The sequence below is a fragment of the Seriola dumerili genome, unplaced genomic scaffold (assembly GCF_002260705.1).
Source record: "Seriola dumerili isolate Sdu_G_001 unplaced genomic scaffold, Sdu_1.0 BDQW01000686.1, whole genome shotgun sequence".
Classification (NCBI taxonomy): domain Eukaryota; kingdom Metazoa; phylum Chordata; class Actinopteri; order Carangiformes; family Carangidae; genus Seriola; species Seriola dumerili.
The window spans coordinates 908492-964176 of NW_019174941.1; the positions used below are offsets into that span (position 1 = coordinate 908492).

General features: G+C 41.1%; 2 protein-coding genes across 3 annotated transcripts; one reads left to right on the plus strand and one right to left on the minus strand.

Moving 5' to 3' along the window:
* The first annotated feature begins 559 nt into the window (after positions 1 to 559).
* LOC111236649 (PRELI domain-containing protein 1, mitochondrial-like) lies at positions 560 to 10219 on the plus strand. Its single transcript, XM_022765463.1, has 6 exons — positions 560 to 679; positions 1567 to 1773; positions 2577 to 2802; positions 4231 to 4344; positions 4949 to 5027; positions 9914 to 10219. Exons 2-6 carry the CDS (start codon positions 1682 to 1684, stop codon positions 10033 to 10035), a joined length of 633 nt encoding a protein of 210 aa, XP_022621184.1. The 5' UTR covers positions 560 to 679; positions 1567 to 1681; the 3' UTR covers positions 10036 to 10219.
* Positions 10220 to 16428: 6209 nt separating this feature from the next.
* On the minus strand, positions 16429 to 38026 carry mxd4 (MAX dimerization protein 4). Of its 2 annotated transcripts, XM_022765441.1 has the most exons (7): positions 37867 to 38026; positions 37157 to 37256; positions 33299 to 33328; positions 26499 to 26540; positions 19759 to 19873; positions 17833 to 17995; positions 16429 to 16785 (listed from the first exon to the last, which is right to left on the minus strand). In XM_022765441.1, the coding sequence occupies exons 1-7, from the start codon at positions 37928 to 37930 to the stop codon at positions 16625 to 16627; spliced, it is 675 nt and encodes a 224-aa protein (XP_022621162.1). In that variant the 5' UTR covers positions 37931 to 38026; the 3' UTR covers positions 16429 to 16624. The 2 variants fall into 2 exon arrangements, with proteins under 2 accessions (XP_022621162.1, XP_022621163.1); XM_022765442.1 differs by lacking the exon at positions 26499 to 26540.
* Between the last annotated feature and the right edge of the window lie 17659 nt (positions 38027 to 55685).

The following is a 55685-nucleotide window of genomic DNA, read 5'->3' on the forward strand; positions in this document are numbered from 1 at the left end:
TTTAGCTCAGGTTCAGTTCAGAACTTGAATATGTTGTTCATTTAAAAAAGAAATTGCACAATTAACCTGGGTTTTCAGGCACAGTGTATTTCTGTTGGTGCACTGGCATTTTAAAACAAGGAATAAATGTTTATTGGTTATCTGACTGTCAAAAATTACCTTTTGGATATCATGGGGCCTATTTATAATCCCACCAGGACAAGTGATTGATTTTCCCCTTTGCCTTACCGAAGCCCCCTTACTCTGATACCACTTTCCACTGATCATTTTTTCATCCTGCTAAAAATAAATACAGGAATGTCTGTCTGTCTGTCTGTCTGTCTGTCTGTCTGGCGATTGATTTTCTCTACAACCGCTCATCAAACCGACTTCAAACTTCACGGATGCAAGCAAGAGCAGTGTCGACTATGACATTTTTACTTGTACTTTTTTTCTTTTGTCTTACTTTTTTATTTATAAGAAGTCGGAACTCATCTATTTGTCAATAAAGATTTTACTGTGAAATGTTAACCGGAAGTGGTGCCATTGTAAACCAGCCTGACTTCGGTCCACTATTGGATGTCCTGTCTGTCACATGTAGCACAATGGACGTGATTAGCAAACGTTAGTTAAATTGTCGGCTAAGGGCACAACAGACAGCACATTTATCAGCCTAATACTTCCTTAGCAGTGACTTCAGGTAAGACCTCTCTTATTTCCTTATTACCTACAGCGTTTGACACTTCAGAACACTTAGCATTAAGACTAGGTAGCCAAACTTAATAAACCTAGATTGAAGTATTCTTACGTTTAAGCTAGCTGTCAATCATGAATGACCTGTAAAATAACTAAATATATACCTGTTGTTACTCAGTCTCACTGTCACCGTTAGATGCCAAACTCTCCTCTACTCCACACTACACTAAATTATTTCTTGGAAGCTAATAGCTAGTTGTTAGCTGTCCAGATAACTAGCATATTGCTAGCAGTAACGCTAGCCAGCGAGTTAAGAGCTCAGCTATGGCTATATAGCTGTGTGCTATATAGCTATAGCACACTGTAAAGGCATACGTCAAGGTGACATGTGTAACTGGGTAAGTACCAACAATAATCAGATAACATTTGTGTCAGTTACTGTTGCGCTGTTGGAAGAAGTACGACTTGGATGTGTCTAATTGGTTTGTTGTGAAGAATAAAACATCTCTGGCGCTGAGGATGTTCACATATTACTGTAATTAGGCCAAAAGGATACTTTAACACAGAACCCCTTTCATTAAATGAGACAAACCCATGAAACACATTAAGAGCAATTACATTCCACAGTAAAAATACTTTGATGAAGTCTTAAGTTTGTACATGCACGGGACTAAAGGAGGACCAACTTCTATGGCAACATCTCTGAAGGTTGATATAATCGAATATTAAGTCAACAAATTTATGTGACTCTCAAGATATACAGTATCAATAATTACTTGTCAGTGTTATTACATAAAAACTCAGTTCAACTGCAGTGTATAGTACATACACATATCATTTGTAAGAACGTATTATTGTGCTTCTTGCTTATAGTTGTCTTCACTTTTGCAGGACTGTGTCAGACTTTGGATGGAGTCAGCACCCAAGTCTTCATTGTTTTGTGTAGTCACAGCAAGGGACCTCAGGGTTCGGGATTCAGGCCATCCTGCACATCAGCGAGAGAAGAATGGTCAAGTATTTCTGTAATAACGCAGACATCAGGAGCACGTGGGACCATGTTGTCTCTGCTTTCTGGCAGAGGTACCCTAACCCATTCAGGTATGGTAATGTTATCAGGGTCAGTATTTTAACATAGATGCTCATTGTAAAACATGTGGTGGGTGTCAAAAGTGTTTACACCCCTCAAGATAGTCTACCTTTTTTCGGATGCACGCCTGAAATTAAAACAAGAATCTACGATATACAGTACTTGATCACTTTTATTTAGATAGAAGTAACAAGAAAAAAACAATGCAAACAACAGTAGAATTTGTTTGTTTGTAGTAGATGCCTGAAATATGATATTTCACAAGTTAAAGTCATTTACAACCAACTTTGAAACATGATTAGAAGTTATTACAGTGTTTACATTGCTGTCAAAATAACATTTTCACTATGCAATTCTGATGAAAAATCAGAATGAAAACCTTTTACATTTCTCTAAATCTCAATTCAATAGAGGGCCTTTCAGAGGAAGTAAAGTTATTGGAGTGTTTGAAGACCTACTGTACAAGTGGAAGAACCAGAAAAATGTATTGAATATAAATTGCTTTGCATTAGGATGGAGAACTGAGAAAACGCATCAGGGAAGTAAAACCATGGTTAGCATATTCTTAGTTGCACGGGTCTGTTTGCATTATGACTTGACCTACCAGCGTCAGAAACCTTAGAAATCTTTGTTCTGTAATGTCTCACACACATGACAGTGCTTTTTTTGTTTGTGTTTGTCTTTAAAGTGTTTTTTTTAAGTGGACCACTGTTTTTAAAAAGAACTACAGAGATATTATGAAAACTGAAAATTGTAACCATCTGACTGACATGGCTGTGTGTTATTTCTTTTTTTTTTTTTTTGTATCAACCAGCACCCATGTTCTCACAGAGGACGTTGTGTACCGGGAGGTGACTGCAGACCACCAGCTCCTCTCCAGACGCCTCCTTACGAAGACCAATCGGCTGCCTCGCTGGGCGGAGCGGTTCTTCCCCACCGGCATGTCTCGCTCTGTGTATATCATCGAGGACTCTATCGTGGACCCTGTCAGCAGAAGCCTGACCACCTACACCTGGAACCTCAACCACACAACTCTTATGGTGAGGCACCTGATTGTCTTTCTTCCCCACCATGTGTCTTTGAAAAGCGTTTATTTCCCAGTCAGTATGGATATAGAAGTCAAGTTTTCATCTGTGTCTTACTGACCTTGTGTAGCAGGCCTACGTTTTATAAAGCTCTAATCTTCATATGACGGAAGCATATTTTTTTCACATTGTGTGAGTGTATTTGAGAGAAAAAATATTCTTCCAGCTCTACAGTTCTCACCTTGCTTCATTGTTAAGAGTGTACTCAGGCCATAGTCAATGTTAGATGTGGATAGAGGAGGAAGAAAAAAATGAATTCACACAAGAATAGCGATTCTTATTTTCTACAATTCAAAATCACTGCATTAACTTAAAAAAAGATCTATTCTGCTATTATATTGTTATAGAGTATCCTCGCTCACACTATGCTGACAGGATAGACTGAACTCTGTGCCATGACTGCACTGTGCAGTCAGGTGTAGCTGCTTACCCCGGTAGCGAAGAGGAAATATTAATTCAACCAGGCTGATCTTCAAAGAAGACGAGCGTTTGAACACAGTTCAGATGTAATAATCTCCCAAGGAAGAAGGACCTTGACATTATGCAGCTTTAAGTTGTTCCTTTTTCAAATTCTTAATGCTGTACACTGCACACTAATGCAGGTTGGATTGATGCTACTCAGGTTTTTAATCCACTGCAGTATGAAACATAACTGGCATTAAACCTGCAGCCTCCTGCAGCTTTGAGACAGAAGGCAACATTTCTTAATACAAAAAAAGATAAACATGGTTGCAGATTTTGAAATTAATAAGTTGATCAAAATTATTTTCAAACAACCGAGAATTTATTTATATCCAGGCATGGCTAAAATTCCCAAACATTCCTACATGTAATTGGTTGTGGTTAGTTTTATATACAGTGGCAAGAAAAAGAAAGTAAACCCTTTAGAATTATCTCCATTTATACGTAAAAGGAGCTAAAATGTGGTCAAATCTTCCTTCAAGTTCCAATTAGTTACAAATACAGTCTATTTAAACTAATAGCACACAAGTTTACTGTTCACAAAAGCAGCTGCTGATGTCAACAATGCCCCACAAAAAGGGGCACTTAGGGACACTGTTTGTGACTTAGATGAAACTCAGATCACATTTTATGACCAAACAATGCAGAAACCAGGCAATTGCAAAGGATTCACATACTTTTTTTGCTACTGTTATTGATTAAAATGTACTTGTGTATTAAAGCTAAACCTAACAAAGAAGCTCACAAGAAAATGTATTTGCTCCCACGATGCGTTTTCACTATAAATAGGCTCCCAAGCATCTGTATGTCAAAACTATATAAAAAAACTATTTGTTTATGTTGCTGAGCTACATTATAATTTAAAACAGTTCCACAGCCTTGTCCTTTACCTGCTCTCACTTTCTCTCTCTTCTGTATTAGTCAGTTGAAGAACGATGCATTTTCCAAGACTCAGTGGAGCAGCCAGCCACTACCCTGATTAAACGGGAGGCGTGGATATCCTCGGGCATCTATGGCTTCTCCAGACCTATTCAGGTACATTTAACCACTTTCTGCAGAAAGAAATTGGTGCTTAAATTAACATAAGTTATTCAGAGTGCACTACTCATTAGAAGAGTTTGAATTTTCATCATGTTCCCCTGATTTCATTCAGTAAGAGTCATTATGTTCTTAACATAAGTCAGATGTGAATTAATTATAATTGTAGTAGTATAGTAGCAAAGCGCACTCTTGGTTGTCTATAATCTCTCACCTATCTGGTCATCTGTAGAGTGTAGAAATACATACATTTATGCTTCAGTTTAAGTAGATTCATTTGTTTTTATCATTGACAATGAAATATAGAGTTCTACCTCCAACACTTCCAAGGTTTGGTGTATTGGTCATAGTATGGGCAGCAGAGGAGTAGAAGCATGCGTGCAAATGCAAAAATGGAAATAGTGGGAGATTTGAGGAAAGAAAACACCAAAAATATGTCAGCCTAAAGATGTTATTATTAGATGTGGAAGATGCCAGGCTTGTTTTGAAATCCCTCGAGAGAGAGAGAGAGGGGGGGGGGGGGGCAGAAGACTGTTAGCTAAGTGTTGTTTTTCAGACATCTCCCCCATGTAAAGCCATTTCCTGTTCTGTCTTTTCTTAGGAGTTTGGATTGGCCCGGTTCAAGAGCAACCAGGTGAAGGCCATGAAAGGACTGGAATATGCACTGTCCAACTTACAGGGTATGTACACTTCACCAGCAGAAACAGGGGAAAACTCCAAGGAAAAGAGAGGAGAGAAACAAAACAAGTTTATTTTTAACTGTTGCCATTTCTGGAAAGGAGAATTAAACATTTTTACTCTCAGGCTAAACATCCTCATTATGTATTGTCATGAGTAAAAGGAAAAAAAACAACTAAAAACTGAAGTAGCTCCTCCCAGAGATTCAGAGATTAATGTTTACTTTCCCAAGACCCTGACACAGAAAATACATTTTCCTTTTTTATACATGCAAATTCTACTTGAGTGTCACATGGTAGTTTGTAGCAGTACTTATGTTACAAGTTATATTATTCTTGCATCAAACAGTTTAGTTTAAGCACCAGAAGTAGCCTAAAGGTCCCGCTTGGTGATGCTTGGAAATACCACGTGACTGCAGAGAGATATGAAACCATGGCAACTATGGTGACAAACAGTGTAAATTATTAAATATTATTAAATGTTAGAAAATAGTTGACAGCAAGTTGACATATTCTGACTGCTTTTTGTCCAACCAATAGACCAAAAACAAAGATATTAAGTTTGATATGATAGAAGAATAAGAGAATCAGAAAATCTTTGTGTTTCCAGAGCTGGAAGAAGTGGATTTTTAGCATTCTTAGCATAAAGTGACTTTTATTATTACTCAAGTAGTAAAATACTTCCTAATCGTTTCAGCTGCAGTCATAATCTTTTATTTGTCATGCCTTCATCAAGTCATCTTTTTTTTTAAATTTTTTTTGGCTGACCAAAAAAAAAGACAAATCAATGCAGCAAAGTAAAGTTTCAGTTTTAATCATCAGAAAGGTGTATTTTCAGGCGGTAGCCATTACATGAGAAAGGCAGTGCCTTGTTTGGCAGTGTCTCCTGACCACTGAGGTCTGTGTTGTGCTCCAAACTGCATGTTGTGCTAATGCAGCATACTGTTGTCTGAAAGCACATTCTCCCATTGTTGTGATTCTGTCCCACTGCCCCTTTGTTGATGGCACTGCAGGGATTGGCATCAGGGTGAGCGTTGTGGTAAGTATGTTAGCAGTGAGGCATCCATCTGCCATCCCAGGCCGTTGCCCTGAGTTGTCACATGATGCCATATACGAGCCTCACACAGTAGTTTCTGTAGCTGAGGTAGTGACTATCTCCCATTGTGTGTTGTGTCTGTGTGTCTGTGTGTGTGTGCAGATAAGTAGACAGAAGTGAGAGAACAGAAAGTCTGAGTTGTAAAACTGAGAAAAGTGACTCAAAGGTTAGTCTAATATTTGGTATAGAAGTAGAAGCTGCGTAGTTTAGCTGACCTTAGTGTCATTTTTGTATGAGGTGAAAACTGAATGACAGTTTTTCTTCCCTTAAATGACCTCTAATACTGAACAGGTCATCTAGTAATAATACTAAAGCCCACAGGGGTGAGGAAGATCACTTGTGGGTGGCTGTAAATCACAATATCTAAACACTGATCTTTTTAGTCACAATCTAGCTGAACCTTTTTTGAAAATTGCTCTAGTTGGAATGTTTTCCTCTCATATTACCTTGATAAACGTGTTAATAATATATTTTTTACATATTTATATTTTTACACACACCCACCAGCATGGCGCCTCAAAGGTAGAATACAGTGAAAATCCAGGACATACTTGAGTACTGTAGTATCAGAATGTAAAACTGAAATGCTGAAACTTTTCAGCTATCTTACATACATTACATTTACATGAAACAAATGTTATACAGTAGAGGCAAACCCCTGACCTCGAAAAGAGCATCACTTACTGTGTGTTGCCATTGTATGGCAGTATAGTCACTGATAAGCAACGTAGAACAGACAGGATGTCAAGTGTTTTTGCTTTAAAAGCTCTGAAGGACCTCGGCAGTTATTTATCTGCGTCATATATTTTAGGGCACCCAATCAAAACGTTTCTTCTCTGATTGGTCGTGTTGATGGAGAAGTGACAGGGAAAGTTGGAGAGAACGGTGTCATGTGTGCGATGGGTTTAAGTGATGCTGTGATTGCATGCAGTGCACCTGGGTCTGTGCACCTCTTCTGTCAGCAATCCTGGATGCTGCCTTAAAGTTTACACTTTTTATTTTCTGCCTTCAGGGTAGTGTCACTGTCGAGGACAATCCTATCACAGATATAGCATTTCTTCCTCTGATCTCTTGCTGTGAGTAAAGTGTCAGTTAATTAGCATTGCTGCTAGAAAGGCCTATTCTATGAAATATGTTTAGTGATGTTTTCAGAGAAGCATGGTACGCAATTGTCTAATTATACTGTGTAACCAGAATTTATCAAAGAAACTTCAATCTCTTCTGGTAACAGTCATGTGCTCCGAAAGCATTTGGTAGTATCACCGCGCTGGCTCACAGCTGACGAAGAGTTTGTGCCTGATCCAGTGTATAACAGAATACTTATTACTTTGATTATCACTGTATTGTGTCTTACAATAGGTGAGAACTGTAAACAGAGACAGTAATTCATAATATTGAGTATCACTGTCTGGCTTCTCAAGTTCATGTCACAGTTTGTGTCAGCATCCAGCTCATTAGTCGGATTTTCCTCACAATCAAAACTTGATGTTATCAGGAAGTTAACATGGTGAAGAAGAAAGGTGTGTTTATGTTTCGGCTCCTGATTTTAGCAGCTCATTGAGAGAGAAGACAAACATGGGCAGAAAATGGAGCTCAGGAAGAGAATAGAACAGAGGGGAATCTGGACAAACTTGATGATCAAGAAGCGAAGTTGTAAAATGATATAAATGAAACTGGACATATGTCAGGGCTTACACTTTGATCATCTTTTATTTAGTCTTAACTCTCCTTAATTTGAATTTTTCTGACTTCATTTATTTTTTGTCAGACTTCCTTGGATTCTTTAGCATCAAATTCCAAAGCTTTATACCTGTGAACCTATAACTAAGTAAATCTTAACAAATCTTGATAGCTAGTTTCATGAAACCCTCTGTAACAGAAACTAGTATTAATATTTATGGAGCTGGATTTAATTTAAGTCTGTTTTTTTTTTTTTTAATGCCAAAATAACACATTGATATTATAATTAGACCAGCTGATAGAATATATCACAATTGATATAAACTTTAAACCTGTTTATGGCAAATGTTGTTAAATGCTGTTATCATGGGGGAATTAGTATCAAAATGAGAACAGTAGTGTATGAGACGTATCCTGAGATACCACAGTGCACAGGTGGAGAGACATGTCCGACCTCATGTGTAGGACTACAGTGTAAGAGGGAAACAAACACCCTGAACACTGCCACTTTAACAGAACATAGACTATGAGAATGCTGGGATCTTTCTCATATCATGGAGGTACCTGCAGGTAGATTCAAACAGTTTTGTAAGGCGCTTTCAGACGAGCAGTGACTTCACAGCTTGTTGCCTTTCACTTTCAGTGTCGGTGGAACTGCTGCTCTAGATTGGGTGACACAGTCAGTGAAGCAAACACACACAAGAAAACAACTCCACTCGAGTGAGTGAAAGGAAAAATGTCTGACAGTAACAAGCGAAATCTGTACTTGAACTCTCAGTCAATGTAATCTCAGTAAAGGGCTGATCGTCACCTCCCACTAAAACAGGATGCATGATGACCAAAAGATTTGTGGTGGTTGAAAAATTATATGATGTAGAAATCAACTGTGTGAGCAGCTAAAGCAATTGTTTGCTTTGTTTGTTGCCCCCATGAATTCCCATGATCCACTCCCTCCAGTTTTTATCAGGTTATTAGATTTCTCCCTCTGCCAGCCTGTAGCCGCCCTCCCAGGAAAAACACTTCTGCAATATCTTTGTATAAAAGCGTGTGAAAGTGAAGGAAAAGGCTCGTCACGGCTCTTTTTCCGTCTTTCCCTCTCACGGTTTAGGGAAGCCACTCTGTTGTATTGTGACTCGAGTTGTTGTTCTCACGTGAGGCACTTTATTCTTGAGGGTTCACAGTGAGGTCAGACACAAATAGACTCCGCAGCCCATGGCACTAAATGCAGTGTGAGGCAGTTCATAACAGTAAACAAATGTGGGCGTGCTCAGTTCAAAACCTTTTCTAAAACATAACGTCTGTCATGACTCTCAGTAAGTCAAACCAAATAACATTGCCATAAACTTTCAATACGACATGAGTCTGAGTTGAAAGTAACTTTAACCTAAAGGCTGCAGCAAAGGTGCACGAGGTTAAATACACAGAGAGAAACTTGGTTCACAGATTAGGATTAAGATAAGAGGTTCTTCTCATGTCAAGATCAGATAATTTCCCCCTCACAGTGCGTCTGAAGCAAAAGAGGTTAGAAAACCCCTTGTACAACCTCAGAAATAATCAGATCACTCCTCCCTCCTCTTTTAGCAATGAATAAATGAATATTCAGAAAAATGCAAAAAGGAGTGCTAGCTTGATATTATTTACGTTTGCATTGTCAGATGCTATAAAACAGGGAGCTGAATTCTCTTTCTAATAAATGCTAAAAAGCGGTGAGAAAAATCTTTGAAGACAATCACTGGGGAAGTTGAGAGCGAATGCTGCACGTGGTCAAAATATGTTGTTTTTTTTTAAATCAAACACTGATGCTGCCTGTGAGAGAACACAAAACTTCTTTGTTCACATCACTATACTTTTCAGCTCACCCTTGCTTTCCAGCAGTGATACACTTCCTCTCACACACCAGTGGCCAAATCTCACACAAGCACCGGCTCTTTCCGCAAATATCCCGTCACGTCCGAGCGAAGCCGTAAAGGAACATTTATGTTTAAGTCACAAAAAGGCATCACTTCACCTGCTTGATGAAGCCAGCAATATTACGAATTCTGTGGGGCTCAGTAAAAGATATTGTTGTCCTCATTTTCTTTCTTGTCTGTCTGCACGGTCTCTGGTGTCACAGGAGAGACGCCCCAGCGGCTGCTCAGGGACACAGTGAAGGACGCGTCAGGGAAGGCCAAAGAAGCGGCCAAGAACCTGGCTTCAGCTGCTGCTGCCCCACAGAAACCCCAGCAGTTCATCTGACAGGACTGTGTGTGAAGTACCGTACAGGTGACATGACCTCAACACAAAATGCCTTTAGATCATCCCGATCATCTCAGCCGGACTGACGTTTTGCTGGGATCTCGCTGATCGCTGTTTTTTCTCTGCACTATTTTTTCTATCATGTTAACCGACCTCTGACGGAAATAAAAGCTCTTAGACCGACTTTTATTTTTCTCTGTCTCTCTCTCTCTCTCTCTCTCTCTCTCTCTCTCTCTCTCTCTCTCTCTGCTCTCCCTTCTCTGTTTCTCTCAGCTTTCATTACATCTCAGGTCTTGTCAGCTCTTGAGCGTTCGTATGAAACCTATTGCCTTTGTGTGAACTTTCAGACCAGCAGCACTTTTTAATGCTTTAAGTACATCGGTGTAAATGCAAAGTTAGGCCAATGTTTTGATGTCACTTATTTAATATTTTACTCCACTGTAGAAGACTGTTGAATAATTACATATTAATAAGTAGTATGTATGCTTATCTTTTCATGTAAAAATTGTTCATACAGTTTGACAGTTCAAGTAACATTATTCTGCTTTAGGTATTGGTCGAGCCTAAAGTTCACATTAGACCAAATAATGCTGTGGAACTGCATAGTTTTAATTTTTCTGAAGCAAGAAAGGCCTAAGAGGATAATTTATTGTTTTAATGTGCATGTATTTAAACAGTTAACCGTTTTGTAGAATGGTTCCTTTCCTCATGATTTCTCCCTTATTTGACATTTTCTAGATTTGCAACTGTAGTAAATGTCACACTTTCAAACACAGCGCACAGTATGTGTTACTATAGTCAGCACAGAATGTATTCTGTGATACTACACACATAAATAGAAAGTTTAGTGCAAGTGCTGCTGGTTAGTCACTGCCAGCACAGCTTGTACCAGAGCGCTGACAATCACAAGATACCAAAGTGACTTAATATAATACAATATAATAAAAAGAAAAGACAGAATGAGCAGTTTTCATATCTTCATGCTCAGGTTCATTGTGCAATGTTGTGATTAGCCTTTAACTGTGTTGAATGGAAGCTGAACTAGTGATTATGGTGCACATTTCAAAGATTGCATTCCCATTTTAGATGGACATGACTGGATTTTTCTGCTGCAAGACTTGAATTCTAGTTCAGAAATACTTCATGTGATGTATTTTGAAGAATTATTTAGCAATAAGTATTTGTAATATTGGGCTCATGTAGATTTATTTTAACCAGGTAGTAAGCTGTCCAAAAATATGTAAAAACAGAATCCACTGGGATTTCAGTTGAAGATGTTTTGCAACACATCCAAGACATTTTCAACCAAACTCTGCAAGTCCAGTGTTGTTGTTGTTGTTGTTGTTGTTTTTTTAAATTTGTCAAATTGAGCTTTATTTAAATTTGAGAAATTACTGTTTAAATTTTGCCTCTGTGTTGATTTCTTCTGTGAACTTTTCTCTGCTCTAACTGTTCCAAAAGATGAACTCTGACCTTTAAAAACGAGTTAATATTCCAGACGACAGATCACAGTTTCACAGCTGCACAAACCAAACAGGAAGCCCCGTAACATTTGAACATATTTATCTGCGTATTCCTGCTGCTTTGTTTTTTGGCAGTTGAACGTTGTCACAGTGCCGTTTCCCCCTCACTGAGCAGCGCGTTGTTCCCGACAGTGAATCAAAAATCATTTCACCTGCAATAACGAGGCGGTGGCAGCTTTATGTATAAAACATTTTAATTATATTACAATGAGAGAATACACAATACCTTCAAGTGTTTGCTAAATGTAGCCAGCACCAGGTTTTCGTGTACATGCGCTCACACACACAAAACAAAAAAAAAAAACAAAAAAAAAAGGAACTTATATAACATCTTCTGAATGCATATTACACATCCGCTAAAAAGGAACATATTCACAGGTCTCTGGCACAGAACTCTCCCTACTCTGCACAGTATGTCAGCCCCAAACAAACGCCCCACCATCCTCCTTGCAAATAAATCCCAGCCAGCACAGCTGTCCCTCCTCTACAGCAGGAACAAAAAAGATGAGCCCTAATGTTGGTGTGACCCCCCCCATCATTGGAGCACCCCAACTCTGGAGCTCTGTGCTTCACCCTGATTTCATCCCACAACCCACCCAGCCACCCACTTCTCTGTGTCCGTGCCTGCCGACTCTTGTGCTCAACCCAACACGCTGAAGTAAATCTCTGTGCAACAGCAACATGAAAGCAAATATCAAAACCTTGTCTGCACTTGCTCTGAAGTCAAGTTTTTTTTTGAATCTGAGCCCCTGTCTCTCTGATGACTCTTAAATTACACTTTGATCTTAATAGGAGTTCAGTGAAGAGCCCCTTCATCTTCTTGACAAAAATGTTTACCGTTTTTTTCTTCTTTTTTCTTTTTTGCAATGAGAAAGGAAGTGGTAGCATCTCTTGTTGTCTCTCCAAGGGGTTAGAAAATAAGAGCAACTGTGACTGATTTAACAGTTTTCTTTAATTGGTACAATCTCTGCTTTTTTTTTCTTTTTTTTTTTTTAAGAAAATAACTTTTTCCAAGGCACATCATTAAAAGAATTTCCATAAACACTTCCCGTCCAGCATTCAAACAAAATGTTGCCACGTCCAGTCGACTGTTAATAAACCACACGTGCTGAGCGTGTGCTATGTACATTTGTCAATGATGTCACTGAAAAATTATAATCTCATATCTGGCCCTCAGCTTTTCCCATTCACTCTGTCTTTATCTGTCTTACTGGGAGGTTCTGTGCAAGAGAATAATCTTATGCCATTAATATGGTTTACTCAGTTGTTCATTTGACCAACAAACTGAAAAAGGACATTTTTGCTACAAACAGTCATGTACAAATCCTTTGACATGAATGTAAACTCTCGATGACAAAAAAAAAAAAAAAAAACAGCTTTTCCAAAAAGCTTTTTCATTTCTAGTAATTTTTTGCCCTCCTGCAGTGTATGGAGAGAGTGCAGATAGGAGGTAAAATTCATCAAAACAAAATAAAGAGTTGGTCACCAAAAAAAAAAAAATAATAATAATAATAATGCACCACAGAGTCAAAAGCAAAACCACCTGCTTGTCTTAAAAACCCTGCCCACCCACCCTCCCTCAGAAAGCACAAGATGGTAATATTGCTGTGTCTCAAGAGGTCCCCTGATCAATGGGTAACACTATTTTTGGGATGGACCACTGGGAGTGTGGAGGATAACACCTTAAGCTGCCATCGATTGGATTATTCTTTTTATCACTCCTCTCCCAGTGACTCCCACTGAACACACACATAGTCAACATACAATAATAGTAAAATGACAAAAAAAGAAAAAAAAAAAAAAAAAAAAACGATAAACACGCTTCAAGCCCAAAAGTTTTGAACCCCGTTGGTGACCGTTCGGGGCGACTGGAAGCTGCCATGGGAGTTCACCAGTGTGTGGGTTTTTTTTTTTTGTTTGTTTGTTTTTTATAATTTTCCGTGACAGAGCCGGCACTGGCAGATGGGTGGGCGTCAAGAGGGTGCGGAGTGCCTGGACAGGGTGTAGTACAACAGCGGCTTCTCAGTAGAGACCGAAGGGGCTTTTCTCTTTCTTTTTTCTCCTTTACTCATAATGAGGTCTTCTCTTCACGCGCCCCTTGCTCTTGGAAGTGTCTTGGCATGGTTAGGGTTGAAATCAAAGCTTTCAGCCCTGCCAGAGGAGATGAAGAAGAGGGAGGATGAGATTAAGAGGAGGGGATTGTGACCTGAGCAGGGACCGCAGGTTAGGGAGGTGGGAGGAGGACAAAGAGGAGGAGGAGGAGGAGAAGAAGGAGGAGGAGGAGGAGGAGGAGGAGGAGGGAGGTCAAAGGCTCACCAAGGCACAGAATGACAGCAGGAGAGTCACCCAAGGGAGAGGGGCCAGTGTATCAGCTCCCCTGCCCCCACTCTCCCTTCAACAAGCCTGGCCTCCTGTTTGTCTGTCTGTCTGTCTCTCTCTCTCTCTCTCACACACATATATATATATATATATATATATTTATATAGATAGATATACTCGCTCTTTTTTGTCTTTTCATTACAAGAAAACATTTAGGAAAATATAATACAAAATTTAATACAAGAAATATAGACTACACTGGCTAGTATCACTTTTAGTGACAAGTAGCTTCTTTTGTATACAAGTTTATTTTGTTTTCTTTTGAGTCTTTTGTAGTTTTTTAAAAATTTTTTTGGTCAGACCTGCCATGGTGGATCGGCCCTTTTTGTTTTTGAAGTGTTGGGACGCCAAGCTCTAAAGACTGCCAGAGACTAAGGCCTAACAATTATTAAAATGGTCAGAGAGCAACAGAAGCGCCTCCTCTGTCAATAGTGACTATTGTGCATAAGTTATAGACAAGTTACAGAAGAATTTCATCTACATTGGTCTTCAGCAGTGCCCAGAAGCTCCAGAAACTGGTAACATTTAGCAGAGAGAGAAAAGATCATTAGTTTTGTTATAGAAATGAAAAGCTGAACTGAATGTGATTAGTTTTCTAAGTTAGCTAAAATGAGCGCCTCTACAGAGAACAAATCATTAGAGCTGGCCCTTTTTTTTTCTTTTAATTTTTTTCCACATTTGCAGCTTTGACTTGTTAATCAGAACAACAACAAGAAAAAATACAGACATACGTAAACACTGCTTGAAAAAGTAACAGAGCTGGAGAGAAATTCAAATTGTGGGTACATGGTAGCTTTGGGGAAAAGAGAAGGAACCCTTAGTGAAGAAAAGAAAAAAGGAGGGCTGCTCCTTTTTCTGCAGGTCCACTCTCTGTCATTGCCCACTTATTGCCACCTACAGGGTAAAAAGGTAAAGGAAAAAGTCTCCGGTAACACCTCATGGTCCAGCAGAGTCATTTAAACACTCTGAGGAAGCACCCACCTCTTGTATTAATTGCTACATCAATTAGCTACTGAGACACAAGATTTAGCTCAATCTTTAAGGAATAGAGTTTTAGTTTTGAGGCAGCTCCTTTTTTTTTTTTTTCCTTGACATAGTAGTCCATCCACACCATAGGGTGGTATAGTGTAGTGGTCAGTAGTGTGGAGTAGTGGTTAGGCAACCCAACCAGAGGGAGACATGAAGTTTTGGACAGTAACTGTACATCTATTTACATTCTTTCTTCTCTGCTACAGCTCTGCAACTTTTTCAGTTTGTCTTTGGCCATAAACTTGGCCACATTTGGTCATGAAGATGTAATTATGTACAGAAGTAGCTATTGAAAAGGTCCTATCTTTGGTGATGCAATTGCAGGAAGCTCTGCAACGCAGTGACAGTGTGTGGAAAGTGGAATAATTAACAGAATAACTCTACATTTTGGGAAATAGGCTTATTTGCTTCCTTGTCAAGAGTTAGATGAGAAGATTGACGCCATGCTAAAGTCTGTGCGGTAAATATGAAGCTACAATGTGCAGCAGTTAGTCTTAGCTTTGCATAAAGACTGGAAACGGAGGGAAACAGCGTGCCTTGAAAATGTCAAGGTGCAGTTCTTCTGGGGGGTCAATGTGTCTGACTGTTTCATGGCCAGGATCTTCCACATAACCCACTGTTAAACAGCAACTTAAGAGTCTTATACGGTTTAAACAAACAAGATATAACATGCTGGCAGCAGATCTTAAGCTTTGAGCAGGCTAGCTGTTTCCCCTCCTTTCTGGTCTTTATGCTAAGCTACGACTCTCTGCTTTCTCTAGCTTCATACTGAACGGACAGAGATGAGAGCGATATCGATCTTCTCATCCAACTCTCAGCAAAAAAAAAAAAAAAAAAGTGCGTTCCACAAAATGTGAAGCTATCCGTTTTTAAGCTTTGACCATTTTTCAGAAGTCAAACATTTCAAGAAACAAGCAGGAAATCTGCAATAGCTACTCCCGTAAATCTCATTGTGTAAAAGGAAGATACTGTGTGTTGAAAATTACTTTCGAGGTCCTGATGTTGCATATATTGCAGAACAAACAGAAGTGCTTTGGCTTTAACTGCACAAACTTAGTGCAAAGCCTTGTCTGTGTATTATTGCGACATGAAGATGACATGCAGCTTATATTTTGTTTTTGACCTCTATTAAACTCCCTTGCTTGGTTTTTCTCTCCTGTGCACACACATATACACACACATACACATACACACACACACATACATACATATTACAAAATGCTGATTAACAAGTCAGAGCTGTCCACCACACCACAGAAGTCCCCGATAAAAAACACAAACTCTGCTCTGCTCTCTCTGAGCCTGCGGCAACACTAGGTAAGGGTTGTGAGGGCAGTGGGAGGGCAGGGCATGTCGGGGGGGCAGGGTCAGGCAGGATACAGTAGGGCGAGGTAGGGTCAGTGGTCGGGGGTGTGTGGGAGGGGGGGTGTGGGGGGGGGTGTCAGGAAGGCTTGAGTGGCATTTCAGCCCCATGTGCTTCCTGGAGAGCCAGGGCCAGGAAAGGAGGAACTGGTTCAGGGTGTACCGCCGTTGTGGACTGGTCTGATGTAGGTAGTGGGCGGCGTTGGCGATAGTAAATGGTCAGGGAAGGTAGGGTGAAGGGGGAGGGAAAGCACGGGTGAGGAAGCTGGTGGGGAGACGGATGGTCGCGCGGCGTCTTAACAGTGGTGCGGCTGCAGTCTGTGGGAATGTGTGGCTGTGTAGCTGGTGTCGCTGGAGCTGCTCTGGAGGCTGTAGTGGTCCTCCTCCTCGCCGTCGCTGATGCTGTCGACGCTGTCCGCCTCGCCGGGGGTGAACTCCATGCCCTCGATGTCCACCTCTGCACGCGCAAAAAAGAAAAGAAAATACACAAGGTTATTTTCAGTAATGTTTAAAAACAGAGCAAGAGAGAGGAAACTGTTTATTTCCACCCAACCATAGGCATATTTATTAAGGAGCCCACTGCGCCTGTGGATTAAACCCGGATTCAAGCCGCCATTAACTCTGGGCAAACAGGCAGATCTTTGTACTCCCACGGCTAATCCCCATCCATTGATAAACAACTGCATGTGTGTTTACCTCATCCAGGATTAGTAAACATACAGTACAACAGTCCTAGCGAAGCATTTCAGGCGAGCGTGTGACACGTGTGAGCAGCAGATGCACCTTGAAGCTCAGGTTAGAGCTGTTCTGTCTGGCCACACAGTCGACCATCTGACCAGCACTTCCACTGAAGTACACTGACGACCTCAGTGTCATGAGATTGGCTTGGGTGTCAGGATAATGGTATTCAGATAGAACCAGCAGTAGTGGACAGAAGCAACGGAATATTGTTTGTAATTTGTTTGTATAAGCTTGTTGAGCTTTTTCAGACCACACTAACAACAAATCCAGAGCTAAAAATCAGCAACAAGTCAGTAGCTAGAAAGGAGAGCTTGATTTCTTTATCTGCAGTTTGAGGTATTAACCTTTAACCCCCGGGGCATCACCTGCAAACAAGGCCGGGGCTAATAATCATGTGGCTCAGAGTTTATCAGTGGACAACGAGAGGAGTGCAAACAGCCAAGCAGCTCTGACTGAGTTGCAGTGTGGATGACAGCACCATTAGTGTTGTGTTGACAAATGATTTGCAAACAGAAATCATTTTAGGTATAGGCTTTAGGGTACGCGGTGTGCGCGTCAAGACCACGCCGAGCCACACCTCGGTCGTTATTGATTTGGTGAGCTGCATATTGTTTACATTAATGTCATAGTTAAATAAAGGCCTGACCACAACAAAGGAGCGTCTATACGGCACGGTCGAGCTATGTGGAGTACACAGTATGTGAGAGTGTGGGTGTGCTTGTCATCAATGATGTTTTAAGTCTCTTTTTTAAAGCCAGCACACCTTGCTCAGAGTCGGTGGAGATGGTGGAGCCCATGCTGTCAGTGCGGATGCGCTCAACAGATCCCGACACAGAGAGCTGCTCCAGGCGGCGTTTGAGGTAGCGGTGCTCTCTCTGCAGCTGCTCCTTCACATTCAAAGCCTTCCTGTCCTGCTCCTCCAGCTTCTGCGGAGACACAAACATAACACGAATCAGTGATGATCTTGGCACCTCCATCTTTACATTTAACTCTATACCTTTACACTGCGTGATTATTGTTTATTTATTTATTGATTTACTCATTTTTGTCACACAATTTAAATAACATATGGGTTCCCCCTAAAGGCCACTGTGGGGATTTTCTCTTGCAATACATTTTGCGTTTTAAAAATAATGAATATTTACAGCATTTTCCAGTCAAATATAAACAAAGACAGGTAATTTCGGCACACCACATAATATTCTTGTTTCCTAAAGACAAGAAAGTAAAAATGTTATACACATAAACACAGTGTGAGACCAACAATAAAAAAAGCTGCAATAGCGGAATTTTTTATGTTGTCAAGAAAGTGGGACTGATCAAATATCTGTTTGCAGCCTTTTCATATTTTGTCTTCACACAAAAAAATGACCTTTTTAACTAAGTTAACTTTTTTTCAAGTTTTGATGTACAATAAGAAAATACAAAAGGTACAATATGTAAAAGAACATCATTTCTTTCATGTTGTGATTACCATATAGTTTTAGAATTAGTGTTATTGCTGTCTAACTTTGCTAGAATATCGATTAACATCATACCCCAGAGATACTGTTACTGATGTTATCATGTATAAATGTGATAGCTTATGAAACCAGTTTTGTTGTCTATCATCTCCTGCCAGTCCCACCTCTGCCAAAGTTACAAAAGAGTGTATTTAACAACTATATTTCAACATGTAGTAGGGAAGTGACTATGTGAGGTTTGAAGGTTAGAAAGTAAAAATAAAGCTGAGCACCAGTAATAGTTTGACTCAGTGTGGGATTGGATTTTGCACTTATTTGCTTATGAAAGTTTTCGGTGGTGAATCAAGGCGAAGTCAGACACATGTGGCCCTTGTGATACGAGAAGACACAACACAGTAACGAGAATTAGCGCAGATCATCTTGAGCAGAGAGAACATGCATGACAAACAGGAAATGAAGGGTTAAAAAACTCGCTACGTCTGGATTTTCCACCGACCACACTGTTGCTGCTTGTAAACAACCAGATCAGTACAGCGTGTCCTAAGCTGTACTTACATTTGCAGCTCATCTTCCACATGGCAAGGTCAAGAATCAAATGATATTCAGCTCTGATGTTTTATAGGGCCTTCTCTGTCACTGGCACTGCTGCACACTTTCTTTTTTTATATCGTGTGTGTGTTTGTGAGCTGAAAGAGTTAATGAACCATGGAGGAGGAGCTGGCCTTAAACAAACTTAACATCCAATTATCTCCTCTCACAAATCTACCATCTATCAGCCACTAAATGTCCTGTATATCCCACTTTGTTGACTTGTTTGTTAAGGGTTTTTTTTTTTTCTTTCAGTCTTTGGAGCAATTTTTTCCGGCAGTCTCTAAACCGCTTTGATTGAAAGATTAGAAAACAATATACCACTTAAAGGAGGCAAGGGTGAAAACCAAACAGCTAGAAGAAATGGGAGGAATGGAATAGAGTTTGGTGCTCTTGAGGCTCACGAAGGGGGACAAACGAGACTTTTGAAGGGGAATTTCATCTAGTTTTAGTCTGCACTAGAACTGCAACTAACAATTATTTTTATCATTGATTTGTCTTCCTATGATTTTTTGAGAAATACAATGTTGAAACTGTTTTTCAAAGGGAGACTTATCAAACAGAAGCAAACACGTTGTGCACACAGCCAGCCTCGAGTATTTTATTTTCCTCATAAATCTGTGTGTGTTTTTTAGTACCTTGATGTGCATCTTGGCCCTTTTCAGCAAGCTCAGTGTGGTGTGTCTCGTGCTGTCTGGACCCAAAGGCACCAGCTTCTTCAACTGCTCCAAGTACAGCCGTAGTTTGGCACGTCTGCAAACACACACAAGCACAGGGTGAGTCAGCAGCACACGTCCACCAGCAGAAAAGTGAGAGGGTACCCACACAAACAGACCGACAAGAGCTTATCCACACATCCCTGAGAGGCAGAAACAAATATGTTCCACATATACTCTGACTTTCATGTTCTTTTCTTGTAATCATCAGTACAAGAAAAGGACATGAAAGTCAGAGTATATGTGGAACATATTTGTACTGATGATTGAAAACTACAAGATCGGGGCGGGGTGTGTGTGGGGGGGGGGTGATGCTCTGCACAATTGGTTTTAGGTGTGACTTTGACTTTGACTGTGAAAACGCTGTGTTGACGGGGACCAGTCTTAAAGGTTGCACATGCTCAAAGCTTGCAGAGGCTCCAGCAAACCACTTTCAAATCCCTGTAATGATTTGCCTATGTTGTTCTGCAATGTAAATGTCCTCATCCACCGTAAAAATACTGTAGTATATCAACATTGTGAATCTTCTATAAACCTAAATTTACTCTCGCAGTTTCCAGTAAATAACTAGTCTGAATCCAATGTAATTAACTCAGCTACACCAACCAATGATATCTAACCAGATATTCAACCAGCCCCAAGTCCAGTACCCAGAGGTCCAGAATAACTGTAATTAATCCAGACAAACATATCAAAAGTAAGCCAGCATGAGAAAGGAAGTGTCATTCACTCATGCGGTGACAAAATACACCCACATGTGACACGCAGCTTACAGTGCCTTAGATTGGAAACGTTCCTGTTTTTAGAAAACGTAAATTATATTTATGTAACCCTTACTGTGTGTCTGCATTTTGTAAACGCTGTAGTGTATTTACATACTTGCATTGCACAAACAAACTACTCACTCTTACTAATGCAGAATACCTTAGTGCAACATACTGACTTCATTATAACTGTGCGGTGTCCAGTGATGCATTGCCGTCGCCCCTGTGTTGTTTGACTGATGCATTAGAATGAAAACCCTCCTGTGCCCCTAATACTGAGGGTGAGTCCTTAAATCCACAGTCACCAGGTGCAAAAATCATTACTGACCAAAATGACAGCAATGAGAAGTTTCTCATGGCTCTGATGGCTGAACTGATGACACAAACTGTGACCCCAGAAAATACTGCATCCCTGCCAAAGCCCGACAGGCCAGCGACCCCGGATTGACGAGCAAACACTCACTGGACGCAGCGTTCGGATGCTGAATCAGTGATAGTGACGACAAGGCAAAGTTAATCTCTTTGACTTTGTATGGATATTGTACATCATTTCTAAGGACTGCTTTTATTCGCAACATTTTTATCAGCAGATCAGCTCCCCTCTCTGTCCTTGGTCCATTCAAATTTGTTCATAAAGGCCTTTCAATCCTCCATTAGTCAAGCTAGTCCATGAACCGTTTCTTTGTTCTGAGCTAGCCTTCCCCTTTTTCTCCCGTTCCTTTGGCTAACTCCGGCTGAACGGTAAACAAACTCCCAACAATGCAAGGTCTCCACTGGCCATCGCTGCAACCACAATAAACCTAATCAGAGAAATGAAGCTCTCTGGGGCTGGCTACAGAGCCGAGCAAGCACACAGGAGACCACAGCTAGTGCACAAGAACACACTCTTTACACATGCACACAGTCTTTTCCCTGTTTTTTTTTTTTCTTTTTTCAGGAAGGGCGTCACCTGTGTTTTTCACATAAAGTAAGACCCTCTCACTAGCGCCGTCTGTTTCATTTAGCGGTCAGCCGGAGACAGCCTGTGGGCAACAAGACAGTATCAGGGACTAAACATAATAATCCAAAATCCTAAATGATAAATGTATCTTTAATTCTTAGGGATTTGATCGTACTTATAAAAACACACCTGATATTTAAAGCAAATTTTATTTGAATGATTTTTTTTTTTTTTTTGCCCTCAAAACCATCTCTCCCTCTACAGGTGCACACAGGCGTTCCCAAAAAAAGGGCGTGTGAAAGTGCACTGGTTCTTTTATTTCCTCCTCTCCCAGGGGGCAGCCTCCCGCCTCTCCCCCCCATCCGCTCAACCCCATCCACCCCTCTACTCCACCCTGCCAACACCAACACACCCTCATCCCACTGGAAAACAAGTGTCTTCTGAGGACAGGGGTGGGGGCCCACCTCCAACCTGCCCCAGTCGAGCCACATGAAGCACTTGGAGTCCAGCCAGGGGAAGCAGGCAGGAAGGAGCTGGGGGTCTGCAGCAGAGGGGGGGTGTGGGGTGTTTTTTGGAAGGGAGTGGGGTCCGAGCAAGTGGATGACTTTCTCTTGCGTTGAAAAAAGGGCTCTTTGAGTGCAGTGTGCTCAGCTGCACTAGGCAGCACTCCATACACATCATCCAAAGGGTAACTTGAGCCAATGGGCAACCATCTTGCACCCTCCCCCCCACACCCCCCCCACCCCCACCCCACCTCTCCCTCTCTTGTAATGAAAAACAAAAACAAGGCGTTCCCCCGAATATTCTGCCTGACTACCCACCTTCCCCACCCCAAGAAAACTCTGGCATTTTTTACTGGCTTATTCATCACAGGCCCCACCTGTATGCTCACCACATATTTTACCTGGCATGCAGAGGGCTGAAATATGCACAGATGCACTTTCACCATTACCTCTACCACATAAAAATAAAACCAATGTCCCCACTGTTTGGTATTCAAGCCCTCAGATATACCACTTCTTTTCGTTAGGCAGACAACACATGTTGACCTGGAGGTGAGCCATACCCTTGTTTTCAGGAGACGCGCACAGCTAGAGCCTTTTTTGGAACAATTTTAACAATGTTAATTGACAATATTAAAGATATTACAGGAAACAGCAATAAATGTATATTGAATAGTGACTAGATTTTGTAAAAGGAAGGGACAGTGACAAGCTAAAACGTTGCTTTTAGCAAACAAAAAAAGTTGGTATAAAGTTGAGATGGCTAGCTGTTTCCCCCTGTTCCTTGTATTTATGCTAAGCTAAGCTAACCAGCTGCTGGTTTTTGCCTCATATTTACCATACACGAGAGTGGTATCAACTTCCTCATGTAACATCCAAGAAAACAAATAAATGTATTTCCCAAAATGTCAAACTACTCCTTTAAAATGTGGGATAACTGTAAATGACAATATACATGTCTGGTTAAATGATGACTATTTGTTCCATGATATGTTGCTTTCTATTTTCCTTCTATCTGTCCTTACTGTGACCCTGCCTAAGAAAAGCTTCATGTGTCTGATGCATATCGATAAGACATGACCCGGTTAAACCTGGCAGTGTGTGTGTCCCTGACAGCTCCCTCCCGGCAGCACGTGTTCCCCTGCCGCGAGACACACTCGCTATTTTTCTTCAAGAGCACACAGCTGATTTGGAGTTAGGACCCTCCCTCACTCACGTTTGTTATGCCTCAGCCAAGCCCTGGTCACGCAATGTTTATCAGATTGCCTCAAACAGCCATGCAAAGTGCTGTACCAGACAAAACGTGAATGTTGACGGAGAGCAGACAGTTCGCATGGTTCTGAATCACGTCAAATTTTCCAATTTGTCTGGGTTGAAAATAGGCCCGTCTTTGATATTCCACTAGTCACAGTGTGAGAGTGTTGGTGTGGTGTCACAAAAGGGTTAAGGCAGATTTCTGGTTTGTCTGTCAGCAAGCGTGAAAATCATTGTAGAGTGCGTGCAATACTCAGGAACAGCAATATCATGCTCTAACAACAGCATTTGAACATTAAAAAAATTCTCCTGGCAAATGAAAATTGCTAAAACTGCAAAAATGAAATGGACTGCGATTTCTCTGCATGTGAGGATTTAATAGTAAATCTACCATTTGATTTGCTCCGGAGTCATGTCTGCAGGGAAATGACCACCTGACCGTTCTCACGTGCAGAGTACCACGGGATGATTTGTGTCTGATCTCTGGCCTCCCCCTCCCCCCCTCCTCTTCCCTCTCCATCGGGAGCTCAGTGCCAAAACAAAGCAAAGACGGAGGAAAAAATAAAAGGAACTTTTGGTCAGAGAGCTGCACGGTGCTGAAACTGGAACAAGCTATTTAAACTGCTGACTTACACTCCAAGGTTACTGGGTACAGACCGGGCCTTTCTCACGGATCTGATCACACTTTGGAACGTGGAAGGAGAACAAGCATGAAATGTCTTGTTTTGCAGCTAAAGTCAAAGGCGAGGAGTGTATCTACAGCAGCCTGTGTATGTCTGACGGATGCATGTCAAAGGATGTGGATGACCAGTTTTACAGTGTCCACACACACACACACACACACACACATCGTGGTTCTCACACACTGTCCTGGTGACATTAGTGAGTCCTGCGACCGTCCAGCGCTCTGGGATTGCCGATCTATCGGCACACAAAGAGCTGCAGGGCCTGAGAAGGCGAGCCAGTGCAAACAACGGGCCTTCACTCACTGCACTGTTTAATGAGCTTGCTGCAGCCTAGCGCATTCCTCAACCCATACGCACAGGACTGAGTGGCTTGTCTGGCACGGAGCCAAACCCGCTAAACTAAGGTCAGAGGTCATCAGGAGACACCACTGCAATGTTTCCTCTCACTGCCGGAGCTGACTCGGTGTGCTCCCTGTTGGGTTTGAGGAAAAGAGAAAATGCAATACCGGGCCTCTGGTGTTGTTTTGACTTGAGCCCACAAGACATCAGCATGGAGGATGCACTGCCTGGTCCGCTCCACTTGAAGCAGGCACAGTGATGCAGAGAGTTAGTTTATCAATTTTGTCTCTAAATGAAAGATTATCTAATCTGTGTTTGTAAGGCCTTAAAGGGTAATTCCAGCTCTCTACAATTTGTATATTATATTTATAGTTTTATTTATCATTCTTGTCATTAACAATAAGATTGCAGAGATCTGGAAATATCTGGCCTACTTCCACAGGTTTATACACAAAACTGCAATCAGGGATTATTACCTACATTTTCGACATGCTCATTTCATCAGTTTTACTTCCAAATAAAGTGGTTTAGTTGAACCAGGAAGTCGGCTTAGGTAATAATTGAACCATTTGCCTTCGTTTTCACTTACAAATAAGCCTGTTCAACTTGACCTGACTGCTTGTGTTTCTTACCCCCATCAAACATCTTCAAAACTGCCAATATTATTTGTTTATCCTGAATAGTCACTGGTCACTTTCACATGTTAATTCTCTAACAAAACACTTTCTATACAGCATCAGTCATTTAACATTTCGCTTTAACTGTAAAGTAGGACACAAGAAAATGACCCAAAACTTTTCCAAAGCCGAATCTTTCTGCAGCTGGTGGCCTGTTTACGGCGCGGCTCTGCTGAGTGAAGTGGAAGTGGGGGCTGCGTTGCGTGAGTGTGGATCACCATGGTGAGGTGGTGGAATTTGGGGTTGCCAGTGGAGTGGCTCCACATCTGGCTGGCAGGTTTCTGGGGAGTACGAGGCAGATGGAGGGAAGTTTGAGGTGGTGAGGGGCCCTGCCCAGGGGCCAGCCAACAAACACAACACACACACACACACACACACACACACACACACTAGGCCTTTCAGCAGCCCACTTCATCAGTCTCACTGTCACCCTCCAGCCCTGCCCTGAACCTGTTTACATTTAACACAGATCTGATGTGCCGTCTCTGCAGAACAAGACGGCAGAAAAATAAGACGGCGTTAAACCAGCTCGTGTGAAACTGTCTGTGGTGGTTTGCCACGTTGCCCACGCCAGCAAGACATGAGAAACACACGAGACGGAGAGACACGGGGAGACACGAGAGGCTTTTATCATGCCGATATGAAATGTCAGTCGTCTGGGACAAGCTGTGTTTGTTTTCTGTCATCGAGGATGCCACGCCTACCCTACATCTTGCGAGGTGAGACAGAAGAATACGAGTCCCCCATAAACACATTCTCCTGACGGCGGGGACATGGAGCTCACTTTCACATCACTCCACTCTCCCACGCAAACAGAAACTTGAACACACCACAACAGCAGCTCAGACAGAGGGAGGGGCCCAGTTACACTACTCGTAGAATCACTCTGAAGAAAGAGGAGCGTGCTTGACTGGTGATTTAACAACAGGAAACTGCAGAATTAGGCAGTTTGTTGTTCACTCGTAGTAGTGGCATTCCCACAAAACAAACTGGAATTTCCACTGGGTGTGCTGGGGGATGCCTAGTAATTAGGCTTTTTTTTTCATGTACTGAAACAATCCCCTGTGCAAGCATGGATCATTACAAAATTCCTTCCTCAGCACAGCCAGCTTACAGTGGTGTCAACAGAAAAACAGATGTCAAATAGAATTTAAAGAGGAGAGCGTGTGAGCAAACAGGGGGGGGGGGGGGGTAATAGAGCCTTCCCCCTGTGCATCTTTGAATCATTTCAACACAAGGTCAAATGACAGACCTTGACATTAGTTGCCTTTGGCTGCGTGCATTGAAAGGTACATCTGCAAATGTTGGACAGACTAGCAGAGACAAGTTCTGTGAGCTCAATAAACACATTCCCCTGACACGACAAGCTCTGGTTTTATAATGAATCCTTGTCAATGATTAACAGCCTCCACGTTGACTGTAAAAGTTTGGCTGTTTACTTCTGAGAGGAGGTTGCAGAGCAGCAAAGGTGGGGTCCCAATTTGAGGATCTGGACTCACCTTAAAGGAATCGCAGGATAAATCTGAGAGGTTGGGAAGTGACTAACAGAAAAGGGGACACAACAAAAAAGATTCAATTTCCTCAGAAGTTATTAAAATAAAAACAAGAGGAAAAAACAGATTTATGAATGACAGATTGCCTGCAGCTCAAATCCACTCTATCAATGCATAATCATACAAGTATTTGCTTGCGATCCCCTGCTTGCCAACAAAACAAGCAGCACCCAATGTGGATGCAGCTGTAGAGCATTCTCGTAATACTCGGTCTGCTAATTTTGTGACCCCCATCCACCCGCAAACTCTTCCCCCTAAACCGCCTCTCTTACTTAACTCTACATTCCAGTGTATGTGTGCATACTCTGCTGACCTGAATTTCAGACTGCCTGCTCAACACACAGAGCAGCCACGTCCTACGCTGCCTCCCGTTCCTCCCTTCCACAACGCTCAAGAATGTCTTCGCCTCCTCCTTCTCCTCAGGCGCGCAGGGCCGGTGAGCAAACCATGAATGGTTTAGTCAACACGCTCTCCCCCTTTTCACTTCATTCTTTAATTGTTTTTTAAAAAGAAAGCCATGCACACACCTTGTTAAAATGCATCCTACGTTGTTGTTTTTATGAACATCAGCTGCTTTGCAGCAGTAAAGTGAGTTTACTGACACAGAAACGCAGTGTGCCCTGCAGCAGCGACACCTGACAGGGAGCAGGAACGTTCTCACTGCAAATGTAGGTCTATGGCTGGCGTGGTTTCATGCTCAAATATCTCAAAAAGCAACTGCGAATCATCGGCAGGCCTACATTCGTACACAGACAGCGACGCAGTGCAGCAACCACGGCCGGGTTTGACCTGAGAAAGTTGAAGAACCTCTCAGCACCCGGTGACCTCAGGGTGGAGAAATTCCACATGTCACCTCTGCTGCTGACCTCCAGCTGTAGCATGTTTCTTATTCTTTGAGCACATACAGACTTTCAGTGGTTACAACTCAGACTGCCCTAAGGCTACATCCACATTGACTTCAGTAAATGTGTAATAGTTTGTAAAGTTGCGCAATATGACAGAAGATATGGGGAGATGCTAGAAATATATCGAAGTAGATATCCCTTTAATATATCTGGTTGCATTAGACCATTGTCGGCAATGTTGCAGATCAATAAGGAGGACTACTTCATGGAAATCATTTTGTGCTATAAAGTATTGGATTTACGAGAGTTTTGCATCAAATTGATTAAACGCCATTACATATATTTTAACCACTAGATTCACTGGACACAGAAATCCACATCTGGTTGCTTAATCTACAAATGCTACAGAAAAATGAGCATATCACAAAATGTATATATGCAGAGCTGAAATATTCAGTCAAATAATCAATTATTTGATTGACCAAAAATTAATATGAGAGTTTTGATAATGAATTCATAACTTAAATTATTTTTTCAAGCACATAATTACACATCTGTAGTCCCAGCTTCTTAATTGGGAGGATTTTTTTCTCTCTAATGTAATAATAAACTCAATATTTTTAGGTTTGAACTGTTGGTGTGAAAAGGTTGCTCCATCTCCTTTTCACTATAGGCTCGGACTGATATTTAATCAGTATTTTAGCTGGATGTTTCTATACATTTTTCAGGTTCAGTTATTCAATGAATTGGTTGTGAGATGTGGCTGATCTTTGTTTGTAGGTGTGATATGTTGGAAGGGTCAGCCCACTTTGTATATTTTCAGTTTTTTTTCTGGGTTGATGAGGTTGATCAGCAGCTCAGTTAGGGAAAGGGGAAACAGGTGTGTGTGATTAGGTCCTCGCTGTAGTAATGAGGGACAGCGCGGGTGGCAGCTTGCTGTGAGAATGCAGATTTTTACTTCTTTGATGTTGTGGTTTAAGTTATTTTTTTGTTGAATTTCCTGGGGTTCATTTTTTTCTGTTTGGTGATATTTTTGTTAATAAAATCAAAATTTTTGGAACATCTCTTTTAAAGTTTCCAGTGAAACACCATCATCTGCCCTTTTTATGGGGTGGCGGCACCACAGTTGGACAAAACAATCTATTCAATCTAAATGTCACCTTGGGTTCTGGGATATTTTGATTTACATTGTTCACTATTTTCTGATATTTTATAAACTGAACAATTGACAGAAAATAATCCGCAGACTAATCAACAATGTAATGTATGTATTCATGTTGCAATATAAAACTAGGCGAACCATGATATAAGATTATCCATGTGGTACAGCCCAAACCAACTCGAATGTTAGGTCAGATTCACTGATTTCATGTTGAATATACATGTTGCTACAAAGTACAACATGAGCCTTAATGATGAGGCCACATCACTCATTAATCTGGTTTACTGGCTGCCCATGCAAGGCCTAATGACTCCAGGTCACCACACACATGTGAGTGTAACTGACAGTGTGGCGTATGAGGAAGTAAAGTATAAAAGCCACGTGCAATCATGTGAGCACATGAATGCCACAGTAAAGCCCAAACTTTCTTCACTTTGTTTATGAAGCAGCGTCTTTTAAAAATAATAATAATAATAATAATAATAATAATAATTCATATTTAAAAGCAGCATGTGGACTGGACATGACCTTAACTTCACAGTGTGTGTGTGTGGAGTGTTCAATCCACATTAAAAAGCAGATTAAAAGGCCCATCAAAACTCCTCCACATAAACTCACTGTCACAAAAGAAGATTTACACCTCAAAAGAGTCGCAACGGGCGCAGATGAGTCTTGGCAGGATCAGGATCAGTAAAGAATGATAAAGGCCCTGTGTGAGGTGGGGGGCTCTGCCTTTCTGCCTCAGGTTTCTGCTGACTCAGACACTGGGGGAAAATTAGAGCAAGAATGAGGAGAAAGAGGAAAAAAAGATAACAGAGAAAACAGATGTGGTCTCTGGAGACAGAGTAGAAGGTACAGGGGTGAAGTAAAAGGGCCGTGGACAGCTCTCCCTCCCACCACCATAACTCAAACAGCTCAGTGAGGTGCTGTTGCTGCTGCTGCTGCCCAACACGGCTTATAGACACACACACACACACACTCACACTCACACACACACTCACACACACACACACACACACACATAGGTGAGCTACACTCAAGGGGAAAGAGTTCCTCAAAGCCAAATAAGTCATTCATCACAGCTGGGAGTAGAAGACACTGGGAGAGTAAATTTAATTAGAGAGAAGATTAGACCGTGACAAACTGAGAGCCTACTCCTGTTTCCATGAAGTGTGTGTAAATTTAAAGTTAAGTACAAGAGATGTCACACAGTTGCTGCACATTATCTGCAGCAGGGAAATACAGTGCAGTGTATTGCGAACACATTTTGTTTGTTGAAATCAATCTGCAAACTCTTGAGTAATCTCTGAAATGAAACTGAGAGCACCTGACAGCCATGGATCGTGTTTGTGAGGTAAAAATAGTTCCGTAAATCTTTTTGTCAACTGAGGTGAGCAGTGAAAACATTCAAGTTGCCCGGCCTTACACGACTGGACTCAGATTTCCTGTAAACAGGTGATGTGTGAGAAACAAAACGTCTGCAGTTTCGCAACATCTTTGGCGTAGCCAGAAAAGGAAACTCGTGGCATGGACGAGTCTCGTCAGAGGCGTGATCACAAGCGGTTGAACTCAGAAATGGGAAGGAAGCAATACCATCAGAGACCAACCACACAGTAGCATTTGGTTTCACAGAAACGTCAAGCTGATGCTCAGCAGCTCTGTCCTGTGCCAATACAATGATGAGAGGAAATAAAAAAAAAAAAACCTGCAGAGTCACTCTTGAGATGGTTTATACAGAGCTGTCATGACTATGCTCAGGCTGCAGCAGATAAGCAGGTTGTGTCAGGACAGGCGACACTATGGGACCACGCTGGCACTCACCCAGACGTCTCACTCCGATAACACAAATATATGCAGGGTGCCTCCTGAATGGCTGTCCCAAGCCAGAGGACAGTTTCACTAAAGACACTTATCATGCACAAGATCACTGAGCAGCAGTAAGTCAGACTGGTGTCTACAGGAAATGGAAAAATGTGGACAGAAATGTGTCTGAAAAACTTTCACATTAGACTTTGACATACTGGCTTCAAATGGATAGATGGCTTGTAACTTTTGTTAGCAAGCAAAATGTGTCTGTAGAGAAGAGTCTTGTATGTCTGGTCTGGTTTGTATTCTTGCTTGATTTCAATCAAAATGTTCAAATTTTAAGCCATTTTAAGTTCTTTAAACAAAGTTTCACTTTGGCTTCTTTTGTTAAAAGATAAAATGGAGTTTAATAGAAATGTGTTTCATATTTCTCAAAAGTGAATAATTGACTCAATAATAATAATGAACTTAATTCATTTGTAATGACTCTAACGTTGAACAGACGTTACATTTTCAACGGAAAATTGAGTTGACGTCGAAACAGCTGACATTGTGATGTTTAGCAGTCAAGATGACGCAGGCATTAGACATTTGGAGGCCATTGGATTTTGTTTGCTGAGAACAAAACTTTCATCAGTATTCTACGTTAAATTAAGTTCTTGAAAATCAAGAAATTCCAGTTACATTGGTACCCAGAATTACCTGCAAGATAACCTGAATTAACTACTATTTGACTTTTCACAATAGATTCAATGGCACCAGCCCCATTGTCTACCTCGTGAATTGCAATAGAAAGATGACTGTTCTACACGAGCATGAAATAAACAAACCAACACATAACCAAATAAAGACAGTGAGTCAGGCCTCAAACAGCAGCACCTCCCTCAAGTGGCATCTGAGGGTGTGAGGGGTGTCGAACTTCAGGAAACAATACAGCAACTGATGTAGATTAAACAGGCGAATCAGAGAATCCAGACTAGTCACACAGTCATTAAACTGGTTGGACAGGACTTCTTATGTTTTCTTATGAAGCATCAGCAGACAGACACGAGATCAACCAAGGACACTGAAAATGTTGGATTAATTCCAAACGTTAGCATACCAGTAGGATCTTTTCTTTCGGTTTCTCTTGATTACGGATGTGTAAAAAATACCCATTGCAAGTTCTAATAACACAAAGTGACGTCTTCAGATCACTTGTTTCGTCCAACCAGTATTTCAAAACCAAAAAATATTCAATATAAGTCATACACAACAGAGAAAATACGCAAAAATCCTCAGATGTGAGGACCTGGTATCAGCAAATGTTTGACATTTTTGCTTGATAAATGACTTACATGAGTGTCAGAATTGTTGTTGATTCATTTTCTCTTGGTAGATCAATCAGTTAATCATTTCAGCACCACACCTCACTTAAACAATATCCTCAAGCCTCAAGTCACAGTTTCAACCTTTCACACCTCTATGTTGGAGTAATGACATGTAATTTGGGGCCACAGGTCCAGACAGAGATTGAATCAGGATGCATTGTGCTGCAAACGATCACAGTGATACTTCGTCACTACAGGGCCTGTCATTACAAATAAGTAGGTTGAAAGAATAAGGCAGGGCAATACTTTTAAATACGGAACAATACTTCACTTGTGGACAATGTGACTTGCAGAGTTTTAAAGCATTTTCACTTATTTATATTATTACATCATGGCCAAAATACTACTGAATACATGAGAGAAGTCATGTTTTAACATCAGTCATGACACTGCACTGGACGTCGAAAAAGAAAAAAACGTATTTTTTAGAAACTTGTGGCCATAGTGATGACAAGGGAAGTGAGTAAAGCGATTATGGAACACTTTACTGGCAATTGCATTTGTCAGTTTGACTGGACGTCACTACATTGGTAACCAACCACACCCCATCATCGGACGTGAGGTAACTGTTGTGTCTCAACACCTGCGCTGTAATCAGCCGGGGCCTCCTCTGTGTCTCAGGTCAGAGAGGGATATGTCCGCACTTGTCTCTCTCTGCTCTACACACATCCATTGCTCACTCTCAGACATGTGACTGACAAACCCCAATCCCTCAATGTGGGTGACAGAGTGTCACGCACATGCAGCATAACACACCCATCTCAGCTTCTGCTCACATGCTGATAGTCACATCAGCTGTTTCCTAAATCCTCTCGGGCAGGCAGTTTTTTGAGAGTCAGTTGGGCTGACCTTGATACACAAAAAAAAAAAAAAAGGGCAGCTAGGTTTTGTGTATCGAATTGGGGGTTTGCCTCCAGACAAGAAAGCCCTTTGGATCAGTGAAGTCACTTCCCCTGTTAGTGAAGTCAAAACAGACGCCTGTGCCTTTAATGAGCAAGGGTATCACATCACCACAAGCTAGTGCTGTACCCCGAAGGAAAGATAAGAAACAGAACATGTTTCTGAGTTGCAGTGAGGTGCATGCTGGGAGTAGTAAAGCGAGATCATCGTGCGCGTGCGTGTGTGTGTGTGTGTGTGTGTGTGTGTGTCATCATTGGCCCTCTCACTTTGGAGAAATGACAGGCGAGGCACAGATTCACCACGCCTACGCTCACAGTATCAGTCTGGGCAGGATTATCACATTACTGACAGGATTCCCCTTCCATACAAGGTAACGAGTTTCATCCATGAAACAGAGACAGATCTAATCAACATGAAGGTGCTCTTTGAAATCAGCTTATTATCCATTTTCACACACGAGGAATTAATTGATTAAATCTCTGGCTCTTTTGAAGATGACCCCTGATTCGATCTGATGCTTTTGACTGAGAGAAATATGTCTGACGTTTACCTGCAGCCAGCATCCCCTCACTTCATATGTTAGGAATTCAGTATTGCTGGGTACAGATATTTGCGTGAATCAGACAAACATGAGAGGTCAAACAACTTCAGACGTCACCTCACCTGTGTTTCTCCAGCTCGTTGTGCGACGATCTGAAAGGACAAACAGATAAAGGCAAAGATTAGTGTCAAGATAGCAAGCACCAAAACTTCTAAACAAACTTCAACAGTTAGGATGGGATGTAATGAATAATCCCAAGGTGAGAAGCTTGGTTAGTAAATGTTCTGATCTAAATGTAAAACAGATTAGAGCAAGATGTTTGGAAGAGAGTGCCAAGTAACAGCAGATCTGAGAAACATTCAGGAAAAATGTGTCAAGACATCAAAGAAGGGCCTCGATTTTCCCCAGCTTTTTGCTTTCTTTCTGCCTCCAGGTGGCTCTGGGGCTTTTAACTGCTGTAGTTATACAGGGCGAATATTGTAATACTTTATAACAGGCCTTATCTGTTGCATATTCATTCTGATTTGGTGAATTAAGGGCACAGACATGCAGAAACTTGGTCACACATTCTGGAAATAGATATCCATGACAACCGTGCAAAAATAAAGCCAGATTTTTTAAAGTCTTTTTCCATATCTGTGTGACATCTGTCTGAGAGCGAGAGCAGAGGGCAAAAATGGCCCAGAGAGAGAGAGAAAGAGAGAGAGAGAGAGCAGTATCTGTGACACTGCACAACACCCCCCTCCCTGCTCGCCCAGCACACATACAAACAGCATGCACGCACTGCTGTTGTTGCCGCACGCTGGCTGGACATGGGATAAAAACACACCCAGACGTCTGGAGGCCTAGACGCTGCAGAATTCCTCAGCATGTGGGCTATCCCGAGGAGAGTCTCTATTATGATGTGCAGCCGGGAGCAGCGAGGGCACTGCAGTCCCTCTGAAACAGGGCCTCTGTTCATGAGACCGTCATGGATACCACGGCAATAAAAACAAAAACAGCAACAACAAAGGGCCAGACTGACAACAAGCCCTTTCAGATTTTCCACAGTTTGAGAGCCCTTGAGCTCGTGAAGCAGTGGTTCACACAGCTGTGCTGGAGGAGGCCGGGGCATCTGCACAGCGACGCCGCTCACTGCTCCAAAGGGGTTACAGTTGACCGTGCAACTGGGGATAATGTGGCGCCTGCACAAAATCATTCAAGAGGGAGCACAGGATGTTGCACTGCTGCTAATAACCTGATCCAAAAGGCCAACAAAGAGCTTTAATCCATCATGGAGGAAGTTGGGAAACTGAGGGAACGTCCCAGTCAAAGCACAGGGCCATGACCAGGAAATCATAAGGCACATTTCACAGGAATAGAATGCACATGGACTGGAGGTTGATGCACATCTTATGTAAAAGAATGGTGTGGCATGCAAAGGACTATATGATGTGATGTCATAAACTCAGCCCTGCTTATGAAAGGCCTGTAAATTGGCCTTATATCAACTTTTATATGGGAGGTAAAACTGCCAAAGCTCATAGTCAGAGTACCTTGTGTGTATTTTCCCACATTCCCACAGATTTCAAGGATGTAAAAACAGTTTAAAAGGCGTTTTCTAATTTCATATCTAATGTGACAAAGAGGTGAAGCAGGAAAACTAATAATAAAATTCCAGCTATCACTCTTTTTTTTTTTTTAGAAGTGTTTTGATTTAACAAGAGCCAACCAGGAAACAAGGAAACTCCACCAGGGTTTCTTCTTTCTCTGTGCTGAAATAGGCTGATTTTTTTTCTTCACATGCCCTAAATATTGCACCATTGCGAAAACATGTCATCTGTTTAATTTGACGATTTGATCATGATATCAAACACTACAACGCAAGTTGTTGATGCTACAAAGCAAGTATTTTGCTTTTTAACTGATAGCCAGCTTCTGTTAAAATTTGGTTTCAGTTCAAACGTGAAACATGGTTTTACCTCACTAACCCCCGCTCCCCACACCATCCTGTTGATGCTTAAAAAAAAAACTGCAAGAGAATATAAAGAGAGCTTGGAACTGTGCCTCACTTTTTTTTTTCACAGCCACGAGAAAAAGGAGGGAAAAGCAGGTCTGGTGCATGAAGCCCAGTGAGTCACAGTGTGTATGTGTCTGTTTTAGCCACCACACCCACCTGCCACATCTCCACGCACACACACCCCTCACCCACACACACACTTACTTATGTTCGGCTGTCAGAGAAGGTATCAGAGGAATGTGGAAGGGGCCACTTTCAATATGACAAAAATAAACTTTCAGATTTACAAAACCTGAAGAAGGAGTGTAATTACAATAGTGATACTACATGTCAACATGCTGTATGTGCAATGATGTAACTCTGAGACTTACTACTGAAGAAATCAGGCTCACTGTGTTTCCCTAAACTAATATTAGCCAACAGGAAATGTTTTATTTTTTTCATCAGATCTTTGACGTGCTCGTCTTTTTTGGGAATGAAACTGGGCTGATGAGGACACATTATGCAAATGTTTCTGGCAAGTTTCACCAAAAACACATTAACAGCAAATCACAGATTTGATGGACTCCTATTTGAATGAGTTCACTGTTGCACACCTGGGCAAAATAACCTTGTAAAAATGTGTGTGTAGTCTAGGATGTAAAAGTCTCCAATGTGGATATGAACTCAGGAGAAAAAGGGGATTCCTGGTGAGGGTGTGTCCCTCACTTATTTTAAACCCCTCTTTTACAGCAACACAGTGACGGTCCATCAGGTGTGTCAGCTATCTCAATAAACACTAGTGCTAGGATCTAAGATCAGTTGAATTAATAGAAAGAAAACTAATCGTCACCTTTTAAAATAATCTATTAATTGGCAGGTAGGTTTTCAGGCAAAATGTCACTCTCTCTGGTTTCAGCCTCTCAGATGTGTAGCTTTGTCTTTGACATACACAGTTGAATATCTTCAGGTTTTGGACAAATGGTTGCATAAAAGAAGGCCATTTTATAGACAAAACAGCAAATCAATTAATCGATTAGTCAAGAAAATAACTGGCAGATTAATTGATGATGAAGATAATATACAATACAACCCTATAAGCTTTCCTACTACTGAATAGGCCTTTTTAGTTCAGAGTTGAGGCTTAAACATTAACCAGCTGATGTTTAAATGACCTTTAATCAGCTGTACAACTGGTCTACAAAGAGTCAGTTAGTCACAGGACTGAAGCGAAACTGAAACTTGCATTTACTTACATAAAGTAATTCAGTGTAATATTATACCCTTGCAGTAACTTCTATAGTAGCTAAAGACTGTGAAAGCATACTGTAGAAACGGGGTCAAACTCGGAATGAATTTGTGTTGGTTAAAGTTTCACAAAGAGAGAATGAAAACCAATGGATACTCTGATCAGAGGCTTCGATCTACGGTGTCACAGTCCACAATGTGAGTATGTCTATGTGTGTGTGTGTGTGTGTCTGGGTGGAAGTAGGAGGTGGATGGGGTGTGCATGGACATGGGACCCCACAGTAAAGAATATTTACTTTCATTTCACATCAAACACACAGACACAAATATACAAATCAAACTAACCACATGAAGAAAGGGGCATTTCAAAGCTTTGCACAGGTGAAAGTATGATAGCCTGTGTCAGACAGGGTGCAAAAACGAAAGGTTACGTGCATGTCGGGTGTGCTTTCTCTCAGCATGGGAAGGCTGTTTTTTTTTTTAGGTGTGTGTGAAACACAGAGAGAGAGAGAGAGAGAGAGAGAGAGAGAGAGAGAGAGAGAGAGAGAGAGAGGGAGAGAGACCGAGAGAGCTGCAAGAGTTGACAGTGTACGCGTGGCAGTGTTTATTGGAGAGACCAAAACAGAGAGCCCAGCCCAGGCAGCAAGAAAGATGGCAGTGTGCATGAAAACAGCTCTCCTCCACTCTATGTGTGTGTGTGTTTCTATAAGCTGGCATGAACACAAACAAATACAAAAGCAAGGAATATATTTACCTATTGTTCTGAGTCTTTCTGGAAATGGGCGATGCTTTCGTTTTCTTTCTGGAGAAGTCGCTACTGTACGGTAAAACAGATGCATAACCGTGTTCTGCCTCTACGGTGACACACAAAACAAAATGAATTAAGTTCATTTATTGTGATGTCTGCAAGGATAAGAATAAAGTGAGCTGCCACTGAGTCGGAAACTGTGAAACATGAAATAGCTTCAGAGGCTAAATATCAATTCAAGAGGAACAGTACATCCATATAGCTTCCAATATACGTCCATACAGCACTGTGTAGCCTTCAGCAATCTTTATATTTCAATCAACAGTCAATAATACATGGCCATTTATGACTATCTGTCCCTGTGATACTCGCTATATTTTCAATGTCACTCTTATTTCTCTACAAAAAATACTGCACTCAAGTATATATACCAAATGCTTTGTATTAGAAACACTGCAAACACAGTCCATATACATGACATCATTTAAATAATGAATTACAGTTACTCTTTTTCTAGCATAAAGGCTACTAGGTCCAGCTTGCGCCCATCGTCTGGTCTATGCCCCATTGTCTATAAAGTGACATCATACCTGCACTATGGCAGGGCACGTTAAAACTTTACATATGCTAGACTGTGAAGCCAGCTGCCACCCTTAATTCTCCATTCACAAAATGATCGTGAAATGCTGTCAACTTGGCAATTTAGCGTGAAATACCTCTGTCTCTTCTTTCCAAGTACTCTGCAGCCTCCAGCAGAATTAAAAGAGAATTAAGTTCCATCCTGTTGTTGTCTCGTTATAAAAATAGAAATAATCTATTTACACAAATGTACAAGTCATAAAATAATGGAATGGAAATTAAAAAAACTGTTGCAGAGCGATGTATGTGCGCTGCTATATTCACTTCTGAGTCTTGGTGACTCCAAACTACAGTATCAACAGCACCTAACTAAAACTCAGCGAAGGGAGTGATCGCATCTCTGTCCAATAAGAAAAGCCTGGAGGCGGGCTCCCCGGGTGTGTCTTAGCCAATGAGCAGGTTGAACAAGGTGAGATGCGATTCGATTGGCGTGACAGTATAAAAGTCATCAGGGACATGCCCTAGCAACAGCCTGAGCGACCTGCCCCCTCTGTAGCTGATTGGTTGGACACAGAGACTAGCGGTCTCTGATTGGCTGGGATGAATCTGGGCGTGTGTTGTGGTTGAACTTGGGGTGTTGTTGTCGTTGCCAAATTTGATAACTTCTCTAAAGTAGGGTTTTGGATCTGAACCGTGAAACAAACTACATTCAACAGCCACTCAAATAGGGCACTTGTATACACGTCAGCTGTTTCTCACAGGAGTGTGTGGCATGGCAGAATTACTCAGACTGTTTGTGTTTTCATTTCCTGTCCAACTCATCATGAAAGTCCTGTATGAGTCTGCAGAAGCAGTATTTGGTTGCTATAGGTTGTGCTGGTGTTATTTGCACAGGTGGAAATGTAAAGTTGCAAAGCACACATTTTACTTGAGATGTTTGACACATATTTTACTTATTATTACATGAACATCATTTGAATGATACAAATAAATCATCAATGGTCATGAAGTGCAAGTTAGGTAATAAACTCTGTGTTTGGTGTCCTAAACAAGTCATTTTACACCCTTGACCACATTTTTTTTTACAATTTTAAATGTACTAACAGAATAGTAAATTAGCAGAAATCTCATGCTTTTTTTTAACATTCTTATTTATTACTTACAAATAAAATTCAGCACATTTTAATATTTGTTGCGCTTTTGTATGTTATTCTTGATACATAGTGAGAGCTGAAAAAATGAATTGGTTCAATGATACAAAATTGTCTACAAAAATGTTAGTTGTCAGTTAGGCATTTAAGTCAGTTTCCAGCTTCTCAAATGTGAGTATATACTGTTCATGGGAGAAAACTATTGGAATAATAATTGGAATAAGTCAACTTTAGCTTTGGAAAAGTGTAATGGACATTTTTCACTATTTTCTAACATTTTAGAACCCAAACAATTAATAAAGAATGAGATCTTAATATCATTTGGCAATGAAAATAATAGCTGTTGCTCAAGACACTATTGTGATGCAGTTTTAATTCTTGAGGCAATGTTTTGCATGTTGCCATCCATGTTTTGTTTACCACAGCAGAGTTTACATCCAAGTATAAGTATAAAAATGAGTTGCTCTGCATGGCAGGCACTTAATATGCAGCCAGATGTTTGTGCATCAGATTGCTGGAATACATTCTGAAGCAATCGCAATGAACTTACAATAAAGCAAGTGACTTTTAAAGGTTCTATATGTAAGATTCAGAAAACCCTTGTTAGTAATGACACCGGTGGCTGTTAAGTGAGCTGCAGTCAACATCCTGTTGCTCATGTGCACGTTAGCATTCCATAGATAGGCACAAGCGAGTATCCTGGGCATCAGCCAAAACAGTGATGTGATGGTCAGACAGGGAAAGAATTCCAGCCCTGTGGTGCTTGGATATAGTGCCAATTTAAGGATTACCAGGATAAGAAGGAGGAGTAGTCTACCCCTCCTTCATCACTAAACCATGTGGAGTTTTGAATGGGATGAATTGGGACTGCATACGAGAGACCAGTAGCAACGTAAATGTGAATGCATGGAAGGAATGTCTACCGGTAGCGGCGTGACGCTGTGGACTTATCTGCTGGAACATGCTTTCAGCACACCCCAAAAGACAGGCACACAGAGAGAGACTGACAGGGACGGTAAAAATTCTATGGATTTTTTTTGACGGTCCATTGACCCACTGGTGCCCTCCAGGATTTGTCCCAGTAGTCTGGATGGCCAGTCCGACAACATGAGACTAAACGTGATTGGCATCCTGCTGATAGATGAGATAACTACAGTTACATTCTTATTATAGTTTGACTATAAACTATATTTTAGACCATACTCTTCTGTGCAGCACTGGCACAGCACTAAAATGAAGCGTGGTCATAAGTCTGGCTCTGCGAGACTATGGTTTGAGTAACTTCATGTTTTTTCGAATTAGGAATTATAAAATTTAATATTGTTATCAGCTGATGTTTTTTTTGCTTATGTGGAGCTTGTGTGAGGGTCTGCGTTGTGCTGGGAGCCAGTGTTTTGTTGATGTCAGCGGACAACATTTTTAAGCAAATGCTAGCAAGTGTTGCACACTCTTGACAGGGAAGAAAGGAACTGAGGCAAGGCATCTGTGAGTGAGCATAAACGTCACATCCTCTGTATTTTCCCAAAAAAAATTGGTCCCAAGTCTTTTACATAGAAATCAGTCAACTGGCTGTTATAGGCAACCAAGAAAGTCTCATTTTCTAAGTTATGTTGCAATCTGTTCACACATATGCAATAAAAATGTGATTAATACATGTGAATTGCTTCTTATTTTTATATATAATACCTTTAAAGTGAATGATGAGGAAAAGGCCCTGATGATCAGAGCCAGAAACAATATTTTTGTTGTAGTTTAAAAAAAAGTGCCACACAGGATCCTAATGGGGCTTGTACCGACAATTTATCATACATTTGCAAGTTTGTTACTGTCAGTTTTGTAATTATGAACAAGCTGGAATTTAAAAATGATGTAAAATGTGTAAAGCTGTGTGTGACACTAGCAGCCAAACACAGTTAGAAGGGTACCAGTGGTGCTGAAATCTACTATATCCATTTGTATAACATATTATGAAAAGACTGAATACTGTACATTGTTTGAATATACACAGCTGCCTGTTTATTTATACCTAGTTAATATTAATGCATGAAACTGAGAGATGTTTTTTCAGTATTTACTCTCATCAATATAAATTGGGTGGACAAAATATAAGAAATACCTCTCACTCTCAACACAACATAATTCATCAATACCACAAACTGCAGCTTCGCAAAAGGCTATAAAAGGTTCCTCAAAAGTTTCAACAAAACAAAATAAACTGGCAGCTAAGTGTATTTATTTTTTGCGTCAAGTAAAAAAAACAATTGGCATTTATAAAAAATTGTGATTATATTTGGTTGACCAAGCTGAAGCCATGCAGAAACCACATTCAGCTGCAAATGAAACTGTATGAATTTATGTATGTCAAGAGTTTTTATTTCCTGTGTTTAGCCTGTTGTTGTTGTGCATGACTTAATTTCAGTGTGTAACTCCTATTTACTGTAACATTTGCAATACATATTTCATTACAAATTCATTGTTGCCATGATGCAGACAGGTGTAAAGCCCATGATGATGTGGATGGGTTCTATGTTATGTTGATTATCCTTTGTTTGTCCTTTTATTACCTACTTATGAAGCAAGGCTGCTTGCCAGTGAGATGATTAGTGATCTCTCCTCCCATGCAATTTTAATTCACTAAATACAGATCAGAACAGGGGCGATATTTGCTTTTTTTGTGTCACTCCTTAAGCTTTGATAGAATACAATGATTTATTTATGAGGCGGTTTGATAGCTTTTCACAGGAGGATAGCGTTTTCCGTCCTGCCCGCATGTACGTTCTTCATGCCGATGTGAAGACACAGTAAACGAGACAAAATTAGCCTCGCTACATCCTCGTTTGAAACTGTGCAGCTGGTGTACAGTCATAGTGAGAATACAACCCAGTCACAGTGCAACTGTGTCACAACATTAATGCATATTCTCTGATCAAGTCTGATGGTGTGTTAGAGCACGCCTCATGACTATTCCTCTGGTAATTATAGAGAAGTTATGCAACTTCTTATCATGGGCTGACATATGCAGTGATGTCAATGCACTGTGCCACTGAACTCTGTACATGCAGCTCATTTCTGATTGCAGGAGGCCACAGGTTTATGGAGTCACATGGGGTGTTTGTCTTATTAGGTTTTATTGTGTGAACATTTGTTTGACCTCACTGCAGGTCAATGCAATCAAGCAAAGGCCTGCAAGAAACTTGACCTTGACCCTGCAAGGATCTTTTATGTAAGCAAGCATTCATCAACTTGTGCATGTTCTCATGTATTCACGCCGCACGGTTCTGTTTCCTCTCTTACTCTCGTGGACTTCAGTAGAAAATTGTGGCATTTTGCTGCTGTATTTTTTGCATTTATGTTGTGACATGGTTTGACAATCATTGCAGTTACAGCTGCAAGTTAGGCCAAGAATCCTTTTTAAAAATGGGTTAGTATGGTTAATGAATGCTGATCAAGCAGACACAGAGGGAAAACTCAGATCTTCTATTCTATCAAAATGTAGGAGGCTTACAAAATAACTTGTATAAAATGCTTGTTAATCTACTTGAACTTTGGATTTAAACCTGTATCATAGATGAAATATTTTTTAAAATGACAACCTAAACCAGTCAAACAGTGTCATGGAGATCTGCAAAGTTTGGCTGCAAACCCAGAAAAAATGGTTTAATCTAATATTAATTGTCTGTAATCTATTTTCATGGTACGCATGACACAAAAATATTGCAGTAAATTATTGTCATCCCAGAAACCCTCTTGGTGAAATGTGCCAAACGTGTTTGGCAACCTTTGATTTAATGGGTGTAAATGTAATAATAATTGGTCATTTTCCAAAGTGCTCACTACAGTACAGAAATTCAACCACTATTTACATCATATGAAAGGAAAAACCCCCCCCCCCCCCCTTGCTGCATGCTTCTATTTATAGGCTTATCATCTGCTCTCTGATCATAGTGGCTCAGGCCTTGCATTGCTCATTGCCTCAGGCCTGTCAGCCAAACATTACTCTCTCCACCGTTTGTTTGTTGTCTTCCAGTTTGCCGAAACATCGCGATCCAGTTGACCCACCAGTAACCAGCTGGGCTCAATGGGTCATCAGTGACCAAATCTGCACTGAGAGTAAGAGCATTAGGACTCTATTTTTTCAGGAAGATTTTGGTCATAATATCAACACTTCATGCACTTGCACTACATTAGACTATTACCTATTAATATTTGCTTCGCTGTGAGCAAAAAAACATGTTATTTTTAGAAAAAGAGCCTCATTGACTTGACTTCAAATATAATTATTTCCGTGTCAACTGTAACTACAAGTTTCTTCATTGTGGTCTTCAACGCCCACTTCAAAATCTTCTCAGTCTCAGTCTCAGTCATTTTGCAACTTTCCCTTGTTTACTTGCTTCTTATTGGGTGAACTGTTTGCAGTCACATTTAATACATACCACACCAAGACCTGTGTTATATCTCTGCAGAAGCCCTCCATATGTAAATACTGCAAACATGAGACTATTAATAAATGAAGGTCTTTATTTTTAAGGATGAAAATGACAAGTATGTTCTTCACTGTCCAGTTCTGCCATATGCAATAGTCATCAATTGTAAAATCAATTTGGTGAATTGAAAATCTAAGGTTTAATTCTCCTGCTTCATTCGATTTCCATTTTTAGGCATAACTGAGGCACAAACCATCAGCAACATGTGTTTTCTGCTTCCTCCACTGCAGCAGGCGGTCTCAAAGTGATAATCCCCCAATCAAAGTGATGTTCTCAGGAAATAACCCAAATGTTTTCAATATGTGACTGGAGGGTGGTTCCTTTTTTACATGAGACTACTCTGTCAGTCTCATTGCATTAACAGTCATGCCTGTGGCTCATAAAACCTCTTATGACAATAAATAGTCTGGCAACATGGAGCCAGGACAGAGAGTGAGGACAGACATGCTAAGTCTGAGGGCAATCAGTTTGTGTCAATTATTTTTTATCTGTTGACCTTCCTTTAACCAGGATGGACTCTTTAAGATCAAAATTGAATCACCACCATCTGAATAAAGACATTTTGTGCACTTAATGTGCATACTGTGAGATTACCTTGATGATTTTTTTTACCCCCCCAAAAAAAGACCTACTTGCTGAACGTCAATATTAAACACCCTTTTTTCCTGCAGTGTTTACCATCTCATTAAACCCTGATATTGTTAGGGTCCATGCTTGTGGGAAATCACAGCTCTGCTACAGTGTGCTAATGTGGCTCCAGAGTATTCGTTATTCAAGTAAGCTAATGAGAGAGCAGGGTTGGGGAGTTGTTTATCTTGTTGACACTGATTGTTTACTGACTACCTTCCTCCCTTTTGCAAGCCCCCCCCACCTCCCACTTCATTCTTTAGGCCAAAGGTCAGTTACTGTAGTCTGCTTTCCACCATTTTGAGACCACATTTTAATCAGGATTAGGCCTGTTAATGCCACTCCACTCTAGTGTAACTGGAGAAAGGGCTGAAGTCCATGGAGGCATTTTGTATTTTCTGTCTGCAGGCCTGGGACCAGATTATTGTTAAAGGGGTAAAATCGAGCCATATACGCTGTGTCAGCACTGAAAGAGATGCTAAAACCCTGAGCCGATAGAATTAAAGCCCATTAAAAGGCTAAGATCTGAATTCCAGCGTTCATGATCCATACTGAACACAGGTCATATCGTATTAGCATCAGCATGTTCTGATTGGTCTTGGGACACATCTCACATTCACTGGACTAATTATATCCCAAGAGAAAAAAAAAGGTGCTCCAGCTTGCGTGACTTCACACCTGCAATTCACAATTTTCCATTGGGCTTGAGCTTGATTGAGCTTGATGCAACACACCACATGGTTTGCATAGTAGACACCAACACAAATAGCCTTAGTCACTGAAATTACATGTTCCATCCCCTCTCCCTGTGCATTTACAGGAGTATCCGATGTGTCATAGCTGTTGATGAACCAGAGAAATACAAAGCTGTCTGGTAATATTCCTAAAAGGTGGGGCTGGGGTGGGGTGAGGTGTGTACACAAGTAGGGTTGAGTCTATACACCTCATATACACTGATGTAATCCAAACATCTGATTGCATGATGCGATGTTCGCCTCATAGTGTGCAGCTAAAGAACTGCAAATAAAATGTTATTGTATAAAGCAAAATGTGAAAATTCATCACATTGATTTGTCTTTAACATTTTCTGAGAGCAAATGTCTCTGCACCAACAAGCAAAAAGACATGTACATTTGCAGAACTCTGTTGCACCATGATTTTATGATTTTGAGGCAGGGCGTTCTCATGGTACAGCAAAAAACGGAACAATATCTACCCTGACTTCAAACCTTTGAGGCTGCTAGGCTTCAAACCTCAGTCCGTGTGGGCTCATATTTCTTTCTTTCAGCCAGAATATCTCAGATGTATAGGGCAATCCTCCCACACACACACAAACATACGCACAAACAGACACACACACACACACACACACACACACACACACACACACACACACACACTCACACACACTTATGTTTGTGTACCCAGTCTCGAAATTTTCCTTCCACAATCAACATGCTCGATCTTCATGTTTATGTTTTGCAGCGGCATTTTAAAGTGTTTGGGGAGGCCATCAGGTCTTTTTTTTAAAGACTGTATTCACCCTGTCAGCTTTCACAGTTCAGCTTCAATGTCCAGGCTGTCGAGTATAAATGTGCTTATCTCAGCATGTGATGCAGATGTTCTTAGGTCACACTTCGGATGTTTTCGAGGGGTTTTCAACAAGTACAGATAAATTATTGTTAAAAGATGATAAAGTCGACTCCTTAACATTTTAATCATTTCAAGGCATTTTTCATTTTGAGGCAGCTCAGTCACCAATACAAATTATTGGGTTCCATGCCTTTTAGCAGTATTTGTACAAATATACAGTATGTATGTAAAATGTTCAATACATTATTGGCTATCATTACCAAATCTTTCTCTTTTTTGCCATCATGATTTTGAAGACTGTTCCATTATCCTGACATTTGCATATAGCTGATTTGGCATTTTGGAGGTCTCTGTTAGTAATTTACTTGTCACCCTGGCAGCAGTGTTTTCTGGGTCTTTGTGCACATAACGACCATCTAAAAGACTCTTTTCTCCCCATCCATCCCTGCATTCTACCATCTGTGTCCCATCATATGTCCTGCTTTCTCCATCTGTGTGGCTCTGCCCACAGAGCTGACAGCTCTTCACACAGCAAGAGGCTGAAAGGTGGCAAACTATTCAGCTATCGTTTGCCGTTTCAGTCTTGTGGTCCAACCTCTTTTCTGTGGCACTACAGTGGTAGCACCTGGACTGTTTTCCGTGTCTGGCGCTGCTCATCTGGACTTTCTCCAGGTACCTGGGTTCCTCTGCCTTCCTGCCATGGGTGCTGCGATAGAACGACTCTCACTTGCTCCTTCCCCTCTTGTGCTCAGTGCCACATGGTAGCACCATGTTGTTGTGGCATATGTCCTTCAAGGGAACTCCAGGATCTCAAGCAGTGTTGAAGCATGAGTGCACAGGGCTGCTGCATTGAGGTAGGATGTGGAAATCGTACGAGATTTGTCAAAGAACAGTAAACAGTAAAAACTCATAAAAACATACTGTAATTTTTTTTTTCTGTTTATTTTCAAGCTAGTTAACTAGTGAGGGGAAATCACACCAGGCTGAAACACAGACACCGACACTGTGTAAAAAAGCCATACAGCCACAGAAACTCAAGGATGCCTAAGGGGGGCAGGGATGTGTGTATGTGAGTTTGAATGGGCTCAAGTAAAACAACCATATCCGTGACCATGGCAACTGGCGAACTTAAGCTAATTCATACACTCAAACAGCGGGTCTCTAACAACAAACATCCTCCCTATAAATATGCAAACCAGGCCTATCTTCTGTTGTGGGTGGGCAGCGGAGAAGGACAGTGACAGACCACCCACCAATGGATGTGATTCTCCTCTGGTAATAGATGAATATTTGAAAATGAAAGCAGTCTCAGACTGAAACAAGTAAAACTGAAGCCCATGTCTCATGGTTTGAGATTTGAGTTTCCAATCCCACTGAGAATGTGTGTCAGGATGTGTGGATTTACAAATCCCTGGTGAGCCATTGCTTGTAACCTTTGTGACTTGTTTACTGCGCATTTCCGTGCATTCAGTTGAAGTGATACTCCACCCAAAAAGTCTTTTGAGTATCACCCCCTGTCGGCTTGAAAGGTGGCTTTATAGGTTCGTTTTCCTTTCAGTGCTTACCTAGTTTTGCAGTGAAAAAGACAATGACTGAATTAATGGGTTGGCATTTTCAAAAATGTGTTTATTTGTGTGCTAACGTTGGCCATGTAGCAATAGCAAAATCAACAAACAACTCCTTTGCGTCTGCCGCATAGTCCACTTTAAAAATGTCAAACATATATATCTGGTTAATATGATGCAAGATAGAACAAAGAAAAAAGCACAAATACAAAACATCATACCAAGATAATTCATGCAAAGTAGTCATCGCACAGAGAGAGAGAGAGAGAAACAAAGAGAGAGAGAGAGAGAAACAAATTAAGGCATGCAACACACACACATATTTTGGAGAAACTTTGGTTGGAGTATCATGCAGTTTCTTAGCTAGGACTTTAAGCAGCATGCGCACATGCCCCAACAATAATTAGCTGTGTGTGTGTGCGTGTGCGTGTGCGTGTGTGTGTGTGTGTGTGTGTGAATACCTGCATTGCTGAAATGTCTAGCTTAAGCTTTTCATCAGCAAGTGGTCAAAGGGTGTGGCGGGGACAAATGTCAGAAACAACACGCCACTCTAATTACTACCATCTACCAGGGACATACGTACGGCATGACTTGTGTTTTTGTGACTGATTGCATGTGAACCTCTGTTTATACTCTTGAGTGCTTGCACGCATACTTCCATTGTGAGTGTGCTATATGTGGATGTGTGTGTTTGGGTGTCTGCCTTTCTCTGTGTGCATTATTTTGTCCATCTGGCATTTTAGGCCCACAGCTGCAAGGTACAGGGGTTGGCTCATATCCGGTGCCGAGCTGGCAGCGGAGGGAGGGGTGTTAAAAAGGGTCTGGCTGTGAGGAGTCATCACAGCTCCCTTCCTGCTGTACTCTTCCACTGCTTCACTTTCCTCATGTACAACTTCAGTGGTGTGTTTTCCTGTATGCGTGGTTGCTGTCTCTGGCCTGGTATACTGGTCTGTATATGCAGTTATGTAATACTGAATGTGAAGATTTATATGCAAGGGGCACCTCTCCTCAAAAATAAGCCATCTTTCTTTTCTCCACGCACACGCTGAGGCTCCTGACAGGTGGTGTCCCCCCGGGATGGGGCCTTGACAGGTAATTACCCCCAGGTGCTGTGTGTGTATATGTATGTATATACACACCCGCGCTGGCAATGAGGGCAGATCTGGAGGGGCATTGAGGGCTAATCCAGACATGTTAGTATTGGTGTCACCTTCAGGACAGCCGGCGGTTTTGATTTGGCTCAAACACTCGCTGGTTAAATCATGCTATATATCAGTTATTGTCCGGAGCAGCAACAGAGAAACACATTCTGCAGTTGAGCAATGTTTTCTTCTGAAAACAATAGGCAGAGCCACAGATATGCCTGGCTGTTTTTAAGGGCTTGGAGAAAAGGAGGGCAATGAACCTCCAGGGGTGTTTTTATGAGGGAACCGAAAGAGCAACAAGGGATGAAACATGCATGTTGGGTAAGATGAAATCATGCTAACACGTTTTTATTTTTCTGCACGCACAGACATCAGCAGTGATTGGTGTGATTCACAATATGTTTTTTTGCATTGAAATCCAGGAGCACAGGTCTGAAGAGCTCACCAAAACTGAAGTGCTCATGCAATCCCCTTATTCATCATTTTTAGGGGAGTAAAGTGGAGCGAAGAACAGGAGTCTCAGAGCAGGGGGGCATTTGAACAGTGAAGTTATAGCTCAGTACGGCTCTGCAATGGTTGCTGGCCTCAGCAGACAGAGAGAATGGCCTACAAATGCACAGCTGTTTCTAATCGGTAACTCAGCACCGATGGCTGACCTACATTCTGGTGCTTGCACGTCTTTGAACCCGTGGCCCTGCCAGACTCAGCCATGGGGGAAGGTAGAGGGAATGAGAGAGAAAAACAAGAGGGAGGAGAGGCTGGAGTCAAGAGGGGTAAAAGAAACAACAGGGAAAAAAGATGGGAAAAAAAGAAAGAAAGAAAGAAAGAAAGAAAGAAAGAAAGAAAGAAAACTTTTTAACTTTTTAACTTTTTAATTTTTCGTTTTTATGCTGAATTGTAATGGATTGTGCAGGTATATGTCCAACACAGATTGCATGGAGTACATGCATGTTTAATGACAGAGTACATCAGGCAGCCAGAGCTCTTTGTGTGTGTGTGTGTGTGTGTCTGTGTATGGTGTGTGTGTGTTTGTAAATGTTTCCACAGCCCCGAAGCGCAGCTGTGCACACCTAAAAAAAGGCAAAAAAAGAACTCATAAAAACCTCCTGACCGTCAATTTGCTGGTCCTCTGGATGGACTTGTTACGCTTGGAAAATCCTCATTTTTCAGAATTGTTTTTTCTTTGTCAACACCCTGCTGTCTATCAAACTTTAATAAAGTTCTGATGTCTGCATGTGAATGAGTGTCGCCTTTCATTAAGGCCGGAGTGCATCTAGCCAGCATTCCTTGCATGCAGAGGAGGGGTATAGTCGAGTGCCAGGGGTCCCCTGGTAATGACTCATGGCAAAGATCCCTATCCAGTCCCACTCCCAAACAGGACGCTTCCCTGGGTCATGCAGAGAGAGAGAGAGAGAGAGAGAGAGAGAGAGAGACAGTGAGTGGGGGTGGGTGTGTTGTATGGGAGAAAGAGACAGAGCCAAAGGAGGGGTGGGGGCATTTGGAGCAAAAAATGCTGCGAAAACAAAAACCGTTAACTTTAACATTTACACACACTCCGCTTTGGAGAGAGGAAGGAACTGGAAGTGGGTCACTGTGTCTCAGGACTACAGAAAAAAAGAAAGAAAATAGAGAGCACCAAAGTGGGGGAGAAAGGAAAACTGAGGGAGAGTCAGTGGTGGACTCAGGCCAGCTAAGAATTCACTGGATTGAAATGTGCAGCAAAAAAATCTACAAGGAAAGAAAGAGAAGGAGAGCAAACTTTTTTTTTTATTGTGTTCTACTGAGTCAGAAAGAGAGAAAATGACAAATTAGAGGTGTTTACTCCTCATGGGCACATTTTCATTTTGTGTCACCGAAAGCAGGTGTGACACAGACAAGTGCAAGCTTCAAAAGCTGTTTGCACCACAGCACAAAGAGGCATGTTTCAATTTCAGTTAGTCCATTTCTATAGATATGATATCAACAGTTTCTCACCATGTTTTTTTTTATTTTGTGCCACCAGTCATCATGGCAAGACAACAGGCTGCAGAAAAATACATGTTTTTCTCTTTGTGCATGTTTATGTTCTGCCATGATGTGTTATCTACCAAAATGTGGCTGCAGCAGTAACACTTGAGTCGGTCAGTCCTCTGTTTAAACTGTGTCACTGAACTCTAATAAGACATGCAGCCGGGAGGATTAGACACATTTTGCAGACATGCACTGGGAACCAACATTTCTGCTTGTGCTGGAGTTTCCTCTGCTGACTGGCTTGCAGCAGTCAGTGGTGCAACTCAGCTCGGTGCAGTGACTGTGAGCGTGCTCGTGCTTCTCTGTTCCTCTCTTGGCCCTGATGGTCCTCAGGGTTCCTCTTGTTTTTGTGCCAGGCTGAGACAAAGGCCTTATGTCAGCAGCAGTAGCGCCAAACACTGAAGAAAGCCATCAAGGTCCTGTGGAGGGGGTGGAATCAACAGGGGGGTAAACTGCACTAATATGGAGGCCTTTTATCAAACATAAAGTATTCTGTTTTTCATATGCAGTTCTTTCACTTCCCTCACCCAACTGTTTACCCCTCTTAAAATAAAAGTTGACCAGTATATTAACAATTCTAGCCATAGTCTCAACAACTGTAGTCTCAGTTAAGCACGGGCCCAAGCCTGACCCCTCCATTTGGAAGAGGAAGAAGCTTTGGACATGTGCCTCTATGGTGGGTTTCATCTCCTTTCTCTTTGATATATTCTATTTTTACTTTGCTGAACTGAGTAAACCACTGTTGTTTGTGTCACTGCTGTGTGCACATTTAAGCATGAGCATCATAAATTAACTGAAGTGAAGGGGTGGCAGCCAACAGCAGATTAAATCACATGGGACGATTTTAGCTCCCATTTATTATACTAGTGAGTCACAAACATTGCTGTTGTTACCCATGCATGCGCGCACGTTGCTTGCAAACTAACGCAGATAGTATTCACTCATTATTGTTGGTGGTTTGGTATTATTTCCCTCTAAAACTAGATTTTTTTGACTTCTCTGAATGGTTTTAATGCAGCAGTCTGACTTATGTGTCTGTGTCACATGAGAAAAATGAGTTGGACTTACTAAAGCATGCACAAGGCTCAGTAGTTAATCCTTTTTAACCTGCACGTAAACAAGAATATCAAAGTGTAAGTCTTTGGATTATACTATACAACATGTTTTTTGTGTTCTTTGATACTCTGTTGTGTAGCTACAGATTTAAGACTGCAGAGTGAGGTAACATGATGCAGGTCGTCTCATATGATGTTTTGGTTGTTTCACTCAACAAGCATGATAATCATGTTTGATAGCATGTGCTTGTGTGTATGTGTGTGCGTGCGTGCATGTGCGTGTGTGTGTGTGTGTGTGTGTGTGTGTGTGTGTGTGTGTCATGGTCTCTACTACCCTCATTAAGTTAACTGTGGTTGACTTGCCAGGACTTGTCATGAACCTCTGTTTGGCCTATGGTTCCAGACTGTGAGTGTGTGTATGTCTGTGTGTCTACGTGTATGTGTGTGTGCGTGTGTGTGCTGAGGAAGGGGTGGGGGGCTGTCAGTTTAATCCGCTGTCAAAGAGAGGAACAGGGGAGCAAAACAGCCTGTCAGTCACGTGTGCTTTCTCTCTGCATGTAACCAGAGTTTGTCTCCTTGTGAACGAGTTCAGAGTTACAGGGTAATACATTATGTTTCCCAAAACTACCTTCGTGTGGAAACAATACTGTCATTAACACAAAACATGCAGGGGAGGAAGAAGAAAAGTTATAACAGGCAGCTGTTTGTGTCTGTGAGAGTTGTTTGAGCCGAAAAAGCAGATCTTTACTGTCAGCTCATTATTTAGCAGAGTCAGGATGTGCTCTCTTTCCAAGAGATAGTGACTCACATTAATACAACTGTTGCATGGAAAAAAATACCATGGAATGATTTGGCTCAAATCAGCAAAAAACTAAACAAAACAACAAAGCAGCAAAAAACACAACAGTGTGTTTCCTATTGAATATCGCATGATCTTGACTCACATGAGACGAGATGAGGATGCACAAGTGATAAAACAGAGTGGTGTGTAAGCAATAGGGCCTGTTGTGCCTGTGTATTGACATATATAATAATGTATTGAGTTTTTCTGTGTTTGCATGTGGTTGGTGCGGGGCTGTACCGCGGCACATAATGACAAATGTTTGTACCCTCATCCTTCGATAAACATCAGAGGAATAGTTTTGTCTGTCTGTCTCCTCCTGTTTGACAGCTGTGGTCTATTAGGGACAGCTGATTTACAATGCTGATGATAACACACTGCAGTTATACTTCAAACAAAGAGGCCAAAGACACTGATCCGGTGACTTGGTCTGTTTTAACCAGTGACAGCTGGTGGTGGATCTTCTAGGGGTCATATATGAAGGCCTCCTGCTGGACATCAGGTATCATCGGCAGGTAAGTGATAATCACAGAGATGTTTGACAGATTTTAAAGAACCAGTATTCAAATGTTGAGTATATCTTTAGAAGATAAATCACAGATAAAGTTTGTTTAAAACATTGTATATATATTTATAAATGTCATTTAAGCACTGAAAAAAAATCTGCTTATCTGCTTCATCAGGACTGCGGGGGTGTGGTTAAATCCAACAGACATCTCCATGGCAGCAGCGACAACAAACCTAAATAAAACATTATTCTCTGTTTACTAAATAGTGCGTTTAAAATAATTTCACTATTTTATTTAAGTTTCTGAATTCTCTGGGTGAAATGTATGCTCTATATGTTCCCACAAAAATTCCCTCAATGGAAAAAAAAGTTGTGTTCGTGGCATGTAGATGGGTAGTCAGAAATGAAACTCAGAAATCATGAGCAATGTAGATAAGGCAGTGCTGTCCATCCCTTTTAGCTTGTGATCCCTTGACATGAAAAAATCTCCACTTATGACCCTTCATTGAAGATAATGGACATGAGTAGTGATCTATTTCAGATGGATTAATTTGAAGGATGTGGAGAATCCTCAGATTTAGCTTCGGTCCTGACCCCGAGGTTGGGAACCGCCGATATCAGGTGTGGTGAACGAGTGAATGATGGGAGTGATTTCAACCATAGCCTTTTTCTAATGTTGTTCAATTCTGACTGGTGCATGGAAATGTATGACATCACCTACTGTTACAACCCTGAATGCTCAACCTGAACACAAACCAGTAAGAGGAGTACAAACAAACAGAAATATAGAAATATTTCATGTGAAATAACCAGTATCATTCTAACTTTGGCAGTTAATATTGTATTCATGTACTGAAGGACCCCATTGCTTACAATAATAAGATGATTGAGAGAATAGGTTTTTGGGAGGCCTTTAATTTGCAATGTGCTCAGTATGACAAGTAAAAGCAGAAGATGTTGAATAAGAATTTAACAGTCAAATTGTCTTGGTGTGTATTGTTTGAGTTTTATCTAGAGATTTCTGGTGATGCATCTCAGCAAATAAACATTCTTTGCATGTTTCGGAACATCCAGTAAAGTGCAGGGCCTTAAAAAAGTATTATCAAAGACACAGTCAGAGAAAAAAGATACAGTACATTACGTGCAGGTTAGGAAAAAGCGCAGTGCTCCTTCATTACTTTGGAAAATGGCTCTTAATAATGCAAAGTATATGGAATTTTGCTCTTCCCTTCAGGGACCCATTGTGCACAGTGCTGTCATTTACAGTGGCATTTTTAAATGTCACATGTCCACAAGGCACAGGATGTGACTTGACAATGTGGTAAGTGCAGGCAGATGCAATGCATGTTGTTTTTGCAGCACTAGACCACTTTGCATTTTCTCAGCTTTGGTAAAATATCAAGCTTTGGTGGTTGCTTTGTGGACTTTCTGTTGGGCATTTAGAAAGAAAAAGGAAGTTCAGTGTTGCATTACTTGTGTTTTCTCTTTATTGGCTTTCCAGAGTGACATCATTGTCAAGATGTCTGACTGTCATTGGATGGGCAGGTTAGATAACAACACAGCAATCATGTAGCCACAGGAAACATTCCTTACTGTCATATAGGGGCTTTATTTTTGACAACTGTGTCGAAGTCCACAGCGTGAGCTCTTGTGTTTGGGCCTGTGATGCATCTCACAAAACAACCTGTGTTCAGTCATCCCCCATGCTGTCATACAGCATCCACTGCATGTGCTGTTGCGCTGTTAGATACGTGACTGTACCTATGAGAGTGTGTCTGTGCAAACACTTACAATATGTTGGTTGTGCAAGTGAGATTTTATCAGCGGGTGGAATGAAAAGGGAACAAACTAATACTTATTTTATAGTTCAGTCTACAAATACACACATTTTACAACTACAAATTAATAAAAAAATATATTGATGATATCACAATTTCAAGTTAAAACATCACAGCCATATCAAGAGTTCAGAGGATGCAGAAATGTAAGATTTGGAGATGACTGTCACGGGTTGAAGGGGTCTCTTCATTTTAACTCTCAACACTGTCTGTTTTCTGGAAAATAAATAGTCATGTGCCAAGAAATGGTTTAGTGGTTGTAACCGTGTCTTTTGAACATCACATGTGCCTGTTGGTTCAGGAGGATTCAGTGCCAAACGAACTTTGATCAAAGTGTCCTTTAAACCGTCACTTTAAACTGTTGCTGTTTGAATACATATTGTGAATTTGTGAGAGTGAAACCTGAAAAAGTGTCACCTGAAGAAATTTATACTATTTTCGGAGAAAAATATTTGTTATACCATCCTTTGTTCGTGTATTTGTGGATGTGTTGTTCCTGCTTTGTACAGCAGTTGCTCCCCTTCTGTGGATAGAGACGGGTTGATGACTCTGATATGAGATAAGAGAGAGAGAGAGAGAGAGTGAGAGAGAGAGAGAGAGAGAGAGAGACGTGCTGCAAGGCCACATCTCACATAGTTCGTGCCAGTGTGCAGTTTGTGGGGAAGGCATAAAGTAATTAACAAGTAATTATTGCATACTGTAAATCACATGTCTAACCTCCCCATGGAAAGAAAAACAAAACATGCAGTTTCATTTTGAATTTCCTCTAAATGATATTGCAGCCTCTTTCAGTATAGTGCCAAGTGTTACTGCTTCCATAGTCTCACTTTTCCACATAGTAGTAGTTGACTCGCCTTGTGTGACCAAAAAGTCTGATATATATCTGTTCAGAAGGAAATCATTCTATAAGCAAAAACACTGTATATTTTATCTATCTACCTACCTATCTATTTTTATCTAAATTAATCTTCACAAAAACTGAAAACTGAAAACATAACTTCACATCAACATTTATTATGGGGTTGTTGCTTTTATGTGTGGGCGTGCAAATGCATGTGTATGTGCTAACGGGTCAGAGGAAGTGTGCTTTTTTCAAATTGTGTCATTATGTGGGTGAACAAAGCAGTTGACCAAACATC

Coding starts and splice junctions, on each gene's coding strand:
- LOC111236649 (XM_022765463.1), top strand. CDS start 1,682: ATGGTCAAGTATTTCTGTAATAACGCAGACATCAGGAGCACGTGGGAC. Junction 2,803..4,230: donor TCAACCACACAACTCTTATG/GTGAGGCACCTG, acceptor CTTCTGTATTAG/TCAGTTGAAGAACGATGCAT. Junction 4,345..4,948: donor GCTTCTCCAGACCTATTCAG/GTACATTTAACC, acceptor GTCTTTTCTTAG/GAGTTTGGATTGGCCCGGTT.
- mxd4 (XM_022765441.1), bottom strand. CDS start 37,930: ATGGAACTTAATTCTCTTTTAATTCTGCTGGAGGCTGCAGAGTACTTG. Junction 33,329..37,156: donor AGAAAGACTCAGAACAATAG/GTAAATATATTC, acceptor TTGTCCTTTCAG/ATCGTCGCACAACGAGCTGG. Junction 17,996..19,758: donor GGGCCAAGATGCACATCAAG/GTACTAAAAAAC, acceptor GTGTCTCCGCAG/AAGCTGGAGGAGCAGGACAG.